This window comes from Haemaphysalis longicornis, unplaced genomic scaffold (assembly GCF_048455015.1).
Source record: "Haemaphysalis longicornis isolate Haplotype H1 unplaced genomic scaffold, Haemaphysalis longicornis Haplotype H1 scaffold_3, whole genome shotgun sequence".
Taxonomy (NCBI): domain Eukaryota; kingdom Metazoa; phylum Arthropoda; class Arachnida; order Ixodida; family Ixodidae; genus Haemaphysalis; species Haemaphysalis longicornis.
Genome location: NW_027526335.1, coordinates 182,293,910 through 182,365,554, shown reverse-complemented (window position 1 = coordinate 182,365,554; position 71,645 = coordinate 182,293,910). Strand labels below are relative to the sequence as shown.

General features: G+C 48.7%; 2 protein-coding genes across 2 annotated transcripts; both read right to left on the bottom strand.

Annotated features, from left to right (window-relative positions):
* Nucleotides 1-18,749: 18,749 nt before the first annotated feature.
* Nucleotides 18,750-48,370, bottom strand: LOC144175855 (isoaspartyl peptidase/L-asparaginase). The gene is made up of 7 exons (XM_077704877.1): nt 48,230-48,370; nt 43,438-43,553; nt 41,248-41,436; nt 35,118-35,260; nt 31,514-31,680; nt 26,842-27,071; nt 18,750-19,135 (listed from the first exon to the last, which is right to left on the bottom strand). The coding sequence occupies exons 2-7, from the start codon at nt 43,448-43,450 to the stop codon at nt 18,921-18,923; spliced, it is 957 nt and encodes a 318-aa protein (XP_077561003.1). The 5' UTR covers nt 43,451-43,553; nt 48,230-48,370; the 3' UTR covers nt 18,750-18,920.
* A 6,048-nt stretch (nt 48,371-54,418) lies between these two features.
* On the bottom strand, nt 54,419-55,626 carry LOC144175854 (uncharacterized). Its single transcript, XM_077704876.1, has one exon. It carries the CDS (start codon nt 55,607-55,609, stop codon nt 54,419-54,421), a length of 1,191 nt encoding a protein of 396 aa, XP_077561002.1. The 5' UTR covers nt 55,610-55,626.
* Between the last annotated feature and the right edge of the window lie 16,019 nt (nt 55,627-71,645).

Below are 71,645 nucleotides of genomic sequence, written 5' to 3'. Positions count from 1 at the left end.
GGGCACACGTGGCGCGCGAGCGCCGGCGTAAGCACTGTCCCGGTTTGCAGTTGTCGTAGAAGCACGGCCTCTCTCCTCGCAAGCCCCGGGTGGGGCGGAGGATAGGCCTGCCTCTCTGTCCTATACCAACACAGCGTAGCACCGTATGTGGTCAGGGGCTCTGCGCCGTTGTCGTCCTCGTCGTTGCTTGGCTCCTCGTCGACGTCGGCGTCCGTCGCTGGCGCGGCCCGGCACGCGGCGAGATCACGGGCCGCAGCGTCGGCTGCCTCGTTGACGTTCCTGTAGCCGCCTCGCAGCTCCCGACCCATGTGGGCCGGAAACCAGCGCACGGTCGTCGTTGCGTTCTTGCGCGCGCCTTCCCCGATGCCGGAAAGGACTCGCATCGTTGTCTTGCAGACCATACCCCTGGCGAGATTGGCGATGGCCGACTTTGAGTCGCTGAACACCGTTCGCGTGTCGGGGTGAAGCAGGGCCAGCGCTATGGCCGCCTCCTCCGCCTGTCTGGCGGTCTTGGCTTGCACGCTGCCCGCACTTAGTACTTCTCCCGTGGCGGCTCGTATCGCCACCACGGCGTAGGTGTCTTCCCTGTCGCGGCGTTTGGAAGCGTCCACGTACACCGCGTCGCTCCTCCCATTGTACCCCTTGGCGAGCGCGCACGCCCGCGCCATCCTCCGCTCCGAGTTTCGCCCCGGCGCCACGTTCTTGGGTAGCGGCGGGATCACCAGGCTGCTTGCGATGTCGTCGCGCAGCGGTACTAGCTCGTCCTCCTCGTCGAAGGAGCAGCTTAGTCCCACGCGCTGTAGTAACCTTCTGCCCGTGCGGGTCGACCCTAGGCGCTCCAGTTGCGACGTTCGCTGCGCCTCGATGATCTCCGAGAGCGTGTTGTGTACTCCTAGAGACGCGAGGGCCGCGTTGCTCGTGCTGTTGAGGAGTCCCAGGGCCGCCCGGTACGACTTGCGTATCGCCGCGTCGATCTTTGCGCGTTCTTGGGTCCGCCAGTCGTGGAAGGCTCCCACGTAGGCCACCTGGCTGATCACGAACGCCTGCAGCAGGCGCAGCAGGCTCGCTTCTCGCATGCCGCGCGCCCGCGTGGCGAGGCGCTTGACGAGGCGCGTGGCGATGCCCATCTTTGTTACCAACCGTTCGACAGTGGTGGTGTTGTAGCGTCGGCTCGCGTCGATGTGCATACCCAGGACGCGGATGCTCGTCGCTTCGGGGATCGCCGTGCCGTCGCTCCCGCGTACCACGATGCTGCGCTCCGCTTCGGTCTTCTTGCGGTGACGTCCCGTCGGGGGCAGGACCAGGAGTTGCGATTTTTGCGGGGCGCATCGGAGACCCGTGCCACGCAGGCTCTCCTCTATGCCGTCCACCGCCTCTTGTAACGCCGACTCGATGTGGCCGTCGCTGCCGCCCGGCACCCACAGCGTAATGTCGTCGGCGTAGATGGTGTAGCGGACGTCGGGTAGCTCGTCCAGGCGGCGGGCCACGCCGATCATTACGAGGTTGAATAGCAGCGGCGAGATGACAGAGCCCTGCGGCGTGCCGACGCTGCCCAGTTCTCGCTCCTCGAGTTGTGTCCCGCCCACCTCCAGTCGGGCCGTGCGGCCGGTCAGGAAGGTTCGAACGTAGTTGTAAGACCGTTGTCCCAGGCCGAGCCGGGACACTTGGGCCAGGATCGCCGAGTGCTTCACCTTGTCGAAGGCGCTCTGCAGGTCCAGGCCCAGGATGGCGCGGTTGTCAGAGGTCGGTCCCGACGGCGGAGCCAGCACCTCGCGTTGCAGCAGCAGCATTGCGTCCTGTGTCCCCAGCCGCGAGCGGAAGCCCAGCATGGGGTCGGGGTACAGGCCGTTGGACTCGAGATACCGTTGCCACCGGTCGTTGAGAACGTGCTCCAACACCTTCCCCACGCACGACGTGAGAGAGATGGGGCGCAGGCTCTCTATGCCCGGCGGCTTGTTGGGCTTCGATATGAGAATTGTCTTGGCCGTCTTCCACTGTCGCGGGAGGCTGCCGGCTCGCCAGTGCTCGTTGAAGTACTTTGTGAGCGATGTTATGGCCGCGTCGCTCAAGTTACGCAGCGCCTTGTTCGTGACGCGGTCCGGGCCCGCCGCCGATCGGCAGTTCAGGGCCTGGGTGGCGCGCCGGACCTCCCACTCCTCGATGTCGCGGTCGAGCGAAGGGTTGGGCGGGCCGGCGTACTCTCCTTGTTGTTCCGTCGCGGTCTCGGGAAGGTAGCGCTCGTTGAGCCGCTTGTGTACCTCCCGTTCTCCGAGCTCCTTCGTCGCCGCGTACATGATTTGCGCGAGCCGGTGGCGTTGATACTCCTTGCTTTGGGTTTCGTCCATCAGGTGACGGAGGAGTTTCCACGTTCCCCCGCGATGGAGCTGGCCGTCGGCTTCGTTGCACAGCTCGAACCATTGCTGCGCGCACAGCTGGCGGCTGTACTTCTCGATTTCTCGGCCGAGCGTGGCGATCCGCTTGCGGAGGGCGCGGTTGTGCCGCTGCCGCTTCCACCTTCGCTGTAGCGAGCTTCGAGCCTCCAGCATGTGCGCGAGCCGGGGGTCTAGTCGCGTGGTCTCCTCGGACGTCTCCGTGACGGACGTCGCCTTCTCGACGGCTGCGACGACTTTGCGCGTCCACTGCTCTATGTCCGTGATTTCACCCAGGTCTTCGGTGCGGTAATCGTGCCAGTTCGTCAGCCGGTGCTTGATCTGCCCGTCGTGGGCGCTGGTCTTACTGTTGGGTCGGAGCGGGATGACGACTTCCACGATGTAGTGGTCGCTGCCGAGATTTATGCCCGTGTTCCTCCAGCTAGCCGTACGGTCATCGGGCAGGTGGAGAAACGCCAGGTCTGGTGTGGTGTCTTTCACGACGGACGTGCCGATGCGTGTGGGGTGTGCCGGGTCCGTGAGGAGTACGTAATCCGCTTCGGCGGCGTCCTCCAACAACTCTCGGCCCTTGACCGTCGTGGCGGCGTGGCCGAGCTCCTTGTGTCGCGCGTTGAAGTCCCCGCACGCGACGACGATGGCGCCGTCGCATGCGGAGACTGCCCCGCGCGCTCTGTGCAGTAGTGACTTGAAGCGTTGCTGGTTGTGCTGTGGGTTACTATACACGTTGACCGCCATGACGATCGTGCTCGTGCTCTTGTGCTTGCCCGTGATCACCGAGAGTTCCGTCGCACACATCTCGATGGCGCTTCCTCGGTTCCCCATGAGTGCGTCGTGCTTGATGAAAGTGATGCCCTTCCTGACGAAGGTGCACACGCCTTGCGCCGCTCCGCGCCCGCAGGTGCGAGCACTCGGCGGGCTAGCGTGCGCCCTGTAGCCGGGGAGGGACGGCGCGTTCTCTGCGTGGGTTTCCTGTATCATGATGACGTCGGGCTGCTCCACCGGCGTCAACGTTTGAAGGTGTTGTTGCAAGACCGCCTTCCGGCACCGAAAGCCGTTGGCGTTCCAGTGCCAGATGCGGAGCGAAGTGCGTTGCCTGGGCGTCGTCATCATGGCGGAGAGACGGTGATCGGGTTGCCGTGCTCTTGTGCTGCGCCCTTTACGGATGCTGCCAGTTGGTTGAGTTGTTGCTGAACGGGCAGGATTGCCTGCTGAATTGCTTGCTGCATGACTTGTATCATTCTGTTGGTGAGTCGTCGCTCGAGGGCGTCAAAGTCCTTCCCCCAGCGGTTCATCTGGGACTCGAGCTTGCGGTAGCGGTTGTTGAGGCTGGCGTAACTCGTCGGCTTGCTGATTGTGCTCGAGGCGGCAGTCGACATGCTGGAACCGGCGTCGCCGATGTCCTCGTCGCACTCGTCCTCCACCTCTTGCTCCCGCGCCGGGGACGCGCGGCGCTGCGCTACTTGCTTCAGCGGCGGGGCCGGGCACTCCGTCGGCTTGGCGGTCGTAGTCGTTTCTGCGGGCGCGGGCTTGGACCACGTGGTCGCTCTCGCTCCCAACAGTTCCTCGAGCTTTAGGGTTAGTTGTTCGATAGTTACCCGCTGGGCGTGCACAGTAGCCTGCAGCTCCTTTACCATCTTTCGCAGCTCCACGGTTTCCGGGGAGGCACTCGCTTGTTTCGTGGCGTTATTACCGCGGCGTGGCGGCGGCCGGCTCGCGCTCCTCCGTCTCGACTCCGAGCGCCGGCGGCTCGGCGCGGCAGCCGCTCCACCAGCTGCGCCGGCGGCAATCGCCGCCCAGGCGGGGCCTCTCGACGTGGCGCGGCGACCGCGCGATGTACTCCTGGCGCCACCTCGCGACGCGCTCCTCTGCGACGATTTCCGGCGCGACGCGCTCCTGCCGCGGCTGCTGCCGCGCTGCGGAGCGATTTCGGGGAACTCGTCTCTCCGAGAGAGTCTGATCTTGGGCGCCGGCGTTGCCGCTCTCGCGCGTTCCTCCTCCAGTTTCCGTTCCCACTGTCGCTTGCGGACTTGATACGGGACTTTGAACTTGTTCTTGCACGAGCCTTCGCCCGTGGGGTGTGGGCCGCCGCACAGGCGACACCGCGGCTTGCACTTGCCTTCGTGCCCGTCGCCGGGGTTCTTCAGCCCGCACGCAAAGCACACGCGGGCGCCCGGCGTTGGGCACACGTCCTTCCTGTGTCCGATTTGGCCGCAGATTCTGCAAACCTCTTTGTGCTGCCTGTAGAGGTAGCAACGCGTGACGACGCCGCCGTACCAGACGTAGGACGGCACTTTACTCCCGTGGAACAGGATGACGACCGCCATCGACCGACCGAGGCGGTGCGCGTCACCGGCGGTAGGGTTATGCCTGTTGACTACGTGGCGGTAGATGTCGTCCGCGGAGTCTTCCAGGCCCACTCCACGTATCACGCCGCGAGAGGTGTCCTCCGGCGCCGCGCGGTACGCGTACGTCTCGTATTCTTTGTCGCCGATGGCGATCCTCTTCACAACCTCGTAGCGTAGCATTCTCTCCCAGCTCGGGGTGCTTATGACGAGAATATTCTGGGCAATGTTCGGGAGCATCGTGTCCTCGCACACGGCTTCCTCGTCCGCCTTGGCCGCAGCGAAGATGGCGCGGCGCAGGTCGGTTAGCGGCGTTTTGCCTATCTCTAGGCCGCCACGTGGCCGCACGTTGAAAGAACTGCCATGAGCGGGAAAGCTGCCCATAAGGCTTAAGAAATGCGATGCTAACATCTTCCTAAAGATCCAATAAGAGGTTTTCCATCGTTCTTTTCTGTGCCCTTATCCGCTGCGCCACTACGGATGGTATCGCGGGCAGCACGAACCCACGGTGGCCGGACTTCCTGACGTAAAGCGGGCAAATTTTTCACAGCAACCCGGCTTGTATCACCTGCTGGGAGAACAAAAAATTTCATGAACCAAAGGGTACCGTCTCGAACTTGTTGGGAATGACACGCAACGCTTGAGTCTGGACTATACGCGTCGTCCCCATTACAACTACCGACGAAAAAATCTGCAGAAATTCAGAAGATTGTCTACTAGAGCGCAGCCTTATTATGCCGCTTGTCTAGTGCGGGTTCTTTCAAGCCAAATTTTTGGTTTTCTGTATTTTGGCCGACTAATTATGTTAATTTACACTTTTATAGCGATTAATGGTGGAACTTCCGCGAAACCTGCATTTCTGTGGAAATGTATAGGGTGTTACACGGTGCGTCGTTATCGCTATTTTGTATATATTTTTTGTTTTTATTTATTTTATTTTTTTCATCAGTTCTACTCAACTGAGCATCAGCGGTTGTGGAAGCGGAGGCAGCGGCGGCCGCTCAGCTGATAAGGAGCCGACTATCGTGCGCCAGGTTTTGTTCACGCCGCTCCTGGCCACTCCTCGCCGCTGGAGCTAGCGCGGCGGCCCGGCGGCAGCTCTTACATGTGAGACGGGTGGTTTTCCCGCACAACCTGGGACTCAAGATGGCGGATGGACGCGCAGCTCTGGTCCCCTAGGGGAGCTATATACAGGACTCTAGGGATGTCCTGGCTTCGACTGGCCGTCCAGGCCCTCTTCAACAGTATGCGCTGAGTCCCAGGGTCCGGACTTTTCAGGCAGGCCATCCACTGTTCATAAACTGGGGAGGGATGGGGGTAGGCGAGGGGTTTGTCCGCACTCCCGTACCTGATGGTTGAGGAGAAAAAAAAACTTTTTCTTGGGCAATAACGTTTGGTGATGTCTTGGGCTGTGACCTGCGGAGTGAAACTCGCTGTTTCCTCGCAGGCAACGAAGGAGAGCCCGCAGGCTCGCTGATGAACACAGTCATTGCCTGTTAGTGAGGAGTGTTCCATTGTTCCCACAAGGTCGATCAGGCATGTTGAATGCGGAGCTTCCGCTAATCGGGGCTAGGAAGCTACGACAAGAGCTTCTGAGTCACCGAATATGATCGCTGCGGGAGATTGAGTAATAGCGAGGAGGACACTGGCAAATTATTCCACAGCCAAGGAAGCTGTAGTCCCGAGTGTGGTGCAGGGGAGAACCTTGTCTTTGGTGGTTAGCGTGACCAAACAAAGAAGGGGTCGAAGGATTGGCTGGCATCCGCGCAGAAGGCATTGGGATTTTTATGGGCGTGGCTGCAAGCGTGGCGACGACCGGAGGTAAAGTAATATTAATGTTTTGCACAGGGGGCAGATATGAATGGGTTAATTGACGCCAGGGATTCTGTGTTCGTATGGATCAAGGTATAGATACAAGAAGTTCTTGTAAAAGTTCCAGTCCAGACTAAAGCGCAGACGTTGGCTGGAGAGGTGCTCCTCGACGAGTTGGAAGACTGGAATGTCCTGTTACTCGTGGCGTGCCACATAGGCGAAAAGATGATCTGGTGTCTCACCATCAAGTGTGGTCACAAATACCACCCGTCCGTGGAGATGACTTATGTAGCCGGACTCCAATGCCAAGGGTTTCTGCGTAAATCACCACATACGCTTGTGGCTCAGGGCACTGCGTTCAGCGTTTCCCGCTCCGATAAGTTTGAATGTAAGCGACCTCAGTGCTGTTTAAAGCAGAGTGTCGAACCGAAAAAAATACCGGTTCGGTTACGGTTCGGGTTCGGGTGAAATAATTTCGTTCCGGTTCAGTTCCGGTTCGACAAAATCAAGCACCGAACCGGTTCGCGAACCGGTTCGGGAGCTTGAAACGGTTCGCGAACCGGTTCGATGAGTTGAATTATCACTGAAATTAGAAAAAATCACTTCATAGTTTAAAACCACAGTCAAATCAAAACACAAACAAAAATTCAAAATGCTGTGTTCCCCAAAGGCAGTGGCACAATTGCAAAGCGAACTTTAAACAATCACGATATATTAGAAGAAAAAAAATTGGCCGCGTATCTGCTTCTTTCGTTGCAAATGTCGTCAAAAGACGATAGTCTTTGTCGACTTTTGCCAAGTAAATGCCTCCCTTCGCTTTCTCACTCATCTCTCATGTTGTTCCTCTTGCATCGCGCTCCTCCCAAGGTAAAGACGCCAAAGGTTTGCTTAAATCATTTTAAATTTGCCGCATTCCACTGCTCCAAACCGGGTGTCTCGATGCCAACGCTGCCGTACGGCGAAGACGCGCGTGAATCGAGGCGCCCTACTTCAACGTTTGTAGAACCGCGTTTCCCTACTCCACGTGCGTTGCAAGCAGAACGTGGAACCTATCTAGCGGAACCTTTCGTAACTGTTCCCAGTTGATTTCTTAAAATGCCGCAAAAAACTATAGTGGCGCGGGCGACAGCAGGCGACCGCGAAGTGAATTTTTTTTCTGGAGTTGATGAAGTCTTTAATTTCGCCAAAGTCAAGCATGTATGATTTTTTATAAAGGAACACTGCAGACATCACTTCTGTATTAATTTGTTGTCTTATATTTGCGTAATGTCTTGTTCTTCTTCAACAATGTTGACAGGTATGAACATTACACCGGACTTAGACGGGTAGATTTAGCTGTGACTATATAAGACTATTGCGCAGGCGTTGTTTTACTTTGGCCGGGTGGCTGAATCGAGTCACAGACAGACAGACGGACAGACAGACAGACATACAGACAGACCAAAATTTCTGGGTTTAAGTAGCCCAAGAAAGACTATCGCCTTTAGAAGATGAAGCGGCGACGATTCACCCCCTACTTTCTCGCTCAGACTTTATGTTGTACCGCCAAGAGATATGACGGTGGGATATATTTTCTGCCCTTTCCTTTTTTGTTGAAATCGCAATCGTCACTATGAAACCGCCCATCACGCTAACCTTGAAGCCTTAAATTTAGGCCTGCGTACTGGTTCGTTCAAATGCCAGTGCGTGATTAATACCAATGACGCACATTTTTTATATTTCTAACAAAACAGAAAAATCCTACAACAGGCACATAAATACTACTAATGAATTAGAATATTTGGTCACCCTGAATAATTTGTTAGCTGTCACCTTATCGAATGAGAGAGAGAGAGAGAGAGAGAGAGAGAGAGAGAGAGAGGGAGAGAGAACGTTTATTTGAGCTTTCTAAAGTGGGAGTGGTTCCCTAGTCCGGGAATCCATCAAGTGAGCAGAGAGCCTTCGCTCTGGATGCCAAGAGCTGCTGGACGTCCAGACGGTCGCTGGTTCGATAAGGTAACCCCTGAGCTGTGGGAGAACCTTATCGAATGTGTTAGCCACACTTTTGTTAAAAGTAAGCTTTAGTTAACGCTCAGTCACTGCATTATTGCTCTGACCACTGCAATTCTTTTTGCGATAGCTATACCAGATGCGCGCATTACAATCTGTATGTCATCGTACCGCCTGACCCCGGCCATGGTTCCGTGTGCTACATTGCGGAATCTTATAACAGATTATGGTGTTACAAAATGAAAGGGAAATTTGACGCGCGGAGTATGAGATGAAACTTTTTTGGTTAGGCGCTCTTTAATTCGCGCACAGCAGTACTCCCCTCCGGAACGAGTAGCAGTAGAAGTAATGTAGCGAGCTGGGCAGTCAGTACAAGTGCACCTTCAAAAAAAGCAGATCTGAAAGAGACAAAACTGCTGAACAAGCAGAAAAGATGATCGCTGGGCGAATGGGACAGTGTGAGGTACCGGCGTGCCTTTCTGCACGTGTCATCTGCTTTGTTACTGTTTCTGCTTCCAAGACAAGGTCGAGGGCTGCAGTTTCTTGCCAAGGGATTAAGTGCGCACCTTAACAATTTTCCCTGACATATCTGTTGTTTTTTGCATCGGTAAAAAACGGAATTTGTCCACGGTACTGTCCCCAAAAACTGACCACGGAACTCACTTCCTTCGCATTGCTGACACGTTTGGTAGTGAAAGGCAGGGCAAAGAAAAGTATAGAGCAATATCCACGTTTTGGAGGTTTTTTTTTTTTACATATTCGGTTTTACTTACTTTTTGATTAATATTTTAAAACAACGTGATTCGCCTTTTCCTTTTTGTTGTTTTCCGTGTAAACACATAAAAAAAAACTGGCGCATTTGATGCCCCGTGCTATATCTCTGCTTCGAGGCGCAGCTTATGTTGCAGGCCAGCAGACTTATTTTAACCAGCTGGTGATATTAAACGTGGATCAAAATCTCGATACACCGACGTTCTCGATTTCCATCTACTTCAGAAAAACGGTCGTGGGGAAGGGAGATCGAGGGTCATCTTGTGGTCAGCAGCAAACGGCTTAGCCACTGAGCAGCTCCTGCGGTCACACTTGCCAAGTATTAACAATTTGCAGGTGTCGGACCTTTTAAACAAATTATGAAATACAAAAGGTTTGCACACATCGGGTGTGTGCTTTCGCTGTTGCGCAGTGGAGCACTCCTGCAGCCTGATTGGTCCGATAAAGTCGCAGCTAGGGAAGGGCAAAGTCGTTTTATATCCCCTGCAAGCTCCCGAGAATGAAATTTCGTTTGGTCAGCTTGCACTATGCTCGCGGTTTTAGCAGCAACAGACCATTGCTACATTGTTTCATAGAGCGTGATAGTGTTCAACTGTCTGGCGTGTAATATGCGCGAGCGTTTACGAAGTTGATGGTACGTGAAAGAAAAAAGACCTGAATTGCATTGACTGTGCAATATCAAGAACGGAGGGTCGAACCGTTTCGGCATGAACCGGTAACCGTTATTTCTTTTTTCGGTTCAGTTCCGGTTCGGGTTCAGCGTGCTCAAAAATAACGGTTCGGGTTCGGGTTCAGTTCCGGCAAAAATACCGGTTCAGTTCCGGTTTTCGGTTCGGTTCGGTTCCGGTTCGACACCCTGGTTTAAAGTTATCATTATTAACAACTAAATAACATGCTATAGTATCCTCTATGGTAACAATACGGAAATACTTTGCTGTTTTAGTCATTTTGATATAAAGCACAACAAACGTGCAAAGCACCAAATTTGGGCGAGGGGCGAAAGGGGACGACACGAACAGAGGCTTTGCTCCGTCCCACACCCAAACTTTGCGCTTTGCACGTCTGGAATGGAGTACCAACTCGCACAAAAGTCAGATTAAAAAGATATAAAGAAGGTATTACTTATTCAGGTACAACTTGCTTTGCCAGTAACGTCACGCCGCCTGTTTTTTTAACAGCAAAGCTGTTTAGCAAATCGTAATTTTTTGTGTCCGCAGCTAAAAATACCAAAAAATTTCCGAGTGCGCGCGGGCCTCGCGGCGACCGTCCGGCTGTTAACAAAACCGACGAAATGCCCAGCGCTCGTGTTTGCTTGCCTTACTACGGCCACCCAGCGTTCTCTGCGCACGTGTGTGAAGCCAAGCATACCAACTTAGGGAGACTGGCCAAGATTGCCCCCCCCCCCCCGCCTCCAGAAAAAAAAAAACATAAACTCCAGCGTTCGCCGTAATCCTGACAACAACTGCTCGGAACGAGAAAGACACGTCATAGCGTACGCCCCTCCAAGGTGATGTCCAATGATAATCACTTCCAAAAAAATGAAGGAAGCTCACAGTTATAGCAACAATGACGGTCATTGCGGTAGCGAAGAGGAAGCAAACCGGCTGCAATAGTGGCCTTAAACCTTCGTGCTGTTCGTGAAGGTTCCGGACAGCTTCGCTACCTTCAAGATCTTACGCGATAGTGTGAGCTTTCGTGATTTTTTTCTTCTTTAAATTTAGCTACGGTCGGTCGGTCTATACCTGTTTTTTGAGTGAACTTGCGCCTAAGTGTTTTACTAACAGGGATGATTGCCCGGGGTCCCGTGGAGCCGGAACGAATTCGCAAGTGCACAGTCGAGTCCCGGTACCCGTCGCCGTAGCGCTAGCTGATGCTACCCGATATGCTAAATCTCCATAATGATGCGCCCTGCAGGAGGCAGGCAGTGTCGACAAACCACCCATATTGCTTGGTCAAAATACGCGACACTCACTGGGACGACTTCCTTAGGAGTTGCCACGTTTCCCCGCAAAAAAAAAAAAAAAAAAAACGGCCCTTCGTGGGGAAGGGGCGGGGGGGGGGGGGCAGCGAGGTATATAGAATGTTGAATTTGTGTTGAAAAAACACGCCATGTTTTCTTGACATGCAATTCAATTTATTACAGTGTTATTCTAGAGAGGAATCAACATAACGTTTGTACGGAAAGTGACTGAGATTTTGGTTATTGCTTTGAATTAATGGGCTGCACTGAAAAGTAAGCGCACACTCTTCGTCCATTAAAAGCTCTTCTTTGCATCTGAATCCACCAAAGGAACGTTAAAGAATATGCAATGCATATGACTTAATGCATTTGATATTCATATACACATACGCGCGGCAGGCTGCGTTTCGTTGGAAGCGGCATTCGGTTGCGTTATTCTTCCCCTTGGTCCCCATCTCAGGAAGCGCGCTCGCCCCCGTATTTTCTCTGATCTGCTGTCCTTGCGCAGCTTGTCGACGCATATTTATCGTCGTAGTTGCTGAATTAACGCTTATAAAACGCAAAAGAATTAATCGTGACACGATGACCAATAGGCTTGGCCAATGACATCCCGCTGTCGGAAAAACCGGTCGGGCCGGTGAAAAACCACGCTCTACTCTCCTGAGTTCTGGCGGCAGACGATGTCTCCATGAGCTCGTTAAGCCTTCCATGGCCGCAGACTTGGTCCTTCCCTTTGTGGGAGATCTCGTCTCCGGGTCGAGAAACATGAGCTCCCTTGTCCCACCTGTGCGGTTCCAAACACGTCGCCTCGATAGGGTGGCAGCCACCTTAGCCTTGGTTTGGGAAAGGCCTTCCGAAGGGAAGGAGGGTGCTATACTCTGTGACAACTTAAGAACGGCACCGGAAGTTGCCTCTGTGCCTTATCACCGTAGCCGGATGTTTCTCCGCGCGGCGCAAGTAGGGCGTTACTGGGAATATTTTGAACATGGCGCGAGCCGTTCCCGTGATTTTTTGGACTTAATATGCTTATAAACGACTCCAGTGACGACAAACAAACTGCGTGAGACAAGGCAGACGATATCACGCATTCATAGCAAACCCCTTTCAAAACGCGCGCGCACTGACGTCATGGGTCCGGCGATTTGGCGGAGTGATACACTACATGAGGTGGTGCCGTTCTTGAGTTGTAACCGAGTATAGCAGGCTGATAGGGCAGGCCGGCTAGTCGGCCGGCCGGAGAGGGTGCGTCGGAATTATCGAGAGTCGACTGTGGCATAGCGAAATCTTCACTCTGTTCCCGCAATCCGTTTCCGCATACGTGGTTCTCCGATGCTAGCTTCCCAAGCCAAGATGGTGCTGGTGGTGGTGATGTTTATTTACGGTTGGACCTAGCCTTGCGTGGTATGCCGGCAATTGCTCACCCGATCAGCACCTTTTTACCGCTATGCGCGGGAATTCACCATGATTCGCTGAGGCTAGTGACCCTTAAAAATTGCAGGATCAAACGAAAGATGTCCCTCCTCGTGATCCAATGGCCTTCCGGGAAAATTAAATCGTTCAAAGAGGCATGCGGAGCGGCTTTCCTTCGCAATTCTTTAAACAAAGCTAACCGCTCCTCCGCATGCTCTCGGCAGTCCAATAAAGAATGACCGATGTTGCCTGTAGCACCACACGTTCCGCACGGAGGTGAAGAGATAATGTTCAGCTTATGAAGCCACGCCGGTGTCCGATGTGCACCAAGAATTTTATTCACAACAGCCCCTTGTGCTCGGACAACAGCCACCGAGCCAAGCATCAGAACATTTGTGACACCAATGTTATCCACAGCAGTTTGGCTGCCTGAACGAGCATGTCAGGGACACTACAAAAGCAGTGCCACCATAATCTTGGAGCAGAGGAGTCAGAGAACACCTGCACTCGACAAAAGAATGTGATGAAATAATAAGTTACAAGTAATGTACAACGTTGATTTGTCACTTAATCTGCATAGAAACAACCCATGTTTCCCTAAACCACCTTTAGTCCACTGCCTTCCATGGTTACTCAAGGTGAAAGATCTGTTTGAAGGTCACACTGCAAGGCACGAGAAAGCGAACAAAAAAAGTTGTGGTACCGAAAACCGGAGCGTGTGCAGGGAAAGGAAAATAGCAGCGCTGGAGGATGGAACCCTTCTCCAGTGGGCCGTAGAACATTCTGGACATGCCTATTTTCATTAATGATGCAGAAGACATGTACAGCCTCCCAAATTTTTAATAATATAGCGGGAGCGACGAACGACCGGCATGTCAGCGCTTTATCACGGTGCTCAGCAGCGAAATAGGCGAGAGTACGCGCACGCGCATAGGGCTATGCGCTGTATGAGTGTCGTCTGCTACGCTGTTTCCTTGAGAGTGATACACACCCTGCCACTGCATTTTCATTTCATTTCATTTTATTTCCTTAAATTACATAAGGTGTGGGTAATAAAAGTGACAAACATAGCAGCCAAGGATTTAACAGAGAAAAAAAAATGGCCGCCATCGCGCCCTGCGAAAGTGGATGTCCAGCGAAGGTGTTGTAAACCACTAAACACGCTGAAGGGGGAGGGTATGAAATGTTCCTCGTCGTTTCGGCGGGCTTGTCCCTAGCGCTCGGCTTCTCTGGCGGCAAAGGCTAGACCGTGCCTAGCCTGACGCATGCGCTCGCCCTCGAATGACGTCACCCCCTCTTTTCGAGAGCAGCCGCAAACCTAATCTTTACCACAAACACATAAAGGGGGAGGGTATTAGTGTTCGCAGGCGCCCTATCATCCATCATGTGGTTTCTTTTTTTTTTAAAATTGCGACAGTATGCCCTTTGGCATAAGATCCTACAAGTACAAGTTTGCACCCGTTTCCCGGAGGAAGTCCAGAAGACAGCGGTGGTGGGGCGCCCACAGCCATCGCTAAAGATCGGGGGGTCTCCCCGGATGCAGGCCTGTGCCGCGAAGGTGTCGGGATCTCGCTGCACTCAGGGAGGGGCGCGTCCATAGCAGGTGGTTGGTGTCGGCGTCTTCGGCAGGAGCCGTAAAGAAGGGGCAGGTCGTGGAAAACGGGGCATGGTATCGCGGTGGTCACACCCGGGTTACCGCAGGAGAGAGGGCCACCCCAACTCGTAGTCTACGCAGCAGGACCTCCTCCCAGCGAGCGAGCCCACTGGGAAGGTATGTTCCACACGGTGGGATGAGAGCACGTGTGGCGCGACGCAGATTTTCCTTTAGTTGGACAAATTGGACATGTGGGTCAGTTGTCAGCAAGGGCAGGGGCCGTGGAACCGACGTAACGTGACAGAAACTATCCGCCGCAATATGAGCGGTGATAGTATTACGCCGTATCCACGACAGTTGGAGAGAGCAGCTAGGGGCACGTGTCCAGCAGGTCATGAATGTCTCGTGAGACAGGCGAGTTGGAGGCTACACGTCGCAAATCCCGTACGGCCGCCGTTGAGTCCGTGTAAATTTGTGCCGTAAAACTTCCAGGAACTTTAAGATGTGCCGGTAGTAGAGCTTGCAGTCCGTCCCGGATGGCTGTAAGCTCCGCCAGCATAGAAGGCCAGGTGCGGTGTGTTTCATAAGCACAGTTTTGGTTTGCTTCTGGATGAGAGGGGCATACGATCGCTGTAGTTAAAACGGCGTCTTGGGCCCCAGCGTCCACAAATGCCTCTACAACCTGGGGCAGGTTCGCAGTCGATTGTAATGGTACAACACAAGCATCGAAATCATGTGGTTTCGATGCATGAGTTGTAGATTTTTTTTACGTGAATACTGAGCTGTGTGCTGCATGTCTGCCTAGCTTGGCGCATGCGCTCGACGTCTTGGTCGAGACTACCAGGAACCCATGGAAGGGAGGGGGCGGGGGGGGGGGGGTCCCATTTTGCACAGGCGCGTCATCATCCTTTATGTGGTTTCGATGCGTTTTGTGGTTTTTTTTTTCTTTACACGAATACTGATCTCTATGCTGTATGTCTGCCTAGCCTGACGCATCTGCTCCACGTCTTGGTCGAGACTGCTGCGTTCTGTCATGGGTTTTTTGCTTACGACACGAAATTTTCCGACCAACTAGAGGCTAACAGCTTCGTAAAACTTATTGATGCTTTCTATGAAGGATGACGGGCAGGTAATGGTTGCGATTCCACTGGGAAGGCCGTTCCAGTCTGGTGCTGTACGCGGAAAAAACGAGTCAGAAAAAGTAGAGGTACGGGTACGTGCCCAAGCAACTTGTAGCGAATGGGGCGTGCGGCGATATATGCGTGTTGCGGGAACGATGTAAGGTGGGGCATGCAAGGGACAATGAAAAATATTGTGGAACAAAGAAAGGCTGGCAATACGAAGGCGAAGTGCTAGATCCGTTAAACCAGATTCTGCCTTCAATCCAGATACGCTGACAGTGACTTTTAATGACTTTGAATCTGAATGACTTTGTGACCCACGCTGCTTCGCTACTTTTGGCGGTAGCGAAACATCCTGGGAAGATAAGAAAAACGGGCGGTGTGTTGCCCTGAGAAGAACAGCGGAGCAGACGACGCTCCCGGCGGCCAATAGATAGTCCTATGCGCGTGCGCGTACTTTCGCCTATTTCGCTGCTGAACACCGTGATAAGGCGCTGACATGCCGATCGGTCGTCGCTACCGCTATATTATTAAAAATTTTGGAGGCTGTACACTTGGGTTTCAAGATGTATAATGCATAGCATAACTTCGTCGTCCAGCTAGGTGCTGTTTCGAACAAAGTTGGTGCATTTCGTTTATGCCGAGGTGGCGGGTGTGAGCAAAATACAAGCAAAAAAGCAGGCCGCCTAAAATGGTGTTTTCAGTTTCAGTAGAGGTGACGTGAGGGCCCGTTCCAAGCTTTTTTTGCCTCCACGGGTGAAAGTAAGCCGAAAGAGTGAAACCAGCCCCAACGGTTTTTAAACACAACGGTACAGGAAAAACAGAGGCCACTGTTACTATTGAGCGCGAAGTGTTTCGCCGTTACCGTGTTGGTACCGGCAAAGTGTGTGATTCATGTCAGGTTGGTGGATCAAGCCAGCGGCAGCCATGGCACGCACGACTCACTGCCCTCTCAACTTTTCTCGGAGCATGCGCCGACTTCTAGGGACCTCGCCACTGATTTTAAGGGCACTCACACTGCATCATGGGAAAATGTGTTTTGGATATTCGTTCTATTTCATGCCACACAACACGCTAGAAGCTTGTTGACCCCTCCCTCTTTTGGGAATAAATTCTCGCCCGTTGGTGAGCTGAGAGAGAACGTCGTCAGCATCGGAGAAAGACGTTACTCCGTCCGAGTCATCTAAAGCACGCCAGTGGGCTGCTGCCCCTGTATTATTGCTACTTTCTTCTAGCCATACAGTAAATAAGTAAAGTTCTTCTCTCAGCTCCTTGTCGCCAGGAGCTCCTGCTTGCCGCTCGTTCACCATGCTACCGCTATATGACAGAGGCGACAGGGTTCGGTTCTTGGACGCCTTTGTCAATATAACACCATCTATGCTCATGTTTCTTACCATCTGGGCGTGAAAGGTTGTGGTTTCAGGGTGACAGTGCAGTTTGCTTTATTGTGAAAATAAAATTTTCACAATGTTTTTTCTTTCTCTCTCTTTGGGCGAAAAAGAATTGCCGCCACTGCTTCAATGTGCCAATTCTGGAGTGTAGTGGCGAGACTGTGCATTTTGGTTTTCAGCTAACCTTTGGCCACGTGCCACCACCCATCGTTTGTGACACAAAACTTGCTGCAGTGACGGGCCACCAAAAAGTCAAAAGGTAATTTGTAAATTCCTTGCTGAAGTGACGGGTCATTGAAAAGTTGAAAATTAATTTCTCGATCGACGTTTTAGATGCTGTTTAGTGCAGTTAACTGTCAGTTAGCTTCTGTTCCTAATGAAGGCCTTCCCGTTTTTACAGCCTAGTGTTAAATTTTTGTCCCTTCTTTTAGTTGAGTAATGCAATGTTTTCGCCCGCATTAGCTCCAGTGGGAGAGGCACTGTTTCGTGATGGCATCATCTGCAGGCAAACCCAGCCATCATGTCTGCTGAGCACTGTGCGACTGTTGACGGGAGAGAGAATGAACTTGATTGTGGGGTTTAACGCGCCGACGCAACGCAGGCGATGAGGCGCGCCGTAGTGGAGGGCTCCGGATTAATTTTGACCACCTGGGGATCTTTATCGTGCGCCGAAATCTCGTACACATGAATGTTTTTGCTTTTCGCCTCCATCAGAAAAGCGGCCACCGCGGCCGGGAATCGAACCCGCGACCTCGTGCTCAGCAGCGCAACGCCTTAGCCACTGAGCCACCGCGCCGGGTAGAGAGAACGAACTTAACTGCGCAGGCACGGCACCTGCTGAAATCGCGCATGCTTTTTTGTCTCTGCCGTGGTATTATTGTCCTCCTTTTCACTCCAGTTGTCGGTGCGCCGGATTGCGGCTTCAGGCGAGCGGTCCCTCTGGCTACTGCAGTCGTCTTTTCCGGTTGGTGGTAATGACGTCTTTCGCAGATGCTTGGCGAGTGTGGCTGACAGTGAATGGCTAGCACCCATGAAAAACACAACTTAGGTGGTCGTAACTAAATATCAATCAAAACAAAAATTTTGATCGATCAACATATTGTCACGAAGCCAAAGACGACGCCGTTGTCTTCAAGGAAAGCAAGTTTATTGGGGCAAACTTGGGCTCCCCTAACAACTCAAAGAATACAGGCGGCGAAGCAGCAGTCAACAAAGGGACGTGCTCAAGCGAGCGTCGGCGATTCAAATGCCGCAGCATCTGCTCTGTGGGAATTTATCACTCGGCGCGACTGTTTCTCGAATAGTCGAAGTGTATCCAGAACACTGTAGATCAACGAATATTATTCTAGGCTGTTCACGTTAGTTCGGAACACTCTCCCTATCAGAAGAGATAACACATGCGGCACAGAAAGAAAGAACGGAACACGCGCCTCCCTTGGTACACAGACAACAGACCGGCGCAGCCGGGCCGCAAAAGCAAAACACAAATAAACAAACCCAATGCATGGTTCACAGCAATATTTTAGTATTTCTCTTTTGTCTAATACAGCTAGGCCCCTTGACAAGTTGTGATTCATTCAGATAGTAAACAAGGGTGTTTGTGAGGCTAGCATGGCTATGTCCCATAAATTTAATGCCGTAATTTAAAATTTTTTCCGCACAGCTGCAGCATCATGCAAAAGGGCCATCCGGTGGGGGCACATATGTCATGTGGTTGAAGCAACATATACTCAGTATTCATGCATTTTGAATATTTCAGTAATTTCAATGCTTTCAAAGTCTACACTTCAATGTGACCGAATCAAATTGCAAAAGTTCCATTCATGAAGCATATGAAGTATTAAGTATTTGCGCATCTTTAATTCCAATTATAATAAAATGCACGCACTCAAAGAAAATCCCCCATGTGCCACCTCTGAGAAGTCAGCGGTGAAGACCATTTGTGAGATTAGAGAGACAAGAGCCAGCATACAAAAATAAAAGAAACTTTATTATCAAATTCCAGCGAATATGCTCACGTACTATAGACAGAGAGCTTCAGAAAATTGCGATCATAATATGTTGCGGGGCTCTTCTTAAGACTGTCGAGACGAAATTCAACCGAGTAAAAGTCCACTGATCCAAGGCTATATATAAAATTCTACTGCTTCTGGTAGTCGTCGGAGGGGCGATCCTGGGGACGACTCCCGCAGCGGTATCCATGAGGGTTCCGGCAAGCCCACGGCATCATCTCGGTGCTGGTGGCTGTGGCCACCACACCCGAGGGCGTCACCACAATGGCACCTCCGCAGCCGCCCTGCGTCTTCTGCCGCATACGCTCCAGCGCTTGCTCCACGGCCTCGACAGGTGGTACGCCTGTGGAAGAACATTGCATCATCATCATCATCATCATAATCATCGCCAGCCTACCTACGCCCACTGCAAGGCAAAGGCCTCTCCCATGGATCTACGATTATCCCGGTTCTGTGCTAACTGCGACCAATTCATTCCCAGAAACTTCTTAATCTCATCTGCCCACCTAACTTTCTGCCACCCCCTGCAACGCTTGCGTTCTCAAGGGATCCACTCTGTTACCCTTAATGACCAATGGTCTTCTTGCCTCCGCATCACATGCCCTGCCCACGTCCATTTCTTCTTCTTAATTTATACCAATATGTCCTTAACACGCATTTGTTCCCTGACCCACTTTGCTCTCTTCTTGTCCCTTAATGTTACACCTATCATGTTCCGTTCCATTGCCCGTGGAGTCGTTCTCAGTTTACGTTGAACCCTCTTAGTGAGCCTTCAAGTTTCTGCCCCATAGGTGAGTACCGGTAAGATGCAGCTGACATACACTTTCTTCTTCAGGGACAATGGTAGGCTGCCATTCATTATCTGAGAATGCCTGCCGTAGGCACTCCACCCCATTCTTATCCTTTTAATTATCTTGTAATGTGTGTTTCAAATGTGCGTTTGAACATTGTATCAATCGACTTTTATCGCAGTGGCACTTATTCATTGTACACTGTGATAAGCACTTACCTCCAAGAAAGTTGGCAGTAATGTGTCTCAACGTAACAGTCATGACATCTTCAAATATCACGAGTGCAATGCACGTAGTGTATTTGAATGTGTTAGCTATATAGTCCGCACATTAAGAACAATGTGCTTCTACGTATTGTATGTGTTGTGCTTTTCCAAATTGATAGGTCTTTTCTACTGAAGTGTTCACTTCTTTCAATTTGTTTATTTGATCCTTGAGGCAATGTATACCAGTGGTGTATACCTCTATTTTTCCGCCATGTATCAACTCTCAGTGGTATAACAGTATAAATAAATAACTAAATAAATAAATAAATAAATAAATAAACAAATAAATAAATAAATAAATACTTCTCCGCATGCTGTGATGCATTTTCGTCCTGATTACAGGTCTGCCGGCGTTTTCCTTGCCAATGTTAAAGAATGAGAAGACTGCAACACCGTACAGGTCAGTGGCAGGTCATTCAATTCCATTTGTGAGTGAAGAGGGGAGCAAGAGACAGTTATCGTAAGATTGAATGATGCATAAGTGTGGTAAAGTTCCAAAAGAATAACCACCCAAATCAGGTATATATAAAGTTAAACAGATACGTTGGGCAAACTTTCCTGCAAGTTGTGCTAGAAACTACACAAGTCTCTTCTTCCTCAATCATCACTGAAAGATGCAATGCTGTCGGTATCAATTAAGAAATGTAGGGTGTGTCCAGTTGACAGGCGTGTCCAGTTGACAAGACAGGCGTGTCCAGTTGACATCTTTAATTTTGACGAAAATTTTATACATAGCTCCTTGTGCACAGGGGGAAACTTATGAGAAGTTATTGTGTGGAAATAAAATTTTCCTTTTCTAAAAAAATTTCCTAAACCGGCCCAAGTCACTGGCTTATTGAGTGGCTCACGGAAAATTGGAAACTTTTACAGCTGTAAAACAAAAACTACTGCAGCTATTGCCCTAGTTCTTTTTATGTGAAGACTTTGCATGCTATCAAACAATATAGCATATTAGTGTTTGGCTTGCAGAGCGAATTTCTTTCAATAAAAATCCCCAAATGAGGAAAAATTTTGAAAGTCCCCCAAATGTGTTTTTTTTTTCTCAGAATCTAAACAAACTAGGTAGTTTTAATTTTTTTAGTGTTATTCTTCTATCCCTCTGCAATATTCATGTTAATTTTAGTTTATGTGGTCAAGACGCTTCAATATGAAAAAAGTTCTGTACTGCAGTAAGGTAACGCATTTTGGTATATTTTGAAAGTAAAAAAAAAGGGCCATCATTGACAAACTTCCACAAATTAAAACCAAGGTTACCCTCTATTACCTACATTAAAAACATGTTAAACTATTTTTGTTGCTTTGCAGCTACAAAGCGCCAAATATGGCCTGTTAGCAGTATTGCGGTGACATACCCCAATGGTTTGTAAGAAGCTTATGACCGCAATGTAGGGCGAGGAATGGCTGTTACAAAGACAAAATCATTAAATAACATTACGGTGAGCATGCTTTGTTGAAATGTAATATGTAAAAAGTACATTGCAGAAAGAAATTTAAACGCTTGTCTCATAACAGCCATCAACAGTGGCCAAACCCTGGATAACACAGTTGGGTTCTCACCATGTTGTCAATTTTGTGGGATTTTGTGGACTTCAGTTAACCGGGTAAAGGTGTTTGCTCTGCCGTGCGCATTATAAATCATTTTATCTCCAGGTCCACTCCCATTTGCAGACTATGTTTATGTCTATGCCCGCCAGATATTGGCGTTGACACAGTGCGAGAAAGCATTGGAAAGCGGGCAGCAGCGTCCTGGTTTCCTGTCTCGTCTCATGATTCAGGGTCATTCCTTCCAGCAGAAAACAATCAATTTCAGTACGAAAGCGCTCATTCATTCGTGGATCGTTTGCCTCTCATCGGGGATATCGGGGATTTTGATAGCTTTTTGCGAGTTAAATAAGGGTGCTCTGGCTGCATCGCTCGCAGTATTAGTATGAAGGGGTTTGTCTGCACGATCAGTGCGCGATGAGCATTATTGACGCCAGAATTCTAGCGGCGCATTCCATTCCATTCACGGCTACCGTGGCTTGCGTAGAAGAGACTGGGGATGTGCGATAGCTTTTCTTGACCCAAATAAGGGGGCTTTGGTTGCATTGCTTGTAGTACTAGCATAATTGGCCCCACCTCAGAGATTGGTGCATAAGAAACGAGCGTTATCACTGCCCAAATTTCTTAAATACGACAAAAAAAAAACACTCTACAATATTCACTGGCTGGTCGAGAGGTTGCAAGTTGGGCTTCTGTTTTGAAGGTCCATGGTTCGAATCTTGGCAAGACCTTGCTTTCTTTTTTTTGCAGGGTAAACAAAAGGTGCCAGAGTACATTGCCTTTTCATCAACAACTGACGTTCGACTCTAACCTCGGTAGCATGGCAGCGCTGAAATGTGTTTTGCTTACACTTATATCAAGCTGTCTGTACATAACATCAACACAGGACATCAAGTTGCAGGGAAATAATAATTTGGAGTGCATTGTTGTCCATCAAGCTTCCTTATTTTGTTGAGATTTGAAGCTGATAACTTGAAACATATTTTGCAGGATTTCGAAATTGGCCCACAAGCATTCGTAGCAATGAATAAAGAAAGGCAAGCATATTATTTATGGCAAATTTAGGGTCCCAATTACTGCATTTAAGCAATCAAAAATAACTCCTCATAAACGGCCAAAACTATAAGAAAATGGTAGAATTCATAGAAACTTGCCCACCAACACACATCGACGCAGCGGCTGACGCGTGACTTCACCGCTTTCATGCGGTTACTCGCCCTCTCCTGCAGGTCGGCGCGGTGCCGCTACGCCGCCGACACTCGTGCGACACGCGATTTCGCGTCCATGTGGTTAGGGCTCAAATCAAACTAGGAAGGTTTACACATTCTTGCTATTATTACTCCGCAGATTGTTCGTGTTTCAGTAGCTGGGAAAAGTGAGCGCACATTTTTCTGTACTAGCACATTCACCAAGACGACTCGTATTTGGGCAGCACAAGTCCCTACTTTGAAGCCCTTTCTCTGCAACAACAGCTGGTCAGAAGATGTCACTTTATCAGTGCTGGCTGCATAGTCCCATGACGTCGAAACTCTTGTTTTCAGAGGAAATCGAAGCCACTGCACCATTTTCAATGACTGAAGCTACGGCCAAAGCACAAATCTAGTATGTGAACCACTATAGAGACAACCACAGCTTCTACTACAAGTGAGGCCAAGCCACCAGACAGCTACCACGGACCACGTCTGTCCCAATGTTTCACGAAACACTGAAGACAAAGGCTCCAAACGCTTCATTCTTCCGAAAAGAAGGAACGTTTCATTTGATTCGTTCATTTCACCTTATGAGAATTAATTAGAAAAACGAGGGCTAATAACTGGAATAATATTTACATTATATAAAACTCATAATAACCACTTCACTAAAGAAATGTCTTTGAACTTAAAATTTGTTGTAAATAGCTCAGACTAAAACGTTGTGCAATGCTACACTGGTGAGGGGATTTCATAGAAGTTCAGTTAACTGAAATGTTTGTTCAGGATCAACTTGCAGAATTCATTTTGACCTTTGTGTGCCCAGTTCTCAATTATTTTAAATTTCTTTTGTTCCTCTTAACAAGTGACCAGTGGACAGGACATCTGCCACTATTTTTTTTTGTGTGTGTGTGTGTGATCTGGTGTTGCATGGTGCAATTATGAAAACATATCAACTAGCAAGGGTTAAGGCTTGGGCGAGTTGGTACATGATTATAAAAGGGGAACAGCGCAAACTCAGAAAAGACACAAGAAGAAGGAGGTGAAAAACACGAGGTGACAGCGCTCGTGTTTGTCACCTCCTTCTTCTTGTGTCTTGTCTGAGTTTGCGCTGTTCCCCTTTTATATCAACTATCCAGCTCCTGTGTTTTAGGACACCACTACATTATAAATTAAAGGGACACTGAAGTGATATGTAAACATTGCGGGATTACTTGCGCAAATTGTAGTCCGGAGTCCCCAGGCCATGTTTCGACCACCCTGGGCGCATTTACGCGATTTTATTTAGTAGAAAAATTAATTCGAAAACGCTGTCCTCCTCTCTTTACGCTCGCCCATTTTCTGCGGCATTTTCGTGTGACGTCACGAGGAGCCGAGCTCGCAATTGGCTGCGCTACTGCACGGCTCCCCGGCCTTCAGACAGAGTCAGTCGGCCCAGCGTTTCGTCCGCCGGCCGCCGACGGGTCGTCGCAATTCGTTCGCTCAGTTGAAACGAAGCCAGGACACGTTTGTGAATGGAAGAATGTGCCTTTCTTTACTTGGTTAGTTTGTACACTGTATCTAGCTCCAAGTCAAGGTCGCTTCACACAAGCGCTGCACAAGCGCACATGCGACGCTTCGCTGACTGGTATGCCAGTAGGAAAATATAAGGCCTCTTGAAGGCGGGAGAAGAGTCAGCGAAGTTAATATAGGTACTGAGGAAATAAAATCAACTGATATTTTTACCGTACAGCGTAAAACTAGGGTGCGGGAAGCACTTTTTTGCGCTGGGCGAACAAGCACAGCGGTCAGCAGCACGACTACGCATCTGCGAACGCTTTTCCGTCTACGAAATGCAATTGCTAGACGTGAGCTATTGTGGAAACTCGGGCGACGCTTACTGCACGAGCGCAATACAACAAATAGTCACCTAAGCTGCTTGAAATGCCAAAACTAAATAAAAGTGTAAACTCGTTGTACAATATATACCCTATATTACCAATGCCAGCGGAGCCTGCTCCGTGGCCGAGCGGTCTGGGTGCGAGGTATGCCACCGCAAGTATTTTGCACGTCACAAGTTCGAATCCCTGCGGGTACGTGGTTTTTTTTTTTTTGTAAGTTAACTTTTTCGTTTTCCGCCGATGTTTTCTATATTGAGTTCACCTTTTTTGGGGCCGCAACGTTCATGGCTCCACGAACTAGTTCACAAAACGCGCGCAGGCTGGCAGTGGCGCGCTAGCGAGTTCTCGTTGGCGTGCTGTTGCCATAAGCACCGACTGCTTGCAGGCAGTGGGCACAGGCCAGAATGAACAGACCCTTGGCCTGGTGCGAACACGCTTTTTACGACACAGGCATGAGGGAGGCAAGCTCCAAATATGGGGGAAAAGCGCATGACATTTGGGCGTCTGCGGGTACGCGGAGGGCGTTCATGCACTGCGTAGGTTTCGGCTAGTGAATGCTACGATTCCGATCCGTCCTAGGAGGCTTATCTTTATGCATTTTTACAGCTGACAACATGGCAGAAGCGCGGTACAATGATTACTGAGTTATTGAGAATGCCCATCCAACAACGCCAACGGTTGTGTTTTACAGAACCGAAACCGAAACTTGTTTGGTTGCTCACCTTGGGCATCGTCCAATCACGGTGTCCGCTCCTCCTAACGTCACAGCTTTAGTTGGTGCGGCCGCCACAAACCGCGCATGGTAGTTTTTCTTTTTTCGCGCTTTGTAAATTAATTACCGATTTGTCAACCGGATGAACGATGAAAAGTGTGCTAATTTGAGCCAGTCTACGCAGTGCAAGCAAAAACGGGAGCTTGACAAATTCACTTTAGTGTCCCTTTAAGATAGCGTGCCTAACTAAAGCCAAACAGTCCACAGGCTCCCCCCTGTCTTTTCAGTTATTTAACCTGTAAACAAAAAAAAAGTGGTTGATTTATTGCACTCTGGATTCAAGCATCCCCACTGCCACTTCAGCTATCAGTGAAATAGGTTAAAAGTGTTCACATTGAAGTGACTGCACTTTGAACCCAAGCAGCCCTCTCTTTTTAAGCCTAACAGGTATGAAAAAAATATGGTAACTACGATTATTTATACCCCAAGCCACCACTGCTGCTTATGCGACAGAAATATTAGGCACAGCTTTGATTCAAGGCACAACAAACACTGAGCAAACATCCAAGAACACCTAAGCACTTTTTATAAGTTTTGAATGCGAAAGTTGCATTAATGTCCATTTGATCGCCACTGAGTTCTCCAAGTTGTGCACTGCGAGTATTGTTGATTCATTGCTCACTGCACTGTGTTCTTTCACTACATTCTTTTGGATGTGTTGTACAGGCATCGTATGGACTGCGTGTAATTACCACCGGACGCCAAACGGCGACCGCTGCAGCACTGTGCTCTCTCTCTTCGCATTGCCAGGTGTTGGCATGTTCCTTTTCATTAGCAAGAGCATACAGACTGATTCTTTTTATTGTGTTTCACTTTGGCAGCCATTTCCTTGCTACAGACGCCGCTGATGGCAGATTTTTTGCTCAACAGGTCATTTAAACCTATTTCAAAACAGAAAAATTAAAGCCGTTCCACTGAATGTGAAAGCTGTTGGAAGTGCAGAGCAGTGATTCGCTATTATGGGTGGTGGCGCCATTATCCGCTCACTGCTACCACCATCACGCCCTTCGCCGCCCTGTCTCATTCTTTTCCTGATCAATTCAACGGAGGTTTGTCCAAAGCATTTCAAATTTCCCGCATTCGCAGTACTCACACAGCCTGTCTGAAACTGCACCAGGAGGAGTTCTGTTCTTTTCGTGCTTACGTTTTCTTTCGCACGTGCCAGTGTTGCACTGCCACTTTTTTTGCTTAGTATAGTAAAAAACAACCCAACGAGCGTTCCTAACTAAATCAACGTGGGTGCTGGCAGTTAATTTCCTATATTTTGCCTCAAATGTACCTGCAGTTTTCTTTGCGCTAAATAACGGGGAGATGTATGACAAGTGCCAGCGGTTCACAAATTTAGAATGCTTATGACTATATAAACCACTTGGCTTTCGAAGCCTCTGGGTTACGCCGCGAGGACGGAACGCCATGTGGCTCTACTTGGGTCCAACGAGCGAGCTACGACGACAAGGTGAGCCACTAGAGTGCTCTGCACTTTAAAGAAAAGCTTACACTAAAAGACACACTTGCCCGCTAACACTGCAAGACCCGACTTGGGGGCTAATTTGTGTCCAAAGGCTAATGCGGAGAGAGAGGAGCACGATCCACGTCCTGTGGACTCACCAGCCTGCAGGCGGTGGGCGATGTCCTGCGCGAGGCAGCTCCTGGCGATGGCCTCGCCGTGGCCCGTGGTGGAGATGGCGCACACCGTGTCGTCGGCCAATCCCCCGGCGCCAATCATGGGGCTGTCGCCGACCCGGCCACAGCGCTGGCCCGTCAGCCCGCCCGTGGAGGTAGCGCACGCCAGACGACCTTTCGCGTCCACGGCCACGGCACCCACCGTGTCGTGCTCTCTGCAAGTTCAACTCACTTGAATCTATGGGGAGGCGACAACAGACTGGCTTTATGATCCAACCATGTGCTTTTGAGTGTCTAGAGTGCCATCTAACAGAGCTTTTGCTCAGTGCTGAAAGCATGGGTAGACTGCCGTCCATGGGCATTGAAACTAACAAAACTGGACTGGCATGGGTGAGAAAGGCTGGTAAAACGGCGGGGTTGTTATGTCTTTTAACTCCGCGATACAAAACGCAATGGTTCGAGTATGGGGCTTGCCACTTCTTTTCTTAGTGTTGTTAGAGTTTATTGTAATGATTGTTTTTAAATGCTTAAGCCTCTTTTCAGCTTTAATTGATTGGTTCCTGTTTGCTAAGTTAGCTTATGGCACATTAAATTGCGGAAAGCGAAATGGTGCCAGACGTGCCTTCCGTAACGAAACGCAGCCACGTGTCACTTTAGTGCACCGCTTATAGCACCAGTGAACAGCCCTCCCACCACAGCGCATTTGGTTACGTGCTCGCGGCTGATTGAACAGCTGGACCTATGCATGTTAAAACATACCTTGCAGAAAATAAGGTGCTTAATCCTCAACAACAAAGGGTCAAGCCCAGCTTCCCCACTCAGATGTTCATCGGTTGGGAAAGATACGTGGCTCGAGAATAAATCACAAGGTAGTCAAAGTGGCGCGTCTGCTTCACGGTGACAACATCACAACAGAAGACGAAAGACTGCCGTATTTACCCGATTCTAACGCGCACTTTTTTTCCGAAAAAATAGGCCGAAAAATCGCATGCGCGGTAGAATCGGATACAAAACCAAAACTGCTGAAATAGCGGAAAATTCGTCGCACCCACCGCCATCGCCATCTCAAGATGGTGCCAAAGCTTTCAGCAACGATTTTTCAGACGCAGCAAGTATTCTATAGCAGCAAGCCTAGGCGCCTAGGTTTTTCTATCGGCGTTCACACAAATCGTCAAATCGTTTCACTTGCGCGCTTGATAACAGCAATGGCAGCAGCAGCTCCTACGTGTTCAAAACGAGCGGTTGGATGAAGCGTGTACCTCTGAAGAAGCTCTCGGAATGAGCGTGCGAGGCGTGGGCCATGATCCCAGCGACCATGGTTGAACGTTTATTCAGAAGTGTGGCATCGTGAATGTGCTTGAAGGCACCGAGGCTTAGACGTTGTGGTCAACGGAGAGCGACGAGGAGTGAGACGAGTGAGATTACTTCGAGAAATAAATCGCCCGTTTCTCTCGCATTTATTTGTCTGGGTGACAAAGTCCCGTGCGCGTTACAATCGGAGGTTCAAGTTTTTTCGTTTTTTTTTGCCAAGAAAATCGGGTGCGCGTTAGAATCGGGGGCGCGTTAGAATCGCGTAAATACGGTACGTAAAAGGGGGACACAGACACAAGGCTCCTCTGTCAGGCTCTCTTCTCTGTCATAGAACGGTTCCGTTCCATTGGTCCACACAGATCTTGTAGCTCCATGTTGGATTTTGTTGCTTCACTGTGGATTAAGTTGCCCAATCCCAATCATCTCATGGAAGTACTTAGTCTACCATCTCCTGTCGCACTGGTGTCACCATAAGTGTACGCCAGTTTTCTCAGTTTTCTGCACTGGTGCATTCGCTTGCCTGCCGTGCACTTATTACGCATAGGAAACTAAAGAAGCTACAGACTGTCTCGAGCACTCCTCTGGGCAACACTGCAAAAAGTACACACAGAAAGTGCGTGTTGGCTTCCTGGCAAAGCTGACTGGCCCACTGCCCACACCCCAAACACGTTTCAGCAGAACCGGGTTACACCCGATTTCTCCCCAAATGGACATTTTCAAATTAGTGATCTCCACAATCATGCGCTGACGGTTCGCCGTTCTCAAACAGTACTTACTGAAAGTAAGCCCCACAAACACAGCTTTTGAACTCATTGGGTATTGGCATGACTCTACCACTCGCTACTGCAGGCTGCCAAATGCTGCACTCACATTGCTGTGCCCAGCTAACAGAAGCTGTGATGTCGAGATAATTTTCTTCCCACTGCGTATGTTCAACGATCAAACAGGTCTCGAACGTAAACCGACATGTTGCACGTGGAGATGATAATGTATGTAAACAAGGGTGTGTAAAAAGTCCATGACCAGCCATTCGTGAATAAAATGTTTCATTACCGATTCATTTCAAAAAGCACCAAATTTCGCAGAGTATTTGCTAGAAAACCCCGATGTGCCCCTAATTACCAGCTTGAAACAAACACCAATTTTAATGAGTTAAAGCTAAAAAGCTCGCGATACCTTCTGATAAAATGAACTGAGTGTACTTAGTAATACATCTCTAGATTTAACCTGAAATAACCTGAATTTTTTAATGTCTTTACAAGAAAACTCAATTTCTTCCCGATTATAAGTGTGAAAAAAAAAAAAATAGCACCCGATATTTAGTCCCCTCATTTTGCAAAAATATAAAACTTGAAAATGAACAACCCTACCCATACTATGTCACATTGCTGTCCATATTACGTCACTGTACGCCAAGTTTTACAATAGTTCTTAAATTTTTTTCAGTAAAAAAAAAAAGACGTCTGTCTCAACTGCAATGAAGCTGAGAGTGCCTTCCCAAGGCTAGTTATTTCAAACCAAACAAAGTTGCGTCCCACGGCCCCTCAAACACTAAAGCTACATCAGAGCTATGACGCACGCCATAGTAGAGAGCTAAAAATTTATTCAGACCAGTTACAATTCTCTAACATGGGCAAATATTCATAAACACAGCTGCTTTTGTTTTTCCCATCCCTCAGAAAAACAACTGTTGAGGCCTCAAGTCAAAAAAACTTTGTGCCCAGTACCACAACATCTCAGCCACAGAGCCACATGCATCATGCATCTCCCGAACAGGCACCGATCAAGTTCCAGCCAGCAGGTTGCATCGTCATGTCTCTCCTGAAGCCCTGACTTCCTTCAGAGGCAACCAGATGGCTTGAAGTGTCACCCGAGATGACGACACAACTTCAGGTGACAACATTAAGTTCATTGTACTACTGGCTCTGTGCTAGAACAGGTTTTCTCGACAACAGCCATTCAATGCTGCATTGCTATTCAAAAAATACCACAGTTTTGTTTCATAAAATGGCCCACCCTGAAGAAAGCATGAATTTGAAATAAATTACCGTATTTACTCGCGTAATGAACCCACTCACGTAATGAACCCTCCCCCCTATTTTTTTCTGAAGAATTTACTTTTTTGTCGCTTTGAATAAAAATTCAGCGGGGTTATGTTTTTATCTCAGCATGGTTGCTGATGCTGTAGACGATCGCAGTAACTTGATATCACGCCACAGTACACGCAGAAATGCTAAAAATGCATTTGAACAAAAAGAAATCTCTACAGTAGCCCGAGACAAGAGTGGGAATGCTGTGGCTCACAATTTAAAAATTGCGCGCTTGCGGAGCGCCACCTGCTGAATGCAAAACAAACCTTCTTGCGCCATAGAAACGTTGCGGCGTGCGAACAAAGCACAAAACGTACTCCGCATTCTGGCTTCTAGTGAATGCCCTTCTCCACCACAGAACTGAACGAAAACCTCGCCACTAAGGTATTTCATTGGTCACGACACTTCAGGCAACGAGACACTGCAGGCAACACTACCGCCGCCACTGCCAGCTTGGCACGTGCGCTCTCTGCAGCTGGTTCACGTCTGACCACATGGCTCGCTGTGCATTTGAGCTTCCCATGAGACCGAGACGGGGCCATCTTATCTGGGCACTGGACGGGAGCTGCAGGCTTTCAGCCGTCGTCGGCGAGCAGTGCCTGACCACCCCGCAGATATCACCCAGTGAGCCATTCAGCTCGGAAAACGGCGCAAGCGGGACCACAACCGTAGACAAAGGCAAGTTCTGGACGAGTAGCATAATAATTACAGCTAAGTCAAATGTTAACCAAGTGAAACCAAGACTTAACCTGGCCAAGCCAAGCTTTCGCCCTGCATATTCAGGGTTAGCTGAAATAAGCCGCAGCCATTTTAAAAATTTTTTTATTTTTAGGGGCGAATCCCCTTAGGGGCTGGGGCTGTTGGCGTCTCCTGTCGTCATCGTAATCGTCGTCTCATGTAGTCACGGTACTAAACCACCGGGAAACTCGTTTACGCCTCGGGCTACAACATAATGTGTACTAAAACAACATTGGGGCAGTCGTTTACGCCTCGCGTTAGATTTGTGCTTTGAAGACACGACACTTTTACAGCAAAACTGCATACCTCTACCACCCAACCGTTTCATCTCTGCTGGCAAAAACGCCAAGGCGCCAAGAACACGCTTACCCACTGCATGCTTTGCCCCTCCCCAGGTTGAACGTTAGACGAGATGGCCCGGGATTTCTGTAAAAGCACTCGGCCCTACGGCACCTGAAGCGGTCTAGGGGGTTCAGCACTGATGCTTCAAAAAGATAGTGGGGGGAAGGGAGGCTCACTTGCTGTCAACATTGATGGAGTTGGAGACGGTGTTGTGGAAGGAGCGGAACTCCTCCAGCCTCTGAGTGGCCTTGGGCGTGACGAGGGAGCCGTTGTCCACCGGCGGAATGTGCATCTCCTTGGCAAAATCGTCCGCCCACGGACCCACCAGCAGCACGTGCTCCGTCTGCAATTAAATGGAGGAAATGGAGGAAAGGGGAGCGGGAATTCCTTCAGCTGCTAGAAACTGCATTTGAATCTTTGCTCGTTGTATTAAGGGGCAACACTCGTCGTGAGAACCAAAAATTCACAAAAAAAATTACGCGCTATATTCATTTGTAATGCACAGGTCCAAAAGGAAATACCTACTCACAAAATGCTACAGCTCTGCATTAAACAATAACCGAGCTCTTGCAGTCCGTACTCTTCAAAATTACCTTTTAAAGACGATAATCTTTCTTGGACTACTTAAACTTGAAAATTTTGATCTGTTTATCTGTAGCTCTGTCCGTCTGTCCCCCACGATTCAGCTACTCAGCCTAAAGATAGTCTTTCTTGAGCTACTTACACATGAAATTTTGGCCTGTCTATCTGTACTTATCTCTGTCTGTCCCTCGATTCAGCCGCTCAGCCGAAAGATAAGCATATTCTTTATTAACAACGACTTCATATCAGCAAACATTTCCGGAACCACTAAATCTTAAAAAATACTTCATACCTGTCAACATTCTTCAGCAAAAAGAAAACATCAGGCATATTTGAGGCAAAGCATGAATACATAGAGGTGCTATCTGCAATGTTCATTAAATTAAAAATATATGGCTGCTTGATTTTCGTAACAGCAAATAAAACACGCGTTGAAAACAATGTTTCGACCCGAAAATACAGACTACGCCCGATGACCTCGTGGCACCATTCCAAGACCAGCAGGTTCCAGTAGATAGCATGTGAGCAAATGCGAGGGTGGGAAAATTGAACAGACCTAAGCAAACCTCCACCCTGTTTATCGTTGGAGGATCGAAAGGGAGGGGAAGGATGTCAGAGGCAGGTGGGGGAAAGAAGAGACGAATTTACGTAGCAGCAGCGGTGGAAGATGATAGTCTATCGGTCAATATTCTTGCCCACACTCTGAAACATCGTTTCTCAAAACGGAATTTCATCAACAGTTTGATGTTTTCCAAGCAAGCATCTCACGTCCCAAGGAACCTAGAGTTGCCATTTTCTTTGAACTTGAACATCGGCGTATAAAGCCCCTTCTACATGGTGCGAATTTCACCTGTGACTTCACACATGCAGCACGCTTGTGTGGCAAAATGATCTGCAGTCGAAACCCTGCAATAACGAAACCGCTGGGGAAAGCCAAAAAATTCGCTTTTGCGGGAACTTCGTTGCCGCGGAAATGAAACATAAACAACAGGAAAATTGGCCACAAGACATTTATTTCGAAAAGTCGGTTATATGTATTACTTTGCGGACCTTAGCCTGCAACAGCTCCACAGCTGATTCTCACACTACAATGAGTGCTTCACTGCTAGTCGTCATGCGCGCCTAAGAACGACAGGATCGTGTCAAACGCATCCAAAACATCCCACAGGTTCGCCTTCTCAGCTTGTTTTTCTCCTTGGCCCTCAGCACTGCGTATGTCCAAAGCATGCAAGCAAAGTCCAGCTTCTTCTGTTTACAAACTTTTCCAGAGTGTGCACCTCGTTACAATGCTGTTCACAAAACCAAGCGAGCACCGCTTTGTCGACATCCAGAAAGGCCACAGCTATCAATGTTTTGTTTTGCGCATATGTGCCTTCATCTTGCTTTTTGAAATGGTAGAGTGAGCTTCTGGCGGCTCTAAACTCATCATCACTATCCCCCCTTCCTCCACTTAGGCCTTAGCTTGTAGCGATAAAAACCTCCACTTTTGAGCTGGCAGAGGCATCTTACTGACAGAAAACACGCCGATTGCTGCGCACACAACAAATGCACGCGTGCTGTTCAGCGGTACCGAGCTAGCGTAGCCGAAGCCAAAGCCGCGTGGCCGCGCCGTGAGTCACCATTTGTCGCCCTATGGTGGTGTAGCTGCTAGGCTGCCTCACAGCCGCCTGCTGCACAGTCTTTTTGTAAACAAAAATGGCGAAAGCCATGCGAGCGTGCTTTGGCAAAAGTTTATGCACTTTCGAGTACGAAAAAAATGCATTTAAGCACTTTTCTGACACTGTTACCCTCAAACTGATAGGTAAAATGCCGACCGGATTTGCAACGAATTGCGTTAACGCAGGATCGCTTTCCAAAAACATTTGATATAAAATACGTGGGCTTCTATGGACGTTTGCAGGAAATCCGAAACTATTTTGTCTCCTTTCTCACGCTTCATTTGTTTCTAAACACAAGCCAACGCTTTCACAGGAGAACTCGGACCGACCGTGGACTATCCTGTCCAACTCTGTATCGTTCAGTACTGAAGTGAATTTTGACAGCACTACAGTTTCGAGGGCGTGCACTGACCTGTAAATTCTACTGGAGCTGAAAACTGAGCAGCACCACCGACATATGTAGTGTGCTTACATAGCATAGACGCAGTACACCGAAAGAGTGGCACGCACACACGCTCGCTTACGCCAGCAAACTGGCTAAATGAACGGATTCCGGAACCAGCGAAGAGTCGCGGTTGCATCAGTCTTATTTCGGCGTACACTTTGCAAACCACTTGCTTCATTCGTTATGACAGCTTTTGCTTCTCAAGTTTCTTAAAAATTCTATGCGGAGAATGATGTGGCGAGCTGCCGAACGCCATTGACAAGGACACCATGTTTTTTTTTTTTTGGAAGAGAACCTATGCTGCGCCAGTGGCGATGGCCATAACAAAAAATACCTGAAAATCTTAAAAATAATGCTCTATTCCATATATTGTAGCTAGTAATTTAGTGGCATGATCAATTTAAGGTTGAAACATAAGAACTACATACTTTTGAGTAGCTTAGGTTACAGCCAGCCAGTTCTTTCTGTTGATCTTTCAGCTGCACAGCGAAACGGCGCGGTTTGGCTCTGTAGCCTTCAACTGCACTGCCACAGAAAGTTGTCCCCGAGTATAGTTTTGTTGACCTTTTCGACCCTGGTGTCGTCATTTAATGACACAACACAGAATACCCTCTAGTGCCTTAAGAACAAAACGAAAACTGCCAGTTTTCTCGGCGAGGGATGTTCGAAGGTGCCTCTAGTGAAATACATAAACATTGTTGAGCTTTAGTGGGGCTGGACAATATGAAACAGAAGCAGCTTCAACGGACATAGCGTACGACGACAGGGCGGGTAAGATAACGGAAATTCTGGTGTATCAAAATGTCTATAAATCTGTAAATACTTAGATTACCAGCTTTAAATTTTTTGCTATAAGATCAGGGTGTCATAAGTTTTACAATAAAAATAAAAAAAATCGCTTTTACAGTAAAGAAAAATTTTAATTGCAGAATGAGCTAATTAATTGTAGTGCTTGTAAATTCATAAATACTTGCACTTCTACCATAATTTTTCATCTCTGTGCTTCTGAGGTCCCAAGTTGTACGAAAACACGCAGAAAAACAATTTTCTCTTGAAATAAAAAAATTCAGGGCTGAAAGGGTAAATCGCCCGTACCTTCTCCATGACCTTGCGTGCCAGCGTGACGGGGTTCCAGACACGGCTCACGGCGGCCACCGCACCAGCCTTCATCTGGGTTCCCTCCATGATGAGTGCGTCCATCTCCACGGTGCCCTCAATGGTCAGCGACGAGCCGTGGCCTGCGAGGGGGCGTTCAAGGCAAGGCGTTCCTTTTCTTTTCTCGGAAATCAAAGCATTGCACTTATCCCCCCTGCCCCTCTGGACACCCCATAGCACAAGAATTATTTCAGCTTTAAAGGGGCCATGCATGCAAAACACAAGTTTCGTTCATTCGAAACATTGCCTCGTTAGAATCATACTGACACCACTTTTAACGCAAACTTCACTCAACTAAGCTACACAATTAGGAGAAAAGTGAATGGCTATGTGACTTGCTAGCTCATTTCCCGCAACAGAACCTATGATGCCATACGTAACAGCTCTGCGATTGGCTGAGGCCGGCAAAAGCAAACGCAAATTAGGCAGGGCTTACAAGCTTGCCAAACGAGCTATTTACGCTTACATTTAGGGCACATTCTTTTTACAGCAGTAAGAATGGTGGGGTAGACAGAAGAAATTACGAAAGTGTACACGTAAACATAGAAGTACTGATGCGTACTGCTGCTGGTACTGCGCGCACTATCTGCCTTAGCTGCAAAGCACCGCAGCACTTTAGGGTTGCCTCAGATGACACTGGCCGATAGGCGTAAGCGACAATTTCTTCGTGACCATATTTGTCGAGCGAACACCATGTTTTACAAAACGATTATTTTCCAAGACAGGTACAAATACAGACAAAAACAAAGGCAGAAAAATGGCCAGTTTCAGTACAGTGACACCACCTAGGTTAAGTAACGGTAAACAAGACTCCCCCACCCCACCACATCTGACACCATTGCAGACGTCACGAAAACACGCGATCTGGCGGGAGAATGAAAATTTAAAACTTAAATTGAATAATGCGTCAGTGACTAAAGCACCGTTTGCTTCTGGACAAGCGCTGGGGGGCACCACAAAACACAAAACCTTTCGAATAAAACAAACTTGTAGTTTGTATGCATGGCCCCTTCAAGGTTTCACAACAGTGTACTCGCAATGCAGAAGTGGAGTTGGGGTGGCCATGTAAAGCGGAGGGCAGTGCTGTTTGTGGGAGAAATAAAATGGGACGAGGCGATAGGGTGATGCTCTCCTGCCCCACCCGCTCGCCCAACCCTGATGTTTGCCATTCGCAAGAACATTGCAATGGAGGAGAAAACGGGCACAATCAATGCAGCCTTTTGCACGACTCCATGAACACACAGCAGACAGCTGTGTGTGTGTGGCCACGCAACCGTACACGATCTGCTGCCACGAAGTGCTGTGCACTGCGACGCATAACCTCTCTTATTTCACAGAACCGTTGCTGTGAAGCTGGATGCCATTGTCACTCTCAAGGCCACTTTTGATGTCCCACGTGCGCGAGTGCAGCTTGTTTGTACCTAGGCTTCACAGCTGTTGCCGAAATAGCACAAACAATTCATTTATTTCAGCCACATCTCCTCTTACATCCGTCATTAGACCCATTTGGAACAGCTCCCCATGAATTCTTTAAGATTAGGAAGAATTCAGACGTAGTTCCCACACAGGGTACTTGCTTTCAGCACTGCAGCTCCACTAGGCATGCAACATCTTAAGAACGAACTCGTTCCAAGGCAAGCACTGCAATACTGGGTGCGTGAAACTTGAGAAAATTGTATGAGAATTTGCCAAACGTTCAAAGCTATATGCACACAAGCCTTCACATCGCCCATAGTGTGCAACAGCAAGAAACTGGAAGTTATAAAAAAATCAAGGCCCCTTCCTTAATTAAGAGAAAAATGGTTAAAACGCGAAGCTCTCTCCCATGCAACCTCAGTCAAAACCAAAGTCCAAAATCCAAAACCAAACCACCAAAATCCACCCCAACTAAGCCAAAGTGCACAGCCAATGTCCAACCCCACCTCACCAAAGTGCAACGCCAAAGCCCAAACCTTCTTAGAGAATGTATTTCATCATCATAATTGTCACTAACGATGTGTACTGCCGAAGTATAGGTATTTTGCGTATTACGAAAGATCCGTTAGGTGTGTAAAGGCATCCCAACCCTTTGAGAAAGTCATTGCATGAAGTTGGCTTTCCTGCAGTGTGTTTCACTCGGACGTCGACGCCCTCAGTGACCTTTCCCTGGAAAATCATTAAGTGCATGAGATGGACCTTTGCAGTGAGAAGCCGAACAGACGTGCACTCACAGCACACAGCACACACATTCTATCCTTTTATGACGAATTCTTAGCGTCGGCATGAGCCATGAGTGCATCTGCAAGTAATGGCCCAGAGCACATGACCCTCTGGGCAAAGGTATGTGTCGTGGGCGTGTAGATGAGCACGGCATCTTAACTCAAAGAGAACACCTAACCAGCTTGACCAGGGTGTCTAGCAAATTGCCCAATTCAATTTCCCTGACTTTTCCAGGTTTTCCATGACCATTTTAGTTGAAATTCCCTGACCAATACAACACGCGCCATTTTGTGGAAACGGTCCGTGAAGCATATAAAAAGCGTAGAGAAAACACATTCTATCATACGAAAAAACACATTTGTTGCAAGTGCCCTAATTCTCAAAATCCACTTTGATTAATTTCAGTTTGTTGTTTGAGGTTTGCTTGCCTTCAGTTACGGCTTCAGATAGTTTATTTCATCTTGCGGGATAGAAGCTTCAAGTTGCGCTTCAGCAAGCACCTTTTGCTTTTTTTCTTGATTGTCCTGGCTTGACATGCAACGTGAAGCGCATGGTGCGTTGCGCGTGCGATTTTTTGACGCCCGCGTCGACGATTCGCGCGCGCGGCAGCTTCTGCCTCGCTCAGAAAATGACGCGCGTCGCGCGCGGCAGTGGGAGGAGCCTGACGACTTGCGCCAATGGGGAGCCGCGCGCCTCATGGTGGCAGTTTCGAAGCTCTCGAGGCAGCCGGCTGGCTCCGCCAGAGATGTTAAGGCTTACCACGCCGGCAGGTATTGCATGGGCTTTTTCAGTAGCGGCGCGGATGATGTTTTATTGTACCGTTTTCTCCCACATTATAAGCTCTTTTACCTCACAAGCAACTTCGTGCGTGCCTTGTGCGGCCTTATAGAGAGCGCTTAGAAGCGGTCGCTCGAACTCCCGTCACCACTTCGCGGTCGAAGCCGCCGCCGGCAGCACCCCGCGCAGCGTGCGGGCAGTTCCGCGCAGAGTTCCTCTATATAGCTATAGATATAAGCTATATACATAGCTATATATAAAGGAACTCTAGTTGGGCGGCAGCGTCAGCGCGCCTGTGACGTGCGCGGCGCGTTTTCGCGAGCAGAAAACACCCCATGCGGTTCACTGGGTTTGCGCTAAACCATGTTCCTTTTTGATTATGTAATTCTGGCTCCTGATGTCATAAGGAAGTTCTTTTAAGATTAGCTCCCAAAAAGCACTGCCTTTTAAAATTCGCTAAAAAAAAGCCCGTTTTGCGTGCGATTTGGGCACCACCTAGACGTCCCTCTGCCGCAAATGCACCCAGCAACCTAAGCCAGCTGCGTGAACCGCACGGCGAGTTTCTGCACGCGATTCGTGCGCGGTATTTTCACGGACGCGTCGACGATTTCGTGCCTGCGGTGGCTCCTTTCCTCCACAAGCAAGTGCGTTTGTGCCTTGAGTAGCATTTTAAAGGAGCCATGAAGAGAAAACACAAGTTTGGTTCATTCAAAAGATTGTCTCGTTAGAATCATACTGACACCACTTTTAACGTAAACTTCGCTCAAATAAGCTACATAATTAGGAAAAACGGGAATGGTCATGCGACCCACCAGCTCATTTCCCGCAACAGAACCTATGATGTCACATGAGCTAAGCTCTGCGATTGGCGGAGGCTGGCAGAAGCAGACGCAAATTAGGTAGAGCTTACAAACTAGACGAACGAGCGATTTGCGCTTAAATTTAGGGCACATTCTTTACAAAGCAATAAGAATGATGGGACAAACAGTGGAAGTTACGAAAGCACATGTAAACATAAAAGTACTGATGCGTTCTGCTGTTCGTACTGCGCACAGCATGCTTGGTTTAGCTGCACAGCACTACGGGGCTTGGGGTTGTCTCAGACGACACTGGCCGATTGACGCAAGCAACGGTGTCTTACGTGACCCCATTTGTCGAGCGAGCACTGTTTCAGAGAACGAATATTTTCTCCCAGAACAAAAACAAGCCAGGTTTAAATGCGGGCAGAAACAAACCAAACGCTTGCCACGGTATGGTGGCGCCATCTAGGTTACTGAACGTAAAGAAACGCGGGAACAAACCAACACCGCTACAGGGTGGAGACAACCTTTGAACGGTCCCGTGCCGCCGCAATTGGGCCAACGGGCTCAACGCATTATTCTTTTCGTTTCCCACGAGACCTAGCAACGCGAAACAGACAATATGATTCAAACTTCTTCAGTAAACTGCGTTGTGGCGATAATTTTAGCGCGGTTTTGACACAATGACTTGCTTCGGCGGCGAGCGAGCAACCGAAAATGGCGGCGCCAGCGTATACGTGTCTCTACCCTGTACGGCGGATGCGTGAATGAAGATACTCTAGGCTGCAGAGCGGTCGGTTCCTGTGATGTCATTTGGGACCACGAAAACGCACGATTGAGCTGGAAAACCAAAATTTTAACCTAAATTGTTTAATTTCTCAGTGAATAAAGCACCGTTTGTATCCGGACAAGCGCTGGGGGCACTATAAAACACGAAATCTTTCGAATAAAACCAACTTGCATTTTCTCTTCATGGCTCCTTTAAAGAGCGGTTAGAAGCGGCCGTTGGAGCTACCGCACGACTCCGCGGCCGGTGCTGCCGCCATGTTGCCAACGCCTACCGCTCGGCACGCACCGTGCGGGTGGTTTGCGCGGCGGCATCAGCGCGCCTCGGGCGTACGCGCCGCGTTTTCCCTTGCAGAAAAACCAAAAAGCGTTTCATGCGGTTCACGCTTTCGTCGCGCGCGAACGTGTTGTGTTCGGTAACTTCATTGGGGCCTCCAACACTGGTTTCCCCTATTCTAAAACTGTGTGGGCTGGCCCCAAAGTGGTTTTTCCTGACTGGTACTACTTGATTCAAAAATTCCCTGACAATTTCCTGACTTTTCCCGGTGGCTCAAAATTCCCTGACTTTTCCCGGTTTTCCCGGTCGCTAGACACCCTGTTGACGAACACAATTTTTGTCACAAAACCAGCCTTGCAAGCTGTTGACTTCCTGCAGCAAATGCGTACCACAATCAGTGCACTTCACACCCGCAAAAACTTGGGAACATGTGCATGCAGGCTGAGAACAGCCTTGTGCCACAGAATCTACAGCATGTTCATGCGATGCCGCTGTCCTGCGAAAAGCACACAAGTGCTCTTGTTGCGTGATGCTGCATGGCAAGACATCCCAGGACCAAAATGGCCCCTTACCGTAATGTCTGAGCACAGATGCTATAGGAATGCATAAGTATTCCTGCGAGCACCTTCAGAGCGACCACCTTCCTGGCCAACAGGCCAGGCAAAGTGACATTGTGGCTGACCTCATATCACACCCGCCTGCGTAGCTCAAGAAGCCACACGTTCGTTGGGAGGAAGTGGATATTGTCGGCTTCTTCCGAGACGGTTAATTTCTGATCTTTGAACTTTGAATTTTCAACTTCTTTGAACTGCAACCCATGCCTTCAAAGGAAGCAGTCCTCCCCCGCTTCACACGAGAAGGGCCCCTTTGTCTGAGCCATCTCCTCAGGCTTGCTAAGCGTGACCGCCCTTTTTGTCTCTTTGATTTAGCGTTCTTGCCAGTGTCGCCTTGCGGACTGGGCGTGTCTTCCGCCTCTCTAATTAAGCAGTAAGCTTTTCTTTCAGATGTTGATAAATAAATGGGTGTTGTTTGGCCCTTGAGTGCCTCTTTTGCCTAATCTCACCATGGTGCATTGCAGGTTAGCATTGCAGAGTGCTGTAGGGTTTGATTTTTAAACAGGGCAGCGCACTTGCCGGCTAAGCTTGTAAGACAACCCCTCACATCTTGGTGCCCAACATGGGGGGCCCAATCACTAAACCTTAACAGCCTTAAGGGAAAAGGCCGGACTTACCAGCATTGAAAGCAGCGTGATTCTCCATGACGCGAACGGCCGCCTCCACTGCATCGACGGCCGTGCCGCCTTCCTCAAAAAGTGCGTAGCCCGCGTCGACGGCCGCTCGGAGGGCGACCATTTTCTCTTCGAGCAGCTGCTGGCTCACTTTGCCAGCCCCGCCGTGCACTACCACCACTGGAAGCATGGCTGGAAAGGAAACGGAGCGTGGCTCTGAACATGACCCGCTCCACGATATTAACATGTACAAGAGAACATCCTTGGAAAATCTAACCAAAAAAGAAAAGAGAAGTGATACCATAAGCAATTTTCTGACCCTCTCAAAAATGTGTACCAAGAAGCATAGACAGCAGCAATCAAAAAAATTATTCTGCTGGTACAGCATTCCTGTCATTACCATTCTTTCACCTTTTTCCACCCACGCTGCCTGCAGACCCGACTGTAGAACGCATGCAGACGGTCACAGGAGTCAAGGCCCTTTGAGGCAGAGGCTGTTCGCGTGTTGCACTTCTTGTCTCCATGCCAACGCAGCCAGCATTGTGAAAGCAGCCTTCTCCGCTCTCGAAGACAGCTCTCTCTTCATACTATCTCCACTCTGTCATTCTCTGCTGCCCCCTATCACTCACTCTGTTGATACAATGACACAAAGATAAACACAGTGGGACAAAATTTTTCCAAACATGCCCTGTGTTTTGCTTGCACAATAATTGAATTCTCCACTGCACGGCAGTCAGTCATCCACTGCAAATACACACGGGACAAATTTAGTTAGTGCTGGATGACTTACGAGTTTGTGTTGAACCACCCGGCTGCAGTAAGGTCATATGCACTGTTGTGGCCTACATACTTTGGCTCCGGACTGTGGCTCTCAAGTGCCCTATGAACGCTAAATATAGATAAGCTATGAGCAATGCAGTGAGACCTGTTTTAGGATGGAAGAAACTAGTACTGATGGATCAATGACTGCTTATTATTGATACCATTAAGCCAAACCATTTTGACATCATTTAATCTTTTATAACAAAGCAGAAGCACAAAAAAAACAACATTAAGAGATTGAAACAGACCGGACAAATGCCTTTTCAAAGAATTAAACTCTATTTGCACCTGCACGTTTAGGCCAGGAAAAAGACAAAAAACAGCAACAATAAAAACCAAACAGACAACAGTGTGTGACCTATGTGTTTTATCAGCTTCAGCCCTTTAGGTACATAATTTCTTTCTCAGTAATGACGAAAAAATGCTACTACATGATGGGCCCCTACTAAAAAACTGAATGGCTTCAACTATATCTTATGCCAACTGCAAGAAACATATGGCACTAGAAAGAGTGTCTAAACAGCTCTTGCAGACCAAAAACGTAACCAATACAGGCTTGCGTTACTTGGGGTTTTCACTGCTTCTTGTTTTTCCCAAGAGAGGGGGTGCAGCCAGCACAGAAAAACTGTAATTCGATTTTAGCATGTTGTTTATACTTGTCAATAAAATTTTCATTGTGGTAAAGAACTTGCCCTGTATGTCTTCCTTAATCAGTTCCACATCTCACTGTCCAGCTTTATCACAAACAAACCCATTCCCACCTATCATCATCATTTATTTACCCTTAAGGTTCCCTGGTGGGGTATTACATAAAGGGCAGGGGGTGGGGTTGAACAAGCATACACAAAGACAATTGCAGACCAAGAACATAAAGCAAGATACAATTTAAAAATTGGGATTAAAGGGCAATAATAATAGTAGTAAACCTCGTTACACAACTAATAGCGCAATTCAAAGTGGCATAAAAGTGCAAAATATCCTTCCTGCTGCATTCATTTAACTTCTCTTGAGTGATAAAACTCATTACACAACAAATAGAACAATTCAAAGTGGCATAAAAGCGCAAAATATCTTCCCTGCAGCATTAATTTAACCTGTCTTGAGTGGCGAGGGTAGATATCCTTCATTCCGCAATCAAGCTTCAATCTCAAGCAGGTGATAGACTCGAACTGCCGACAAACAGCTTGCAGCGGAAGGCCATTCAAACACGATGCCCGCATCACACTGCCTGCATCCCCATAAAAGAGACCACCAAACTACAGCGCAAGTTTGAAGCGTGCAAAAAATGAACAACCTTCAGTTCAACTGCCCAATTTGAGGAACTTGGGTCCACCCGAATGAAGGAACGACTCCACTAAACGTGTCGCTTACCTCTCTCTGCCATCCCTGGCGTTTAGTGAGAGGACAGCACAGCAGCAGCAGCAGCACCTTTTATCAGCCAACTGGCCCGAACCCCCAGCTTCAGCTGCTCCTTGTCTTATCAGGCTCTGTGATAGAAGAACACAGTTGCAAGAATGCACAGCTTTCTCTATTTTCTTTTTCGTCCATAGCTGATGCCTACCACTCCCCCCATTCAGATTGTGGAAGCAACCATTTGAAGGAGATAAAAAGAAATTATTGCTTTGTTTCAAACTCTACCAAAGACAATGCAGGCAAAAACAGATTCACTGCGAACTTTCCTTTGTTTTAAGTACGACAGCTGAACTCTCTCCCATCGCCATGTGCTCGAGCTAAATGGCCTCAGGTTCTTTTTTTTCTTGCCACTTTTTTGCATCATTGTTAAGTACAGTTAAAAAATAGTCCCACATTAAACTGGCTCAGACAAAACACCAGGCATTACAAATTATCAGCCGTATCACTACGCAATCGATGATATGATAGAAAACTTGGGGGTTTCTAATTTTTCAGTTAAAAGCAAGAATAAAACCTGAATTAAAACAATTGTAGGCATGCCGAAATCTTTTCTTGAAATTTGGTTATTGTACAACAAAAAGAAGAAGACACTGCTTAAAACCAAGAGACTACACAAATGACCTGTCGTTTCTGGTTGGTTGATCGTCCTGTAATGCCATGAGACACGCCAATAAAGTTTTACGAGACTGCCAACAATTCCTGTCCTGCTACTGTGGTCTTCAGTCATGCGAATAAAGATTACCGATTTCAATAAAAATTCAAATTTTGGGTGTCTCACATAAGTAGCAGGAGTTTCTGGATTAATTAGACAACCTGGAGATTTTCAATGTGTGCCGAAACCCACAGCATGTGTGTGTGTTTTTTTACCTCCATCCGAAGGATGGCCTGAGCAGGACAATCACAACTGGTCCAGTTGAAAATAACTAAACTATTATTTCCTTCCTTCAACCTACACTTGTTCTTTCTCTTTCCTCTTTGGTCGGAAATGAGTGACATGCTTGTAATCCACTTCTTAATGTCGCTTTCTGTATTACACCAGTGCTTGGTTACCAATTTTTTTTTCTGGTTTATGAAAATTTCAGGGAGAAAAAAAAGTCACGTCAACTGTTGCAGTTATGCAAGATTTCACATCATATCATTTTCAGACACCAAAAGAGGTTAACAAACTTAAAGTGGCACTCAAGTAAGTTTAAAACACTGTCTGATTACCCCGCAGATTTAGAGTCTGCAAACTGTCCATAGTCCATCTGTGCAAAGTCTATTTCTTTGGTCCAATTAACAAGCACATTTGAAAGTGCTGTTCCCCTCACACCATCAAAGCTAATATGTATCCAATAGCACTCTGGGAATTCCATGTGGCCAATTTTACGGATTTCTGGCACGTTTAACCTGTAATACCTGCGTGTGAACATAATGTGAAATGGGTGACAGCCAAGACTGAGACCCCATGAAAGCACACTGCATTGTGCGAAGATGGCATTGGAAACTTCTGTGCAAATAAAAAAAAATGAATGGTCAGTTATTTAAAAGCATGGCTTGATTACCTTGCCATCCCTGTCTCAAAAACAAACACGATGGGCATATTTTCCCGCCCGCATTTTATCAGCTGAGAGGAAGGCGCTCCCATAAGAGCTGACTTTTTTTTTTTTCTTCTGCAAAACGAATTTTAAAAATTGGAAGTGGCAAGGGGTGGAGCAAAGAACTCAAGAGACATCATGTCAGTGGTACCCCCATGATGGCAGCTACACAGCCAATTTGCGTCGCCCTTTGTTGCAGCAATCTCTTTTGTTTCACTATCTCACCACACAGGAAAATATAATCTCTGGAAACCACTCCACATGTACACAGGACTGCTTTCCAGCTTGAATTACTTTGTTTTTCCAAGGCAGTCTTGTCTCATGAACCGGGGTTAGAATTTTGGCTAGCCTGTACAAATGCTGCGTTGGCAATATTTGTTTGTACACGACCCTTTGTGAACTCGTAGATACACAATGGAAGGTTGTGGTGTAGCTGCAAGAGATAAGCCCAAACTAACAAGCACTGAGGCACTGTGTGCCTTGACTTTCAGCAAATGAGACATTCATCCACTGCAGCCCTCTGCATTTTCTCCAAAGATTTCCGCCATGAGTGATGATGGCAGTCTTAAGTAGGGTTCACTAGACTTCTGCCATTACATCATAAGATGTACAGAAGGGCGCAAAAAGGTTCACTATAGTTTAGTTTCAGGTGTATGTAAGATGAGCCATTTAGAAGCAATCAAAACTGTGAATGTTTTTTACTGCTACCATTTATGGCTGGACATAAAAAAGCACTTGTAGACAGGGTTGTACTTTCAGAAAAATGTGACAACACTGTGAAAAAAATATTTGGGGCTAGGTCTAATATTAAAAGCAAACTTGTTGTCAATATTCCTGTTTACTTTATTTTAAAATCTCGCCAAGCGCACCTGCTGCCATTGTTTCGGGCAATCTTTCCAAGTCCTGTATCTGAGAACTTCACGAACAATGAACAAAATCAAATAAATCAGTGATATAGTCAAACGCAAAGCACCAACTAATCAGCAGTGCAGTGTATTACTATATCTGTTTGACAACTAGCAATACATTCTGTATCCAAATTTTTTTAGTGTCACTAATGTTTGCTACAGTTAAGAAACTGTAAAGCAATGCAAGGAGCTGTCTGAATTCCCCAAGTAGCCTGTACGAACAGTCATGATAATAACAATGCTGGGAACAAAGGGGCATTTGAGCTTTGATGGTATACAGGCAGCTAGGACGTAAAGCTTTCGTGACTACGGGAATAGATATTGCTCAAAAATTCAAGATGAAACACAAAACTTCCAGCTCTGTACAACAGAGCTGGAACAGAGCTACAACCCCATTTTAAGAGGCCATGAAGACAAAAGAGAACTTTCTTCAGTTTGAAAAAACTAGACTTTGGCAGCTCACTAAGTCTCATTATCACAACGAAAGACATTTTTCTAACAAACAAAAAATTCTGGTAAAAATTACCCAGAGTTTTAATTGCACATTCGCATTCAAGTGATACGATCAAATGGAACAATCGCTAAACAACAACTACAATTGCCCAGTCATGTGTTTTGGCGATGGCTTAGGTTGGCAACTGCCAGTCGCGTGCACAATTAAGATTCTGTGACTTTCACACACCCCTTAACACTAAATGCCGAAAAACCTGTAACTAAAATACCATTCCAGTAGTAACTTTTTCAGCTGCTTAACACCAGGTGATTGATGCTTTTTATCCACAGAAATGGATAAACTGGAAGGCATTTGACCCTAACTTCTTGAATACATAAAAAATAGCTGCAGCTTAGCTCAGCAAACCTTGGATATGCAAAGCAAAAGCTTGGCTTAGTCTGGTTGAGTCTTGGTTTCGCTTGGTTAAACCTTTGATTTAGCTGTATTGCCGACCACGGCTCAATGCCGTTCGGTCCCGTGCAACACTCACAGAAGGAGGCCCAGTCTCGCTTTCATTCATGGTAACCGCGGTATTCCTCTTCACCGGGCGCAAGACTAGTCACACAGCTCGAGACGACCCAGCGGCGCACGCGTGGGAGGCGGCGGGGTTGGTTGGCCGCCAATCAGTTGAGCACCCGCAACCGCGGCTGCTGCGACCGCTAGTTGAGCAGAACTGAAAACGGGGCCTTGTGTGCAGCACCAAAAGTGCGCCCGGCGGATGAAGCGATATGCTTTGAGGGGTGCATCGCAGGCGCTGTGTCTGCGGTAAAAAGGTGAACTTGCACTTCCGTGGCGAAACCGCTGGATGAAAGTAGCAAGCACGCCAAACTGTGTGGCTGGAACTGCATGCGTGCTGCCCCGAATATTGGAAGCCAGCCCATTCTCGCTACCACAGACTTTCATGCTCACATGCTTACTGCAGTAATGTTAAATGTGTCCCTCTCTTCCCTCTCTCTCTGTTTCGCTACGATGACTCGAAATACTTGGGCTCTTTGACAGCCCATCCTGGGCTCACTGCAGACTTCTGATACGCAATTCAGTATTCAGTTATTGCATACATTTTCACGGCCACGTGATTCCTGATACCGCCTGCGCACTACACGCAACGAGTCCCAAGACGAAGTTCATGTTTCTCCAAACGCGTGCGTTTCTGCGCATTTTTCTAGAAAGCTGGTGCGGCTCAGCTAATTATTGTACAGCAGGAATAAAGCTCATTTGGGGACTTTGAAGCACAAGTGCCAATCACTGACATCTAGAAAGTGTCTGCCCAGGGAATGACGCGGGAGTGTAACAAAAGCTTTCCTCAATCAATTTCGACATTCGCTTCAGCTTCACCAATCACGCGGAACCCGCCGTGGTGGCTCATTGGCTAAGGCGTTCTGCTGCTGAACCCAAGGACGCGGGTTCGACCCCAGCCACGGTGGCTGCCTTCCGGATAGATGCGAAATGCGAAAACGCTGGTGTGTCGAGGTTTCGGAGCGCATTAAAGATCCTCAGGTGGCCAGAATTAATCCGGAGGTCTCCACAGACTACGGCGCGCGCTTCATGGCCCTGGTGTAGCGTCGGCGCGTCAAACCCCGAAATTTGAATTCTTGAATCAGGCGGACTGATTGAACGTAAGCGCGGAAGCGTTAATGTCAGCGCGTCGACTCCTCCCGGTGTAGAAACAAGATATTAATGCTAATGATCGTATAAGAAACAGCGCTGGAAACGCAACGAACGCTTCGCTAGCGCCGGGCAGCTTCGTCTCTTCGCGCTCGCCCCCTCCTCACCGTCAAGGTCGCAGCTCCCCTTCGAGCTTGGACTGCGCCGTGGCCAGCCTAGACGCTAGCCAGTCCCTGCGCTGCTTGAGGTAGTGGATGCGCAGGCTCTTGAGTTTGTAGCCTACGCCGACGCCCAGCAGGAAGGAGATGAACAGCATGAGCGACAGCTGTTTGCCGCTCACCGTCACCGACATGCCGTTGGTTGGTTGGCGCAGTCACGAGAAACCCAGTTCCTTCTTTCTCGTCTTCTCGGGCGACGACGGCGTTTTAATGCGCCTGCTTCCGCCCTTCGTTTATTCCACTCTCAACAGAGCACACCAACGGCTGCAACACGGCACACCGACAGTTGAGGAAAAATTTGAGGAAACACGGAAACACAAGTCTAGTTCACTCTACACAAGCCGACATGTGCGTACGGCGGAAGCGGCAGTCCGGCTCCGGGCCGCGGGGACATGCGCGAGCTGACGCGTTTTCCGGCGTTCCTGAACGCGGGATATTCGAAATGGCGTTTGACGAAATCCGTTCCGGGGGCTCTCTTGCTTTTCATAGCTGTCGTCCGTCCCATTAAATATACAATGTGTAGCTTAATTGGCCGTTTAAGCAAGTTTTTAGCGTAAGCTGCAAGTATGCAGTCAATTCACTCACCTGCGACGGTTGGCCCGGTCGACCGACACGTCCTGTGCGAGCAGCACTTCTGCGCTATGGTGGCTAAAAGCTGCGCGGTAGCGACAGCACCCTCAGGGAACGGTTACTGGCAACGGCGTAGGTCCTGTATTTCGGACGCTATTCTAGCCCCCTTAACAACGCCGTTAATACCATCTTCAACGGCACGTCACTCTGGATATATAATCAAATCTCGATATAACGAATCACGCGGGACCGCCCAAAATCGTTCGTTATTTTTGAAACATCGTTAAATAACAACTTGCGGTTATAAGCCAGTGCTCAAACATAGGAGTGCAAATGACGTACCTTGGCAGTATACGCGTGTGCAGACAAACAAACTCCCAAATCAAAAATGTTGTACTCACTTCAAAACAGATTTATTTGAAGAAATCGTTTTCTTCTGGCGCGTGCTGCACGCACGACGGATTCCATTCTGCGCAATACCTCATCGGGTACATCATTTCGCCTAGCGATGAAAGTGTGGACTTTGTTCACATTCACTAAACAAAAACATCAATTTTCCCCACATCCCACTTTCTTCTGTGTTCTGTACCCACAGACGTCTTAGTTCGCGTCGGGACGACGACTGCTTTCGCTTCTTCTTGGCTGTATCGCTAGCTGCGTTCATCGTTGGATCTCGCACAAACTTCACAGCAAGATCACTCACAACGAAGAAATACCTGCCCGCACACGTGAATAGCGTGAAAAACGACCGACCCACCGTCCGGCCACCGAATGACACTCAAAACGAGAGAAAAAATGGGGAAAAGGCGACTAGGCTACGGCACTATGCGACGGCACTAGGCTACGGCACTATAAACTACAGATTTGTGGTAGCGTTGGCAATTGGCATTCAACATGGTGATTATGATAGCTACTGCAGTTGGGGGAACACACTCAGAAACGGCGGTTTATGTTTCACGGGAGAGTTATGGCTCTGTTACTGTATACCCAAATCAGTAATGCTGAGGTTCCTCGACTATAAAGGAGAAAATAAATTACGTGCGTTATTCTGAAACACAGTAGACACTCGATAAACGGAACTTCAAGGGACCGACAAAATTAGTTTCATTTAAAGGGACACTGAAGTGAATTTGTCAAGCTCCCGTTTTTGCTTGCACTGCGTAGACTGGCTCAAATTAGCACACTTTTCATCGTTTATCCGGTTGACTAATCGGTAATTATTTTACAAAGCGCGAAAGAAGAAAAACTACCATGCGCGGTTTGCGGCGGCCGCACCAACTAAGCTGTGACGTTGGGAGGAGGGGGCACCGTGATTGGACGATGCCCAAGGTTAGCAATCAAACAAGTTTCGGTTTCGGTTTCGGTTCTGTAAAACAACATGTTTGACATCCGATGGCATCGTTGGATGGGCATTCTCAATATCACAGTAATCGTAGTACCGCGCTTCTGCCATGTTGTCGACTGTAAAATGCATAAGATAAGCCTCCCAGGACGGCTTGGAATCGTAGCATTCATTAGCTGAGCCCTACGAAGTGCATGAACGCCCTCCGCGTCCCCGCAGACGCTCAAATGCATGCGCTTTTCCCCCATATTTGGAGCTTGCCTCACTCATGCCTGTATCGTAAAAAGCGTGTTCGCACCAGTCCAAGGGTCTGTTGATTCTGGCCTGGTTACTGCATGCGGTCGGTGCATATGGCAACAGCACGCCAACGAGAACTCGCTAGCGCGCCAGTGCCAGCCTGTGCGAGTTCTGTGGACTAGTTCGTGGAGCAATGAACGTTGCGGCCAGAAACAAATGTGAACCCAGTATAGAAAACATCGGCGAAAAACGAAAAAGCAAAAAAAAAAAAGCACGTGCCCGCGGGGATTCGAACTTGCGACTGGCAAAGGAATCCGGGTGACACAACTAGCGCTCCAGACAACTAGGCTGCGGGCTTTTTTTTTTTTTTTTTATTTATTGCCTGCTTTGACATTTGTACAGCACATCACACATCATGCCATGTAATGATATGTCAACCCTACTTGGCTGACTACTTGGCTTTAAAACTTTCTAAGACACACTAAATCGTCAAGCACAGGCAACCACTCAGGGGGATCATCCTCAGCACGAAACACTTCCCGTATATACTGTACGCTTTCAATGAAATTTTCCCTGACAGGCCGGGCATTTATATCCGCATTCCTCACCGCCATTCTCGTCCTCCATATACTATGAAGGCTGAGGAGCATGATCAAATCGTACGGCACCCCGCCCTCATTTTTTTCAGGTAAGAACCGAATTCCACGCGGCGTTATGGGTAAGTCTTTCTTTAACGTACGTTGGAGGACGTCCCAGTGGAACACTGGGTCCCAACAGTCGATGAAGACGTGATTAATAGTTTCCGGCTTTTTGCACAGTCTGCAGTCGGTTGTCCACGGCACAAAAATACCTCTTTCTGCCAACCAAGTATCTACTGGAAGGGTTTCACTGTGTAGTTTAAAAAAAAAGGACTTCATTGCAGGCTTCACAGGCATACTTTTAACCCTCCTCAAAACATCAAGCCCTGTTCCCTCACCGTATAACGACCTATACAGTGGCACAGGTAAACAAACATCAACTAAATCTTTGTACAGGCGCTTCCTGGAAACACTACACAGGTAGTCGAAAGAAAAACGTACCTTCAAAAATTCAACAGACAGAGCCACTTCACGCAAATATCCTTTCACCCCCCTGCACACAATATCACTTGAAGACACAACGAAGTCAGGCAGCACATTTTTCAACCGCACTTGAATTACAGTGCGCAAGAAGGCGTCTTTTTGATCCCGGACAAAACAAAACCTTGCGACAACTTGTCGTAAAAATAAATGACAAAGACCAAGACCCCCCTTTTTGACTGGGCGAAAAATGTTAGACCGACTGGTTCTTTCCCAGCTGGAAGACCAAATAAAGACCGCAAATACTCTGTGGATTTTTTGGACATTAGCACGTGGCATACACAACACTTGCAGCACGTACCACACTTTGGCTAACAAAAAAAGGTTGCAGATAGTGGCACGTGCAAACATAGAAAAATTGCGTCCTTGCCAGTTTCTGGTTTTGTCTCTCAACTTTTCGGTCTCGTTAGTCCAGTAGTCTCGGCTATCCCTATAATGCTCCAGAGGCACCCCTAGATATTTTGTTGGTGCCGTGGTCCATTGTATACATTCAAAAACGGCGGGTGTTGAGCACCAGTTCCCGTGCCACAATCCCGAACATTTATCCCAGTTAATTACAGCCCCAGATTTTTCACAAAAGGACTTAACCACCTTAACTGCTTCGCTTATGCTCTTTTGATCGCGACAGAAAACCGCTATATCATCTGCGTATGCGAGCAGTTTTACTTCAGTGTTCTGTAATGCAAACCCCTGTATTCGTTCATGCTTGATTATTTTTAAACAGAAAGGCTCGAGATACAGCGCAAAAAGAAGAGGCGATAACGGACAACCTTGCCTGACCGAACAACCAACATTTATACTTTCACTTAAATTTTTGTTAACGATTATGCTCGCCTTGCATCCGGCATACGCCATCTTTATACCATCCAAGATAACAGACCCAACATTCGTGTATTCTAAGATTCTGAAAAGTATGTCATGGGACACCCGGTCAAAAGCCTTCTCAAGGTCGAGCTGCACCATCGCCACACGACCTGAGAAGGCATCACAGCACTCTAACACACTTCTGGCGACGTGCACATTGGTACTTATCGTGCGATGCTTAATACCGCAAGTTTGATGCGGTCCTACCAAAAACTGAATTACGTTTTGCAACCGTCTAGCTAAGACTTTCATGTAAATTTTGTAGTCAACGTTGGCTAGACTAATTGGCCTATACGCCTTTACGGACAGCAGTTTTACTGCATCTTCACACTTCGGTATCAAGATGATGTGTGTCTCCTTAAAAGACTGCGGGAGAACATGTAGTTTGTAAGCCTCTAACAATACTTCATATAAAGATACCGCTACTTCCCTTTTGAAAGCCTTGTAAAATTCCGCGCTTAACCCGTCTGGCCCGGGTGATTTACAGGTATTGAGATCATCTATTGCATTTTCTAATTCCCACACACTAATTGGTGCTTCCATTATTTCACAAAGCTCTGGTTCTAATTTGGGCATAAGCGATAAAAATTCATCAGCAAAGCCATCGTTCATTGGAATGTGCCTGTCTAACAGCTCAGTGTAATACTCGACGAACGCCCGCTCAATCGTTTCTTTTTGGGCCGTAACACTATTTTTGTACCGTATTTCCCTGATTTCGTTTTTCTGCGCGTAACGTTTTTCATCAGACAACGCACGCTTTGTAGGCATTTCACCGAACCACATCTTATCTGCTCGTGCTCGCACGATAGCTCCCCTATAACGCTCAATGTCGATGACTTCTAGTTTATTTTTTGTGTCTCTTATTTCTTGCTTAAACTCGCCCGCGTTTGCGCTTTCTTCTAACAATAGAGTCCTTAACTGTTGGCGGAGTTCTTGTTCCTTCTCTCTTTTCTGTTTATTGAGAATTGTGCTTCTTTCGACTGCACCTATTTTAACTTGTTCTTTAAAAAGGTCCCACTTGACTCCCCAGCTCGTCTGTGCATCTCTGTGCATATTAGTAAACAGTTCACTGACCCTAGCTGTAAAAGGTTCATCTTTAAGTACCCGGCTATTTAATTTCCACAACTTCCAATTCCATTTCGTGGCTTTCTGTTTGTTTCCCAGACAGAACGCCACAAGACAATGATCGCTGTAGGACAAGGCCTCGACCTTATAACTGTCACACAGTGGCACAAGTTCACTTGATATGTACACTCTATCCAGCCTCGCGTGACTGGCGCCTTGAAAATGTGTAAACCAGATTGGATCTCTAGTCGTACAGAGAGCTACGTCATCCAAACAATATTTTGAAGTTATGTCCATTAAGCATTCGGCACTTTTATCTCTAACCCGCTCGTGGGCTGTTCTGTCCTGTGTCATGCACACACAGTTGAAATCCCCAAGCAAGATAACAACCCTTTCGCACTCAAGGTGCTTACTAATAGTTTGGAAAAAAGTATCCCGCTCACCCTGTCTGTTCGGTGCATAAATACATATAACTCTCCATTCAATATCGCAAAATGAAAAGTCGCAATACACATAGCGGCCACTCGAATCAGCTACAACGGTCTGTTCAACAATACCTATTGATCGCCTGATAAAAAGGGCACACCCAGCCGATGTTCCCACGGCGTGCGAGACACACACATTAAAATTTGCTCTAAAAGGTTGCAACATGCGGTCTGTCATTTCCTGGCTTTCCACTTTAGTTTCTTGCACCGCAATTATATCCAGTTCTCGGTCCGCGAACAGCCTACCAAGCTGGCATTGCTTCCGTCTCGCTGCCAGGCCTCGCACATTAACCGTGGCAACGTTAATTGCAGCTTCTAAACGTACAGCCATTTGGAAAAACTAGACCGCATGCCGCTCACCTCGGACATATGACAAATGCGCGGGTGTGCGTCCGCTAGCGTAGGTCAGTGCGGCATGAGGCGTTCGCCCCGCGTTCTTGGGCACACATAAATCTCGTCACGAGGGGGGCTTTGGCGGCCTCCTCTCTCCGACTTGAATGTTCGTCTTAGGTTCAGGGCGCTTTTTCCTCGCTGTGGGCCCAGTCGAGGCACTACCCACCAGGTTCTTCGCGTCAGCGTCCGCAGCACTGTCCTCCCGTGGCCGCTTGGCCGCGAGCTCATTGAATGCACCATCCTTCCCACGAGTGGCGGCGTCCTCGGCGTCCATGGAGGCGTCGCTTGGGTAGCCGTCGTCAATACTTGGCAGCGGGGTATCTTGCGTCTGCACCTCCGGCGCCTGAGCTGCCGCTGTTTCTTCCGTGCCCGTCGTCCCCTCAATAGCACTACCTTCGTCAATGTCCCCTTCTTCTGCTGGCGTGTCCGCCGGAATCGGTGTATGTTCCTCATCCAGGCCCTTGACGACCTCCTCCGCCTCCGCTTCATCCATTATGTGCTTCCAACGCTCTTCTGTTGCTCCGGGTCCGGTGGCCGCCGCATACGTTTTCACGCAATTGGCGCCATCATGTCCGAAACGCCGGCAGACGTTGCACTTGGGAACGCGACACTCCCTCCGAATGTGCCCAGTCTGTTGACACCGAAGGCACAGCGGTGGTCTTCCCGGCACAGCGACGAGAGCAAGCTCGGTTCCGATACGCAGCTGGTGCGGCAAATCGTCCCTTGCAACTCCCCCTTTCAGCCGGAGAACAACGATGCGTGTCATGGTGCTGAAATTCGCACACCCTGTCGCACGCCACTTTTCTTTCGTCACTTCAACCACAGTTCCGTACGGCGCGAACGCTTCCTTTATCTGATCGTCGGGAACATTGTGCAGGACCCAGTGAAGCTTGACGCGGACGTCTTGCTGGCACGGGTCAATTACCAGGCACCTGTGGCCCTTGACGGTGATTTCTTTCTTCGCGAGCACTTTCTTCTTTCCTTCTTCGCTCGTAAAGGTGACTGCCCAGATATGATTCATCTGGTAGGTGCCGAGGGCAGCAATGTCGGCGAGCACAGCGTCTTGCGCTAACGCGTCTCGAAAGTCTTCAACTCGGTACGGTCGAGCCCTTACGTCTCCATGCAGAAAAATGGTGTTAAAAACAACAGACCCGGTTGGCAGGGGAGGCAGAACAACAGAGTAATCCTGGGCATCTTCAGCATTCCTGTTTCCGCGGCGAGACTGGGCCGCAAACGCCGCTCCGACGGAGCTCATGATCCCGCGTCCGCACGCTGCGGTGACCGGAAGTGGAATACTAGGCTGCGGGCGGGCGATGCCGATTAGCTCTATACTGAATAAAATTAGCTCTCTAAGAATTAGCTCTATAATGAATAACCAGTTTACACTTTTATTTAGTTTTAGTATTTCAAGCAGCTTAGGTAACTATTTGTTGTTCGAGTTTCCACAATAGCTCATGTCTAGCAATTGCATTTCGTAGACGGAAAAGCGTTCGCAGATGCGTAGTCGTGCTGCTGACCGCTGTGCTTGTTCGCCCAGCGCAAAAAAGTGCTTCCCGCGCCTAGTTTTACGCTGTACGGTAAAAATATCAGTTGAGTTTATTTCCTTAGTACCTATATTGACTTCGCTGACTCTTCTCCCGCCTTCAAGAGGCCTTATATTTTCCTACTGGCGTACCAGTCAGCGAAGCGTCGCATGTGCGCTTGTGCAGCGCTTTTGTGAAGCGACCTTGACTTGGAGCTAGATACAGTGTACAAAGTAACGAAGTAAAGAAAGGCACATTCTTCCATTCCCAAACGTGTTGTGGCTTAGTTTCAACTGATCGAGCGAATTGCGACGACCCGTCGGCGGCCGGCGGACTAAACGCTGGGCCGACTGACTCGGTCGCGGAAGGTCGGCGAGCCGTGCAGTAGCGCAGCCAATTGCCAGCTCTTCTCCTGCTGACGTCACACGAAAACGCCACAGAAAATGGGCGAGCGTAAAGAGAGGAAGACAGCATTTTCGAATTGATTTTTCTACTAAATAAATTCGCGTAAACGCGCTCAGAGTGGTCGAAACAGGGCCTAGGGACTCCGGACTAGAATTTGCGCTCGTAATCCCGCATTGTTTACAAATCACTTCAGTGTCCCTTTAACAGAAGTTTTGTTTACTGGGAGAAATGTGCAAAAGTGCAAATTTGTGTGTATACACTCTTAATACCATTTCCGTAACTCTAAGCACCAGAAGGTGGGTGTAGCTGATAGTTTTTCAGAAAGCAAGAAATCTGCAAGAGTTTGGGGCACAAAATTCACAAATTTTATCTGGCAACAATCAGTCACTCTGCACAAAAAAAATGCGTCGTTTTTTTTTTTTTTTATGAGTCCTTGCAACTGCATCTCCAGGATCGTTTTTATGCCACTGAAGCTTTGGAAAAACGTTTCAAATCCTGGTTCCATCTGCAAAATATTTCTAAGCTACTGCACAGCTGACTTTGCTCGTTGAAGTGTGGTATCTTCTACGGTAGCTACTCGTCAGATTCACCTTCCGGCTCGTCCTCCTCTTTATCGCACACCTTTGCAACAATGCTCTCCGCTGTGTTCTCAGGGCAATTCGCAACATCCCTGTCGATGTGCACATACTCAGCACAGCCCAGAAAGATTTCCTTTAAAGCGCGCTGCTCTACTACCTCCTGCCTCTCAATGGCATCTTCACGATCAAATTACGGCAAATCCTGCAAGTCGGATGTCTGGTCACTAAAAAAAAATTATCAGTGGTTTAGCTCGGCTATGCCAGGATATACGTAGCGTGAGCTAAGGTTCAGCGGGTTAATCTTAGGTTTCCTGGTTGTCTAGGATTAGCTAATTATCATGCTTACTGCTGCTAAAACGATTTCCAATCCAATCCAATCCAGTCGCGGTGGCGGCTCCGGCGCACCAGCTGTGCGCCGTGAGACGGTACTGCTCCTCGCGCATGCGCATCACGGTTCTCCAGGAGCCACGCGAAACTGCTCAACCTCGGCCAGTGTTGCTCACGCAAAAAAAAAAAAAAAAAAAAAACACTGCATGCCTGAATCAATTTTCCCTAGTGTTAGCAGTCAGAGGACTTCAGGCATTGGCGATAAGGTAGGTCCACTCTGTACTCCTTATTCTGGCTCATGCACACCTGCATCCTCTGCAGGAGACCCTTGCAGGAAACCCTCGCAGAGGCGGGCTTTGAGGGCTTGAATAAATTTCTGATCGGCTGCAACGGTGATAAATGGCGAGCCTAACTACTGCTAGCGAGACGACGCTGACGAGTCTATAAGAAAAACAAAAAAGTGAATCATGACGAGTGGGCGAAGCACTGGGGATCGTTCTTACCGTAAATGACCCGTGAGAGTGCTGGCTGCTGCTAACACGATTCCAATCCAATTCATTTCAATCGAATCCATTTCAAATCCAATTCAATCCAATCCAATGCTCCTTGCGCATGCGCAGCCCGGCTCTCCCGAAGCATTCTCTCTCTCTCCGTTTGTCTCTCTCCCTCCCTCTCTCTCTCTCTAACCTTTTGTGAACCTTTTATTTTGTTCTTGTTCACCTTGGGTGAACCTTTTGTTCACAGATGTTTCGATTTACACGGTGCTGTGCTTCTCTCTCTATCCCTCTCTCTCTCTAACCTTTTGTGAACCTTTTAGTTAGTTCTTGCTAACCTTTTGTGAACCTTTTGTTCACAGATGTTTCGATTTACACGGTGCTGTGCGTCTCGCTCTCTCTCTCTCTCTATCCCTCTCTCTCTCTAACCTTTTGTGAAGATTTTAGTTCGTTCTTGTTAACTTTTTGTGAACCTTCTGTTCACAAATGTTTCGATTTACACGGTGCTGTGCGTCTCTCTCTCTCTCTCTAACCTTTTGTGAACTTAATATGGGTAGCGTCCTGGGCATGTTGGTACTCCATAACTAAATAAAATAATTGCGCTAAAATGGGGGAGACACGGACGAAGTTAGGACAGACAGACACACACGGCGCAAACTTCCGACTACATTTTATTGTGCCATTGTGTCAACCTTATAAACTTCACAAAGGACGATTGGGCATGCGTAAGCAAAAAGATTGAACGTCCAGCGATGCGGCGGCCATGAAAACCAATTCCTTTTCGGTGAGCGCAAGTGAGGGCGTACTGACACATTTATTTCCGAGTCTTGTTATCGCCTCAGCTCCCGTGATTTCTCGCAAAAGTTGCGTCCGGCCGCGGGATAAACTCGAACTATTCTCAAATATAGGCTTACAGCCGCATCTTAAACAATGTGCAGTCAAGAACCCATCAGTGCCAATTTTAAAATGTAGTTGGAAGTTTGCGCCCTCGTACATCGGGCTCTTTCGCACCTTTCACTCTGCATAATTCTTCTATGTGCATCAACCTTTTCGCCCTTGCAACGTCAGCGCCTGTGTTTAGTCTTACCTTTCTTCGTACCGTCGTTTGCGCTGTTTTTCTTAGTTTAAAAATGTAGTTGGAAGTTTGCGCCGTGTGTGTTTGTCCACTTCATCCGTGTTTCCCCCTTTTTAGCGAAATTATTTTATTTACTTTCGTGAACCTTTTATTTTGTTCTTGTTGACCTTCCGTGAACCTTTTGTTCACAGATTTTTCGATTTACACGGTGCTGTGCCGTTAGCACGGACGCCGGACAAGCCTCGGCCATAAGGTGCTACGCACCTAAAACGAAACAGCCGGTTCCGGGGAAAGCTGATGTGTCTGACACATCGAAAGCAATGGGTCTGACAAGGAGTTCCGTTTTCGGTTCCGTTTACACGGTGAAGCAGAAATTTTAGTTCCGATTACGGAAAGTTTTTTTACGTAGTCTGAATATAAAACCAACCACCTTACGAGCTACTGTTCCGTTTAAGCGGCAATTCCGTTTAAGTGATTTCCGTTTACTGAGCTTCTATTGTATGCGGTATACTGAAACTCGTAGTTCTGGAATATTTTTATGCTGAAAATATAGGCAATTTGGTCGAGTTTTGAAAAATGTTTGTAAATTTGAGAAATTCGTAAATGCTGGGTTCGTAGCAACGAGATTTGAATGTACGCCTCTTCGCTTGTCTTGCTTTGGAGCAAAGATTTTGAAGGTTTACTGGGAAATTAGGGTGCGGCAGAAGTACGCAAAACGGGTTAGATGGGCCTAGAGCGCTGGCAATCTGAAGTGTATCCTAGGCGTGTAAAGGGAATTCTGAGGCGTGAACTGGCAGACGAGGGCACACATTGTCACTGTGCCTTTTTTTAATTTACAGTGCTCGAGCAGCCCCCATATGGCTGCCTGGCAAATGAAGTGAACGGTCCCCGAGCGCTGCCTGCACCACAGCGAAAAAAATTAGCAGTGGCTTAGCTCAGCTATGCCAGGATATACGTAGCGTGAGCTAAGGTTCAGCTGGTCATTCTTAGCTTTCCTGGTTGTCTAGGATTAGCCTGATTATCATGCTTACTGCTGCTTCAATGACATGCACACGGTATACGCATTGTGTGACACATGTGTATTTATTTTTGCTCAACGTCTGGTTGAGCACTGTGGCTCCGGAGCAGCGCCAGACTTGTCTACTGCGCAACGAGGCGCACAGCTGGGCACGTGTCGGCGCCAGTGCGTTTGCCGCGGCTATGACGTCACTCCTCTGGAATGCGCAGACCGGCGTGGCGCGCGTGGCGGCGGCTTCGGCGCGCCAGCTGTGCGCCGTGTGACGTCACTGCTCCTGGCGTATGCACAGCAGGGCTGTCCAGGAGCCACGAGAAACTGCTCAACCTCTGCCAGTGTAGCTCACGCTACAAAATGAAGCCACAGCTCTCTGCGGCGCATCGCTTCGCAAACCTCTCACTCCGACTCCGTGGAACTATGGCATGGGGAATGGCCGTATAGATCTTACGCAAAAGTGCCGCGATCTACCGGAGAAAAAAAAAAAAAAAACGAAACGAGCACGCGACGCCATGTTGGGGGATGGCGGTCGCGGGATTGCTTGGTACGGATACAGTACGGAGCATGTGAGGGGCCTTGGCGATCCTTTCATATTTATTTATTTATTTATTTATTTATTCATACTGTAAGCCTAATAAAGGCTCATACAGGAGTGTTACAGTGCAAAAAATACGACACTTTAACAAATCTCTTCAAAGGTGTTAGCATACAACGGCTAATAATGGCGATGTATGTTTATATTTAACAGGTAAACACACTTTCATTGATATTCAGTGTTATACAGTATTTCAACTTTAGCAACAAACATGTCCACAGAACGCGCTTCAACAACTTCACTATAGGTAATTTATTCCATGTTTTTATGGTTAGTGGAAAAAAAAACTCCCCGCACCTCCCCGAAGGGGATCGTGCGGAAATGCGAATGCATTGGGTGCACCGATGAGTGCGCTGCGGCAAGCAGTCACGGAGAGAGGCGCGCGCTCCACTGCATTTATATATATTTTTCCGAACGCAGCGAGCGGAGAGAGGGTACGCGGAGAGGAGAGAGAGACCCGCGCAACACGCCAGTCTAGGTGGTGTTGCACAGACGCGTCCCTCTCCGCCCATGTGTCCCCCGGCCGCTTAAGAAATGCATTCGCATTTAAGCGCGCGAGCTCTCTCCGCCGAGCTCCGCGATGCGAGCGCCCTCACAAGCCCGAGCGCGCTCCTCCTCTCCACTCACTCTCCGCTATTCCGCCCGAGCTCCGCGATGCGAGCGCCCTCACACGCCGAGCTCGCTCCTCCTCGCCACTTGCCCTCCGCTTCTCCCGCCCGAGCTACCACCTGCTCCGGTTGCTAGGCGCGCCACGCGCCACAGCTGTTGCTAGGCGCACGCCGGCCAACGCACGACAACCCCCGACTAAGAAATGCATTCGCATTTAAAAAAGGAAAATTTGAAAGTGTACGAGGAACAAAGGGCCTGATATTACAGCTATGGCTGGTTCTACGTGAATGATAAAAAGGAGGCCGGATATACGAGTCTTTGTCTATGTTTAGGGCGCCGTGATAAATTTAAGACAGATTTAAGCGCAGCAAAATGAGGGACGAGGGATCTGTGGACCTTTCTCTGTTGCCCACATTTGCGAGCGACTTCGGGGAGGCACCGGCAGGGAAGCTGTTGGAGGCTGTCGCCTTTCTTCTCTCTCTTTTTTTTTTGGCTTTGAGTACGCAAACATTGAAAGTACATCCGTGTTGGTTCGCATCCCTGCGGGTTTCTCAGGAGGTCATTCCTGAAACGCTTCGAGCCGATGCGGGCTGCCCTGAGGTTGAAATGGGGGGCGGGGCGGGGGGGAGGGGGGGCACTCCGCGATATAGCTATACGCTAAGGATCCTCTGAGACGCAGAGGAAACATGCAAAACAAAAAAAAAACACATAAAGAACACATAATAAAATGAATTGCATACCTGGCATTTTTTAACAGCGGTGCTGTTGTAGCTGGCCGTAATCTGTAGCGCGTAACGCGTGTGACGTGTAACGCGTTAAAAATTGCCAATATATTACCAATAAATTGCCAATGAATAATTAAATTACCAATAAATTGGCGAGCGCGGATGAGCGCGTGCCTCGCGGCGACCGCCGAGCGTCCCCTGCTCGCACCCTGGACAACAAAACTGGGTGCACACTACGGCTTAGAAAATTCTACCGGAAAATTTTATCTTGGGAAAATAGGCTACGGTCGAACAGCAGGCGACGAGTGGTAAATGACCGATGCACGGGTTACTACGTACGTTACTTGCGCTACTCATGGCGCTACGTGAAGGTTGCAACTCTCGCGGATCCCTTGCTTCCAGTAACGTTTGGCAAACGAAAGAATGCGTATAGTACTCCCATAAAAGCCCGCCAAACATCCAGAATAAAAAGAAAAAACGTGCGCGCAAAGCACGAACGGCAGACTCAAAACTCATCCCACACTATAAAGTACGAGCTGACCGATTTAACTACCAGCAGGCAAGAGTGCTCGGCGGCAAATACAGGGGTAGAAAATAGCTCACTTTGGGACCTTTTTAGTCCTGCACATATTATTCGTTTCGTGATTATGCGTGCGATCTAGCTATAATATTACTGCGGCAAGAGAAGTCGACACCCGCAAGCGACTTCACGCAGGGCTCGAGTCATGCTTCCCTTGAGAAATAAGAAAAGATGTGTGCGCTATTTCCGTGGTCATCCTCGTATCATCTTTGTGCACAGCAAGTTGCACGGCAGTATTTGGGCATCTTGGACAACGATAAATGCCGACGTGCACCATGTACCTTGCGTTCCGCCCGCAGGGTCGTGGGATCGAAACCAGGCGCCGGTAAGTATTATCTTTTTTTATATAGTGTAGGGGGAGGGGTGCGGACCTGTTGTTGAGAGCGAGGAGGGTAGCGTGATGCGGGAGAGGAGGAGTGGGGGAGAGGGCGCACCTGGAACGGCTGTTGCGGACGCCGAGGCACGCCAACGCCGACAACGCCGGGTGACATCGTGAGTTAAAGAAATGCTCTGCATTTAAAAACCACGCGGCCTCGATCGCTTCGCGTGCTTGCGCGGGCGCGGCCAACACCATTGGCGCGGCCCTCTTCTTTCTGCAGCGGGCGCTGCCTGTTTTGTGCAACTTTTTCTTCCGCAGCACGTAATTAAAGTGCACTCCGAAGGATGAGCAATAGCGTCTACTTTATCACGCATGCGTTCCAAATACTGGTAGCGTGCGCAGTACCGCCAGTCAGAAGGGCCCCGGTGTTCGACCTTTGGCTAATTCAAACAGATTTTCTATCCCCTCTGAGTTCGAGTTAACGAGGTTCGACTGTATGTCGTTTCATAGTTATGCACAGAATTCCTCCTACTGCAAATACGTGAGTGTGCTGAGAATTGCCAATGTCTGTATATACCCGTAGGAATTGTACAATTTGTTCTGTGTCCTGTGTTTGTAAGGTAAGGTTTTGTGTGTACTGTGAAATAAACTTTTTAAAGCAAAGCTTTCTAACCCTACCAAGCAACGATGCGTTCGTAACGTTCGGGAGAAGAAACTCCGAACGCGGATGGAAAGGGTGAAAGCTGTTTTCACTCCCGGAGCACAGTTATAGTGAACTAAAATTTTAGTTCACTGTAGCACAGTGTACATGGCTCGGAAAAAGGGCGCTATTACCCAGCGTTCCCCGCGGGCAGCTGCCTGCTCGCACCGGCGGTCGCATTGGAGGGACGGCTTTGTTGTCTTGCTTAACCGACGGTTATTTTTGGCCTGTTTTGGCGTGCTTCAGGTCCATTGCGCGCTGCCTTCGCACTGCTTCATTAACTTGTTCGACAGCATCTCCTGGGTTACCCGGAACCGACGGAATTAAGCGGTCGTACGGCAAAGATGCGTTAAGGATTGGTTTTCAGCGCGGGAAAACAAAATGTAGAGACCACATACAGACATATGGCCGCTAGAGAAACGCTATCTTTTGCGCATTGCTTGCCGCGAATGGCACTCCGTTTTCTAAATCGGTGAATACCAATTCGGTGGTGTTTTAAGAGGTATTACAAAAGGCGTAACAAACAACTGGTTCTGATAAATAGCGATTATAAAAGTTCCGCCAGCTTTCTCGCAATTCTCAAACCTACTAAAGTAACTAGTTTAATTATTTAAATAGGTATAAGGGGGAATCACTAAACTTACATGCCGAATTGTTTCGGTGCCTGCGCTTGTGTTGCGTGGTGGTGTAGCCCCTAGCTAGCACATCAGCTAGCACATCAGAATGGCTAGTTTCCTCTGCCTCACCCTTCGAAAGACGCTCCTCTCCGTTTTCTACGCACGGCCGGGCTACAGCGGCGTCGTCGTCCACCGTCCAAGCCCGGCCGTGGCCGACGCTCCTGCGTTCGGGACGCTGCCCCCGCAAATTCCAGGTAACGGCTGGCGGAGACCCCGGTTTTGCTCTTCGTTGAGCCACGTGTGTGAATTCGAGTGACGTCGCATGGGCAATTCTTGTGGGTATCGTTTAAAGCTTTGCTTTCCAACCACCTTCACAGCCTGGATCGGAGCCACTTTTTTAAAAAGACAGACAGATAAAAAAAGGAAAAATACCGTCTTTAAAAATCTAACGTGAAGCTGAGGATCAAGAAAGGAAGCAAGCAACTGTGTTTCTGTCGTTATTTAATCAACAATTGAGCCAAAGAAATTCCGCGCTTGCTGACAGCGACGGCCATTCATCACTGTAACTAAATGCCAAACACACAGTACTGTCAACTCCGTCTCCGCCTAGGGACGCGCTGGCCGAAAGGCAGACACCATTTAAAACAAACAGCCGCCAGCCACAAGGAAGAAGCAGAAAGGACGCTGTTTAAAAGAATGGCGATAGCGAAACCATGTACACGGCCCCGACTGCGGCTGAACTCACACCGGTGGAGACCGCACCGCTGCGCCCACAGTGTGGTGCCCTGAGATTGGCACAGCATGACCTCCCACGTTGGTGACGCCGCCGCCGAGCACATCGAAGTTGCCGAAGACCGCACTGCCGCGAGTCACAACCGCAGGCTGCGTATGCTGGCACGCCGAGTGGACGACTGGGACCTGCGTTCGTGCGGCAATCAGTGTCGGCATCGGCGGTGGTGGCGGTGGCGGAGCTGGCGGAGCCATAAATATGACTGGGGGCTGCGGCATCGGGATAAGACGGCGCCGGCGGCGCTTCTTCACTGGCATGGGCACTGGTACCGGAACCGGGACCTCTACGTGCATCGGCTGTTCTAGTAGCAGCGGAAATGGAGGCAGCAGAGGTGGAGGCGGTGGAGGCGATGGAGGGGGTGATGGAGTTTCCGGCGGAGTCTTTTGCTTCTTCTTCGCCTTCCCCTTCTTCCTCCTCTTCTTCAATCTCCGTCTTTGCTTCTTCTTGTTTAGTTTCGTGGTTTTCTTCTTTTTCTTGCCAATCGCGAGGAATATTGTCGCGATTGCTCCCGCCGCTACTCCGCTCAGCACGCCGAATATTGTAGATATGGCCATGCCCATGTAGTGGCCTACAAGCTCGTCTGTGAATAGCGGGCACGCTGCTGTCATGTCAGTGTCGACGACCTTATAGGGGTAGAAGCAGTCGCCGACAACATTAGTCCCGGCGGCCCGTTGCCTCTGCACGGCGTGGAGCTGCGGCTGTTGCTTTTGCCACGCTGCGCTGTACTTGCGCGGAATCCGGAGGGCCCTTTTCTGGGGCCCTTTAGAGGCTGGACACGCTGGCATGGCACCAATACCCGTAGTGCCCTGTGTTGTGCACTGGCTGATTAGGCTGCTGGGTACCAGGCGGCAGAAGGGATCGGGCCTGCTGGCAGGCGGCCAGACCCTCTCCACGGCATCGTCGAGGATAAAGAAATCCCCTCTCCTGTACGGCGCGCACAGGTACGTGTCGAATAAAACGCAGACGGGCAGCCATCGCGCCATCATGGGCAGAACCACAGCCAAGTGCGTGAGAAGCAGCACCGAGCCGAGCATCAGAACGAGACCGACGAAAACGGGGTTGCGACGACCTTTCTTTAACGCCTTCTGTCGCCGTCTCCAGGCATAGCACGTGTACAGAACGGAGGTCACCGAGACTATCAAGGCCAGGGCCAGAAGGCACATCTGAAGCATAGGCAGTGGGCCGTCGACCATGTGTTGGAGGGCGGCGTACGCGAAGAACTCCTTCTCCCACTCGGTAAGGTTGCCCAGAAGCCACCCGATGCCTGCCCTAGTCGCGCTGTCGACTTTTTCGAGGGCTTTCGCCTCTTCTGGACTCTTCTTTTTTAGCTGGAGCACGGTCAGTTTTGTGTAGTTCTGCAGCAGCTCGAAGGTCCACTTGTAGGCGGCTGGCGCCTTGTCGTTCAAGGTGTCCTGCATGGCGGCGTGGGTGCTGATCATGGTCAGGAGGCAAACGACTTGGACGGCAGCGCAGAGCAGGAATATTATCGTGAGCGCCACCCAGGTCATCGGGCCCACGCCGTGCATTCGTCGCCGCAGAGTGAAGGCGGCAAGCGGGAGGAGCACGAACAGCGTCAGGAGGACGACGCCGAGCATCATGTAGCAGAGGAGGGCTGCCTGGCTGACGGTGGGCTGCGCTGTGTCGAAGAAGTCGACCAGCGCGCTCATGCTGCCTTCGCGGGCCAGAGCCGTGAAGACATCGGCGTTCTCGGGCGGGTCGCTCACCGTGGAGACCAGCGCGTGCCCCTTGCCGATGAACCAAGGGCTGGAGCCGCCCTCGGTGTACTCCAAGTCAAAAGCCTCCAGAACCGGTGGGGCCTGTTTGGCCGCGACTGGTTTGGCCATTTCAACCACGCGTTGGCTGCTAAGCTGTCGGCGTAGTCACGACGGCCGTTTCGGGGGTGGAGGGGACATGAGCAGCGTGTGCGCAGATGACGCTCGTGATGATCCGCGTGGGGCGTGAGAGCTCCGTCTACTTTTACCCAAGTTTGGCAGTGATGATTCGCATCACACTAATTGTGGATGATGATAGATGTAGTGCTGATGAGTGTGATTACGCCCCATTTTCTTGCTTATGGTTATGTCTTTACTCCGCACCAAGAGATGGAGTGTAGGAGAAAAGACTGAAAGACTGGGAATCATTCTTCCATCTTGAGTAGATTTATAGAATTATTACGCGCCTGATGGGGCCCCCGGGTGCGGACGAGTCATTCTAGAAGAATCACAGACAGATGGGAGGAGAGAAATTTCAAGTGTATGTTAATTTTTCATTAGGCCGAAGGAGAGTTCTGCAAGCCAGTCCGATGGAAATCTCCCTTCTTGAATGTGCGCAGTATGAAGGAAATCGAAGAAAACAATTGGCCTACGTTTTCTTACAGCAATTCAGCATAGGCAACTGTGGTGGGGCTTCTTTTCCTCAGAACCCTTTTCCTTTTTGAAATAATCCGGAAATTCTGCACACATGTTTTTTAAATTGCCGCAGTTTTGTTCGATGTGACGCACGCTTCAGAAAATGTACCTTTAGTAATTTCAAGCTCGCGCTATCCACTCGTAATTTCCCTGCGCGCTCCTGTCTTAGGAGTTCGCTGCAAGGATGTTGTCTTCTCGAGCATTCCGTCATGACGGCGACATGTTAGCTGCTTTGCTGGTCAGCTATTTCTTCAGTCATGCTTTCCTCTTCACCATTCTATTATATGTCGAGGTTTCTTCGCGTTCCTTGTTTATCTTCCGTTATTTTCGTAACTAAAAAACATAGGTCAAAGCGTCATCTTTTCAGCGGATTCTTGCCCAATACCACTCGTGGATATGTGCCACGATCCGAGTGTAACGACTGAACTGATTATGCACAACTTTCTATGGCGAAAAAAATTCAGAGCGTCTATAACCCTGCTTACGTGCTTCGAAGGGCACCGTTTATATTCCCGTCCGCCCATCGGTATACAGCAGCCGGGACATTTTACCCTCCCTTTATCGCACTGTTATCCATCTTTGTCTTGCATTATCATCCTAGTATAGTTATTATGCATCGTGGATAGTATTAGTAGTCCTTAACCCATATTAATTATTTTAATCCACCTTAACCCCACCACTCCTCTTTAATAATCAATCATGGATGCATCATTAAATAAAACTGACAACACTATTCCTGCCTTAATACACCAGATTTAGGGGAAATCCCCAAGGTGGAGTAAATTTCTGCGAAGGAAAGTTTGACATCCACCTAAATGCAGCTGTACGGCTACAAAGGAAAGGTATACAGCTTTCTCAGAAACTTCGCAGTTGAAGAAAAAAAACAGGACGAATTTTTCTTCAACTGCGAAGTTTCTGAGGAAGCTTCCTTTGTAGCCGTACGGCTGCATTTAGGTGGATGACAAACTTTCCTTCGCACTATTCCTCTCTTATATTTGGCCATCATCGTTTGGTTTCTTTTTTGCCTTCCTTCGGTTTTTCTATCATTCTTGTTGACGCCAAGGTCATTGAAGGTCACCTTCTACTGAGAATAATAATCAAAGCACCTTTATCAAGAGAAAGATTGTTAACACGCAAAGCCTTCTCCCACGCAAGCCTAGCCAAAGTCAAAGTCAAGAATCCAAGCTGTTTTGGCCGTGTCACAATAGCACAGGCGGATAGACGTCTGGTTCATAGCGCTAGGGCCAAGCTTCGATTGAGGCCACGGAACGCGCTTCTTTCTCGAGGCGCCTGATGTGGCTTTGCTTATTATCATCATCATCGTTTTGTAAAACTCTATGTGCAAAGTTGGCTTTCCTGCACTGAGTTTTGGCGCGACTTGGAACGCCATCGGTGAAGCACACAAAGCTTCCTTTTGATAAGGTTTTCGCCTTAATGAAGCTTCGCGAAAGCTATGCGCTTCCTCTTATCGACTGCTTGTAAGTAGGTCAGTGGTCTTCGGTTAAAAGGAGACCCTCGATTCATTTTTCATCAACGCCACTCAAACGTCACATCTCGATGCCTTTTGACATTGCGAAGATGTCTTAATTGAAAACCCAGCTACCCGCGGACTTCCATTATTTCATCATACTTGTTTCTTTTTTCAGAGAGCAAGAGAGAGATGACACCTGGTCTTCCAGCACCTACTCAACTTCCTGGTTGTGACAAGACTAGCGCTGCGTTTGTAGCCGTCGAGTCATGGACGAAACGAACACGACATAGACTGTTCCACACTCTCCTACCGCTTTTCTCTTCCCCCCTCTCTCTTCCTACACTTTGAAACCCCGCTCCCCTTCCCTGGACTGGGTTGTATGAGGGTGAACTGCAGTTCTTCTCTCTTCCCTCTTTTGTTAATTAATCGCTACCGCCACCCACCTTTATTGGGTCAATATATGTTAGAGCAGCGGAGTGGCCGCCGGCGCAAGCCTGGTGGCAACAGTAACGGCTTCATTCCAGGGGATCTATCAATCGAGCACACATTTCAGCACAGAACACTAGGGGCGCAAAATACTTTAAACCGGCCCATTCGGTAGCAGCGTAGTTTCAAAACTAGGAAGGTGCTGCTATTAAAATGACACTCAAGTGAATTTGTCCAGCTCCCGTTTTTGCTTGCACTGCGTAGACTGGCTCAAATTAGCACACTTTTCATTGTTTATCCGGTTGACAAATCGCTAATTATTTTACAAAGCGCGAAAGAAGAAAAACTACCATGCGTGGTTTGCGGCGGCCGCACCAACTAAGGCTGTGACGTTGGGAGGAGGGGGCACCATGATTGGACGATGCCCAAGGTTAGCAATCAAACAAGTTTCGGTTTCGGTTCTGTAAAACACAACCAATGACGTTGTTGGATGGGTATTCTCAATAGAGAGTTATAGCAGATCGGAAAAACGGTTCCGCTACGGTAACGTCTACCGTCTGGACGCCACCGCGCATGCGCAGAACCCTACCGTATACCGGAGCGACTTGGCCGCGCGGTACCGAGACTGTGTCCGTCGTTCGGAAGCGGGCGGCCAATTTGGAAGAGTTTAGGATACGTACGATTGGCTCACGCCTAGTCGAACGGATTGTAAATATGAGATCGTTTAAGAAAAATGAGGTTGCAGCAAGTGAAATCCACGCGATTCTGACAGCTCAAGCAGCAAGCGAAACATGGTCCCGGCCCAACTGCCGTGGCTTGTGTCGCCGAACGACGCATGTCCGATAGCTTCTTTTAGGTTAAATAAAGGCGATACGGCTACTTAACTATAGTTCATCTCACAACCTACATGCAGCACTGTGGAGGCTACATTGTTGTCCCCCTCAGGCCGCCTAACTCACCGCGAAGGAAGCGACAAAAGGCGCCGGGGCCGTGCGGTGCCACTTGCCGAGAGGGGAGAAGGGAGTGTCCTTTCAGGACCCCCTTCACGGCGGATTAGGCGCCCTCAGTGGGCGCACTATTGATAACAATGTAGCCTCTACAGTGCTGCATGTAGCTTATGAGATGAACTATAGTATTAACAGCAACATGGGGCCCGTCTACAAATCGGCGAGTGAGGAACAGGCGGTATCAGTGCGAGGGACTCTCAAATACAACGAAAAACTAGAAACAGCCAGCCGTATGTACTGAGCTTGACCTACTGGCGCCATCTATTGAAATGGCGTAGAGTTAAAATGCCGCTCCATGTTCACGCAGTCGCAGTTCGAATCTCCGTAGGGGCGTTGGATGTTTTTTTGTTTTTTTAATACTGTCTTTAGCGCTTTTGAGAACTGAAAACTAATATTTCAGCACAGGAAGCTCCACAGACTCACGAAAAATTGCCAAACGACGTACAACACAAGTCGCTCCCAGTCACGGTAGCAGCCACCCTAGTTACGGTCTGCTATAACTCTAAAAACGAGCCTTCCCGGTACGGTCCCGTAGCGGCTACCGTGTACCGTACCGGAACCGTTTTTCCGATCTGCTATAACTCTCTAATATCTCAGTAATCATCGTACCGCGCTTCTGCCATGTTGTCGGCTGTAAAATGCATAAGATAAGCCTCCCAGGACGGCTTGGAATCGTAGCATTCACTAGCCGAGGCCTACGCAGTGCATGAACGCCCTCCGCGTCCCCGCAGACGCTCAGATGCCATGCGCTTTTCCCCTATATTTGGAGCTTGCCTCACTCATGCCTGTATCGTAAAAAGCGTGTTCGCACCAGGCCAAGGGTCTGTTGATTCTGGCCTGTGCCCACTGCCCGCATGCAGTCGGTGCTTATGGCAACAGCACGCCAACGAGAACTCGCTAGCGCGCCAGTGCCAGCCTGCGCACGTTCTGTGAACTAGTTCGTGGAGCAATGAACGTTGCGGCCCAAAAAAAAGGTGAACTCAGTATAGAAAACATTGGCGGAAAACGAAAAAGTTAACTTATAAAAAAAAGCGGGGATTCGAACTTGTGACTTGCAAAACACTTGCGCTGACATACCTAGCGGTCCAATCCACTCGGCCACAGACGAGTGCAGCCGACCTTGGAAATATAAGGTATATAATGTATAACCAGTTGACACTTTTATTTAGTTTTACTATTCCAAGCAGCTTAGGCGACTATTTGTTGTTTTGCGCACGTGCAGTAAGCATCCCCCAAGTTTCCACAATATCTCACGTCTAGCAATTGCATTTCTTAGACGGAAAAGCGTTCGCAGATGCGTAGTGCTGCTGGCCGCTGTGCTTGTTCGCCCAGCGCAAAAAAGTGCTTCCCGCACCCTAGTTTTACGCTGTACGGTAAAAATATCAGTTGATTTTATTTCCTTAGTACCTATATTGACTTCGCGTACTCTTCTCCCGCCTTCAAGAGGCCTTTTTCCTAGTGGCGTACCAGTCAGCGAAGCGTCGCATGTGCGCTTGTGTGAAGCGACCTTGACTTGGAGCTAGATACAGTGTACAAACTAACCAAGTAAAGAAAGGCACATTCTTCCATTCACAAACGTGTCCTGGCCTCGTTTCAACTGGAGCGAAAGAAGCGCGTCTCCCTCGCGTCC

What these genes read in the sequence shown, in the direction of transcription:
- LOC144175855 (XM_077704877.1), bottom strand. An exon ending in TCACGCTGCTTTCAATGCTG is followed by an intron (nt 35,261 to 41,247) that starts GTAAGTCCGGCC and finishes GCCCCCTCGCAG; the next exon opens with GCCACGGCTCGTCGCTGACC. An exon ending in TCCATCAATGTTGACAGCAA is followed by an intron (nt 27,072 to 31,513) that starts GTGAGCCTCCCT and finishes TTGAACTTGCAG; the next exon opens with AGAGCACGACACGGTGGGTG.
- LOC144175854 (XM_077704876.1), bottom strand. Translation starts at nt 55,609, where the DNA reads ATGAGCTCCGTCGGAGCGGCGTTTGCGGCCCAGTCTCGCCGCGGAAAC.